Source organism: Sturnus vulgaris, chromosome 8 (assembly GCF_052056855.1).
Source record: "Sturnus vulgaris isolate bStuVul1 chromosome 8, bStuVul1.hap1, whole genome shotgun sequence".
NCBI lineage: Eukaryota > Metazoa > Chordata > Aves > Passeriformes > Sturnidae > Sturnus > Sturnus vulgaris.
In genome coordinates this window covers 34,025,355-34,097,443 of record NC_142250.1, presented here as the reverse complement: position 1 = coordinate 34,097,443, position 72,089 = coordinate 34,025,355, and the positions used below count along the sequence as shown (strand labels likewise).

At 41.5% G+C, this 72,089-nt stretch overlaps 2 protein-coding genes across 7 annotated transcripts; both read right to left on the bottom strand.

Moving 5' to 3' along the window:
- Positions 1 to 3,010: 3,010 nt before the first annotated feature.
- HTRA1 (HtrA serine peptidase 1) lies at positions 3,011 to 35,069 on the bottom strand. The gene is made up of 9 exons (XM_014886764.2): positions 34,557 to 35,069; positions 20,051 to 20,150; positions 19,506 to 19,710; positions 10,518 to 10,712; positions 9,207 to 9,239; positions 7,910 to 8,024; positions 7,629 to 7,686; positions 6,130 to 6,225; positions 3,011 to 3,734 (listed from the first exon to the last, which is right to left on the bottom strand). Exons 1-9 carry the CDS (start codon positions 35,002 to 35,004, stop codon positions 3,566 to 3,568), a joined length of 1,419 nt encoding a protein of 472 aa, XP_014742250.1. The 5' UTR covers positions 35,005 to 35,069; the 3' UTR covers positions 3,011 to 3,565.
- Positions 35,070 to 39,905: 4,836 nt separating this feature from the next.
- On the bottom strand, positions 39,906 to 70,834 carry PLEKHA1 (pleckstrin homology domain containing A1). 6 transcript variants are annotated; one of them, XM_014886804.2, is made up of 13 exons: positions 70,691 to 70,834; positions 57,270 to 57,430; positions 55,840 to 55,896; positions 55,073 to 55,118; positions 53,568 to 53,665; positions 51,097 to 51,228; positions 50,135 to 50,278; positions 49,153 to 49,221; positions 47,011 to 47,075; positions 46,149 to 46,212; positions 45,776 to 45,865; positions 44,599 to 44,639; positions 39,906 to 42,465 (listed from the first exon to the last, which is right to left on the bottom strand). In XM_014886804.2, exons 2-13 carry the CDS (start codon positions 57,408 to 57,410, stop codon positions 42,240 to 42,242), a joined length of 1,173 nt encoding a protein of 390 aa, XP_014742290.1. In that variant the 5' UTR covers positions 57,411 to 57,430; positions 70,691 to 70,834; the 3' UTR covers positions 39,906 to 42,239. The 6 variants fall into 6 exon arrangements, with proteins under 6 accessions (XP_014742290.1, XP_088025542.1, XP_014742286.2 ...); XM_088169416.1 differs by lacking the exon at positions 70,691 to 70,834 and adding an exon at positions 70,473 to 70,633; XM_014886803.2 differs by having other exon boundaries at positions 42,011 to 42,465; positions 44,569 to 44,639.
- Positions 70,835 to 72,089: the final 1,255 nt, after the last annotated feature.

Below are 72,089 nucleotides of genomic sequence, written 5' to 3'. Positions count from 1 at the left end.
TTGACTCGTATGCTTTAGCCCTGACTCACTTTCCTTCTAATCAGTTGCTAATTATTACACACTTCCTCAGAAAGTTTATGGGGACAGATGCTGCAGTACCATGACTACTAAACAAAACCCTGAAAATTGGAGGAAAACTTCCCAGCAGATGCAGATGGATTAAACTGGTGAGCTGCTCTGGTAGTTTGTCTACTTTCTCTGCCCAATTAGTCAATTTACATATGCACTGGTTTTAGCAGTGATTTTATGCAATAAACAATCCTTAACTGATCAAGTTATTCCATATTTACAGAGGAACGGCACAAAGAGGCTGAACTGGCTGAAATCCTGGGGCCAGAGTGTCCAGCTCAGACTTCCCCGCCAGCATCTTGCACAAGAGATGGGGTTTGGGGGTTAAGGGGACTGGAAAAGGACTCACACAGTGACCTCCCATCACATAGAACTGAATTCTCACTGCATTCGTTATTCACTACTCTGAATTGGTGACTTCTACCTTCATCACTTCTGTTTCTCCTGGGTATTTGCAGCTGCAGTTTTAATCAGTTTAATATATAATATATAATCAGTTAATTCTGCAGTAATGAAGACATGCAATAAGAACCTGTATATAATCTAAACGTGCCTTACTAACGTCTCTCTCACCATAATTTAGAACGATGTAGTTTTAGAAATATTCTCAGCTACCTTAACGTGAATACAAAACAGTTCTAGGTAAGGAGAGGGAAGAGAAAAAAAGAAATCCTCTGGCAATAAAATGACAGGATTTTACTTCTTGGCATCTAAGGCACAGAAACCAGACAATTGTTAGTCATGACCATTTTTTACAGCTCAAGACCTTTCCCATATGGAATATGTGAACCTGCATTTTGAAACTACCTCCAAATGTAGCACACGTAGCCATCTACTCAGCATCACACACAGCAACTCCAGTTTCCATTTCAGATGTTCCAGAGAAAATCAAGCCAGTCCAATTTCCCTGATATAGCATCCAACACTTCATAAAATTTCCAGGAAACTGATATTTATACAAGCTGTGCCAAAGCCATTCTGTACAAAGTATTTTCAATTGCCTTTTGGAAAGAACTGTCTGCTGAAGCAACAAAGAATAGAAACCATTCCAGATCTATAACCCTGTAATATATCAAAAATACATGGTAATTAACTGTATTAAGGAAAAACTTTGCTTCCACATCTCTGCTTATCAGTAATCTTACTTCAGATACTTAAAAATCATTTAGAAAATACTTTGATTGTAAGAAACCATCTGGGTAGCTACATGGTTGGATACCAGAAAAGTAAATTCTAAACATTTTCCATATGATATTCATGTGGTTACTGATATCCACTGCACAGAAATTAATTACAAATTAAGAAAAGTTAAATCAGAAAACCATTTTCAAAGTATATGGCTGCAATATGAGACCATCTCAATTCCCACTGGATGGAGCTCAGGGCTAGAATTCTGGTCAAATATTTCATTAATCCCTGTGACCCAGGAAAACCATTTACAGAATTTCACTTGCTCCTTTCCTAATGCCCACACAAAGAAAATTAATGAGTTTGCATATTAAGAGACCAAAACAACAAGCAATAGGAACAAAGAGAATCAATCAACTCTGCAAATTGTGCAAGCACTTGTTTTGAAATAAAAAGGCAGATGAAAAATAATTTCTGTTTTAAACACAGTTTCCTAGCTCTGGGGCTTTAGTTTAATTTCTGTTAGTTGGGTTCGGTGGAGTACTAGAGAAGGCAGGTGATTTTTAAACTCATTTTTGCTTAGAGCTGTATGTCACCACTCTGCTTCACAGGGCACAAATGGGCTGCAAGACATAACACCATTTCAACAGGAAGCTGGAACATTAATCAACATCAGCAAGATGCATTTGCAGTGCAAAGATGCTACAAAACATTTCTGCAAGATCACTCTTTGGGGCCAGAAAGGATTGCAGAGTGTCAGTGCGTAGCACTGCAGGGTTTTGGCAGATTTTCACATGTGTGATTTAGCACAGCCGTGGCACAAGCTGGTAATGAGGAGTTCCATCCTGTCAGGAGTCAATGCTGCACTGCAAGGCACACTGCAATTAATTCATGCTAATTAATGTGTAAATTTACAGGTGAGTAAGGGCAAGCACTGGCAGTAGAGGAAACAGAGGCTCCTCAAGTCGGGATAAACTGAAACAGAACTGAAATGCAGCTGGGAGGAGAAGGAGCACTGTCAGGAATCCAGCTCTAGAGGATTTATTGCTGCATTTGGGTGAAATACAGCCCTTCCTTTCAAAATCGTGAACTGCCAGCTACCCAGCTGGAGAGGTTTACTAAAACATTCTTTTTCTAAAAGAGCCTGTTTAGGAATGACAGTCACCAAAACTTGTCTACAGCCCTTGGATTTATTCTCTGAAATGCATGTTTCCACAGAGGAAAGAGAAGGCTGCTTAGCCTATTGTTTACCCAATGAGTAATTAACTTGTAATTAAGTGTAGTTGACTGTTCTCCTTCACAGCAAGACCGACCCACTCACCACCCCCAAACTTCAGGGGCATCAATAAACATAAGTATAAAGATTAATGCCCAATATCTCAGAGTCAAAACCAGGTCCATGCACACACCAGCACTCCAGATTTGGATAAACAAGGCCTGTTTCAAAGAGCTTAAAGCCAGGTCTAAATGGTTACAGACATCCTGATGTCTGAACCAGAATGGTGTGGGATCTGTGATCCACCATGTGGCAGTTTCTACAGCGGGCAAACAGATTCCAGGCATTGGTGAAGTTGTAATTAAAACAGTAAGGAAAATGCATTAACATCTGGAAGATATAGGCAAAGAGACAAATTCAACCCAGCCTTGCTGAGAACTGATGAACAAAAGCACAGATACAAGGCACATACTGAAAAATAAGTCACATGATTAAATGATGATTAAAAGGAGACCACCAGGACATCCTCCCAAGCAGATGTCCCATTTAAAGAAAACCACTCCACAAGGGGAAGCAAAATGAGTCACTCACAAGAAGTACTGTTGAATTCTTTTAATAACACTAGGAAAATATCATAGTATTAAAGTCCTGCACGGGATCCTCGGGAGGTTATTTGGGTTGGGATTCCTTTTGTATTTATAAACCAAACTTTATTTCCCAATTGTGTTTTAAGCCGACTACTCCTTTACAATGGCATTTCCAGTTAAAACACAGCTAACCTATAAATACCTGAATGCCACAACACACATTGTGTGCGTGGGTTTTGTTTTGTTTTTAAGTCTTAGCGGAAATGACGGGAAATCTACTCAACACAGGCCAGCAAACATTGATTCGTTAAGCGGGGGATGTAAAAGCCAGTAGAGAATACATTGCATACATAATACAGAAGGAAAAAAATTATCATCTGGAGTATGTGAAATTACACTGATTCTGCACCTTAAACCTAGTAGAAGTTACTCTGTTGGCCAATACTAATCCACTGAAGAAGCAGAATGTTGGTCAGAAGTCTAACGTTTCCTGTACCAGCACAGAGAGAATATAAGCAGTCCATTGCTGTTAAAAGAAAACATGAAATCCAGCTCATGTTTCTGGTTAGGGATCGATTTCTTCGGGAACTACTGTTAACATAACATCTTCGTTGCCCCTGCGCACAACCATGTGCAATGTACTGTCCTTTTTAATAATGTCACTGACATCACTGGCTGAGCTTATCGACTGTCCATTGATGCTTATAATCACATCGTTGTCCTTCAGGCCACCACTGAAAATACAAAGCAGCAACGTGTTATTGTTATAATTGCAGTTTTATTTTTAGGGAGGGGAAAAAAAAACAAGAAAAGGTTGCTGGGTTGTTTCTATTTCCCACCCAACAGCGGTTGTGCAGACATGGCAGGAATGAGAAAAGCAATCAGGATTTATGAAGCAGTGAAGATTACAATAAAGTGCAGAAATCTCAGGATCTGATGGATGTGCAAGTTTGATGAATCCCATATTTCACTGTCTTCAAAGGAATTCACTATTGCAAATAGCAATTAATTTTGCAATAAAGATCCTAGGTGTTGAATCTGCCTTCTAAAATAATTGCAACAAAGCAGATTCATTTTAGAGAGGAGATTTCCAAAGTTTTTATTTTTTCCTGAATACATAGAGAAGCAACCTGAGTGGCACTGTGTGCTAATGAGGAATTTCAGTCCCTGTTCTCCATACAGAGCTTACCGGCAGCCACTTCACCCACCCGTGAATGCTTTAGACCTGAGCAGAATAACACATGTAGCTATCTAGTCTGGTCACCAAAAATCAAGTGTGTCCTTCCTCTGCCTCCCATAGCAGCCAAAATCCCTTTTTCTGATCTCAAAATCTGAACCTTCCTAACTCAAAGCAAGATGGGGCAGACCCAGGGCCGTGTCTGTCCCCAGGCTGGCTGGAGCTGCTGCCAGCACCCAGCAATGGCTGGTGAGGGATGCCACAGACCACAACATCTTGCCCAGTCTTGCACAACGATCTGGCTCCAAGTCATGGAAAAATTAACCAAGACAGATCAGACATGATTCAACCCTTCACAAGCATAATCCTTCACAAAACCACAGACCACTCATCGGCCTCTTCCACCCACAGAAGGCGCCTGACACGAGTGTCTCCTGCAGGCAGGATGCCCTTGGCCAACGTTTGCACAAATCTGGTCTCCTACAGAAAGCATGGCTCAAAACACGTTCGTGGAGGAAGTCATTGCATGGTTTTTCATGCAGCCTCTCCATGTGACTCAGAGCCAGGATGGGTCACCCCAGCTCTGCTCCAGTGCCCCACCAGCACATCCACACAGCATGTGCTGGAGAGATCAGCAGAAGAAGGGAACCTGTGGGCAAGGGGACTGGGAGTGGGGGGAGAGCCAACATGGGCTGCATTTTAACTGCCAGGCCAGCCTTTGGATGGAGCACCTTGATTTGGGTCTGCCTAAATTAGAAGGTGCCTCACATTTCTTCTCCCTCTCTAAAGTCCCTCTCTCACTCTCTGCTATTGCCCACATTCCTAAAATGACTTTTCTGCAGCTTCAGGCTGAACCTGAACACCAAGGCAGCAATTCCAGCCCCACACTGAAGCAGCCAAATCATTCCTACACATTCCTTCACATTACAGGCACTCACCAGTGTTTTGTCAGACCAGCACTGCCAACAAGGATCATCTACAAACACAGCAGCAGTTCAGAGAGCACACTGGACAGCTATCACTGTTTATCTCACACCCAAACTGCCAAAAAGAGATCATCCAACCACCCCTGCAGTCTTCCTGAGAGGTAATGCATGCCTGCCCCAAGCAGCTTTCTGCCTACATGCCTTTGGTGCCAAATAAGCCTCTTTGCTGCCACAGAGATTTGCTCCTCTCTTAAATGATAGCTAGTTTCAGAAAATGAATAAGGTTTCCCATTTCCTGGCCTGGATTACTGAGCAGTTTCCTATCAAGCAAACCCCAAGAGGAAAGTGTCTCCAGCAAAAGCCAGCCAGACCAGTGCCAGTGACCACAGCCCAGCTGCCAGGCTTCAGCCAGACATGGCACCAGCCAGCAGGGCAGTTTCTGAGCAAATACTGACTAATAAGAAAAAAAATTTCAGTTGTCCAAACCCAAAAGCTCTTCCAGTAATGTGACTGCTGACAAAGCTCTCCCATGGAAGAGTGCCTGCTGCCAAGAGAGGGTTTCAGCCCCAAGGTGTGCCAGGGAATCTGGTGGGTTTGGCCAGTGCTGAGCTGGACATTTCTTCCAAGGTGGACCCAAAGCTCTCCTGCAGAGTGACCAGCAGGGCCATGGCGAGTGTGCAGGAACAAAAGTCTTTATTCAGCACTGGCATTGGTACAACAGATGCCTTGGAAGCAGTTGCTGAGAAAAAGGAGAAAGGAGCTTTCACACCCCCTGAATCTCTGCCTTTGGGCCTGGAAGGCTGACAGGGCTTCCCTGCAATACCCTGATAGAGTTACAATATTGCCCATCAGGGACCAGACTGAAACCACAAACCCATTTCCAGCAGACAACCTAATAGCAATCAGATGGTCATAACCTTGTTAATTTAGCATAATGAAGAAAGCCAGTTAGGCAGGGAAGAGTCTCCAGTCTTTACCCCCTTAAGTCAGTGGCAGTGGTTTTGAGAAAAAAGTACTTCAACCTACGCTTCAGCTGGTGTTTCTGGAATAACTTCAATGACATAGGCCCCAGAGACAACATCAGGGAAGTCTTTATGGCGATCCTTCAGCTCTCTAGCTTTGCTGAAAAATGAAGAAATAGCAAAAAAAAAATATTTTGTCAAGACAGGAAAAAAACCCCCCACGCATTTTACTGAAGTCACTTAATAACCATGAGCTGGCTGAGGTGTTTTGCACACATTGCTAATGTCACTTCAGCATTCATTTTAACCCTTAGATGTATATTTCAGGAATTATTATACTTTTTGCATGCATGCAGCTTTTGAATGTCTATTTCTGGTTAAGGCAATAATTTCAATAGATATATACACTCTGAGTTTTAAAACCTTTCAAAGCTTTAGAACTAGCAGATCATAGAAACACAGAATGGTTTGGGTTGGAAGGGATCCCATCCAGTTCCCACCCCTGCCATAGCAGGGACACCTTCCACTGTCCCAGGTTGCTCCAAACCCCAATGTCCAACCAGGCCTTGGACACTTCCAGGGATCCAGGGGCAGCCACAGCTTCTCTGGGCACCCTGTGCCAGGGCCTCCCCACCCTCACAGGGAAGATTTTTTCCATAATATCCCATCTAAACCCACTCTGTCAGTTTGAAGCCATTCCCCCTTGTCCTGTCACTCCAGGCCCTTTGTAAATAATCCCTCTCCATCTTTCTTGCAGGCTCCCTTCAGGTACTGGAGGGTCACAATTAGGTCAAGCCCAAAGCTTCTCTTTTCCAGGCTGAACAATCCCAATTCTCTCAGCTTTTCCTCACGGGAGAGGTGCTCAACCCCTCTGGTCATCTTTGGGGTCTCCTCTAGACTGGCTCCAACAGGTCCATGACCTTCCTGTGCTGGGGACCCCAGAGCTGGGTGCAGAACTCCAGCTGGGGTCTCCCCAGAGCAGATTAGAGGGACAGAATCACCTCCTGAAATCCCAAACACCTAAAAAACCCCAACCCCATGTTTCAATGTTTTGTTCTATCTGTGGATCCTGCACAGGGGAAAACCTCTGGTTATTTTTACAGGACATGGCATTCCCTGCTCATGAGTCTATTATAGTCTGAGCATGAATAAGCAAGTCCACACAAAAAGCTTCATTTGACATTAAGTGAATCGTTTAATGAAAATAATTTTATAGAAATGGAAGTACGCACGTAGCTGACGTAAGCCATGAAAACATACAACAACATGGATATAACCCCAGGACAAAGTCACAGCCACCAGCTATTCTCTTCTGAAGCATTAAGGAGAAGAAAAAGCCAGGAGTTGTTTAAGAACTAGCTCACAGGAGAGGCTAGAGGAGAGTCCCACCACGTGGCAGACGCAGAGGAGAAGGTGGCAAGGACTGGCTGCAGCTGTCAGCAGCAGGCACAGACACACGCTGCTGCCTCACACCTCCCGGGCGCTGCTGCACATCATCAGCTGGCTCCAAATGCATGCAGAGACCACGCTCCAGAAAGGTGAGGAGACACCTGGGTTACTTACCTGGGAGTTAGGGACATCATTCGTATGCCAATGTATTTCTTTTTGGTCACAGCTTTTCCTACAAAAAGGAAAATGGGTCGTGATCAGTTGCCCTGACCGAAAGAGCCTCGCAGGCTGCTGGTTTCTGGTTTATCACTGTTTTCACAGAATCACAGAATGCTTTGGGTTGGGAGGGACCTTAAAGGGCACCTATTTCCAGCCCCCTGCCATGGCCAGTGATGCCACCCCCTGGACCAGGTTATTTTCCTGTTTTCCCCTTTCAAAGCAGTGAAGCACAGTACCTTTAGCTTGTCTGTCATGGGATTCAGTTAGGAACTTCTTTATTTTATCGGATGGGATAGCAAACGAGATGCCTGCTGTAACTTTTAATGTGTTAATTCCAATGACTTCACCATCCTGGAGAAATTAAAAAAAAACATTATTAGCAAATATGGAACAACTCAAAGAGAAATGGATCATTTCTTCCAAGCAGTCACTAAGACAAATTCACATTTTGTTGCTGGCCTTCAATTTTCTAAAGGTTTTAAGTGTAATTTTTTGAATCTATTAGTAAAACACTACTAGGAATTTTGGAAAATCAAAGTGATTATTCCTCTTGCTGCAGAAGAGATAAAAACTGGGCAATTCTCATGTTTGCAGCAGATGAGCAACACATTCTGCAGCTAATCTGTGTTTATTTCAGCAAGCACCAGATGAAGCATGGCACTGACTGCTCCCGAGCCACTATTACATAATAACATAAAGAAAAATACAGTCTGCCAAAATCAAAAGTTTTCCTGGCAATATAACTCCAAGAGCTTTAGATGAAACATCTCTGATGTCATCTCTTTTAAAACCTCAGCAGTTTCTTTCTCTGGTTCATCCCAGACAAAAACTGTCCAACTACAGGATTTTTCATAGTGAAGATTAAGTGTGACTGAATGTGTGCTGTGAACTGGGTGGGAAAAAAAAATTGCCAAATCTCCTCTAAGGCAGAAACTCTGAGTAGTTCTGAGTTTCAGTCTGTGCCATGCCTCCTGAGGATTCAACCCCACGTACCCCCAGGAGACCTGAGAGCTCTCACACAGTTCTGCAACCTGCTTCAGTTCATTCTACAATATTGGCTAATAAACCCTAATATCCTGAAAATATGTGGATTTTTTTTGGTGTGATTCAAAATGAAAGGGTAGATACATTTCAGAAATATTTAGCTGAGTTTCAGTGTGCAAAAGAAAAGAATTGCCACCTGCAGGATAAACAAGGGCAAACACCTCACTGTAAAATGTGCTTTTCCCTTTTTGCAAGGCTTGAGCAAAAAAAACACATTACACTTGTTTGGAACTATGCAAACCATAAACATCCTAAATATTGAAATCCAAATGTAGCCTTTAGCCAATATAAACACAGACAACTGATTAGTAAGAACCATGTGAATTTTGTGTAGTCAGCCAGATATCACAATCACAGATATCCAAATCACATATCTGGAGGGGGGAGTTTGCTTTTATCTTGGTTTGGACGGGGTATTTTGTTTTTTTTTTGTTTTTTATTAAAACACAAAAAGCTCGACACTAAGCAAACTTAAAGAGAAACTCTTACCAGATTTACTAAGGGTCCTCCAGAGTTCCCATACTGAAAATAAACATAAGAAGACATTTTAGTATTTACCTCTTAATTTGTTGCAAGAAAAATATAAAAGAAATTCTTGAAATATTTCTGTAGTACTGCTTCCATTGTCTATTAAATACATGCAATAGAACAGTCTTAAACAGCCAAACCCATAAACCTCATTTTAGTTGAGCTTTGCAAATACTTAGTTTTTCTTCTCCTGCCAGAGTCAGTTAAAAAAGCTAAGGTTTTCCTTTTGTTTTCTTAGTGCCACACTATAAACTGAGAAGATTTGAGGACAGTTCTGGGAGCTGTTAGTGAAGATTTCTTACGAGGCCAAGATTTGAAGTACAAAAACTATTGTTTTGCCTTAATGCAGAAACAAACTTGAATCCTTAAACTAAGCTTGGCTTCTTGTTCAGAAAACAAGATGGATTTCAAAAAGATGTTTGTTTGCCAGAGAATATTGCCTCCTCCCTTGCAATCTGCAAGGATTTTGAAGTGAAGGCAGATATTGTGCCTTGTGTGGTTCCTTGGGGGGTTTCTAAGTAACAACCAAGTGCTGCTGCAGTGCAGATGTCCAGATTTACACAGAGAGAAATAGAAATGCTCCCTGCTCCTAAGAAGGGCATCACAGGAGGAATTTTCAGAGGATCTGATGGAGAATGTTGGATTCCAGAAACCTGGGGTTTTTGAGCTTTCTGTGCTTTCTGGCACTGACACCCTAGAAAACACTGCTTTTGATCTGAGGCCTTGGAGAAGACTTCCAAATTTGAGTGTGTGGTGAAATAGAAGTGTGTGATTTCACATGGTGAAGGATAAATAAATTTTTATAATATAGTAATAGGTATGGGACAATATAGAGGATTTTGGTTGTTGTCTTTTTGGGTGTTCATCTTCCTTCTTCTTCATGGTTTCAGGCAGTAGTTTCTTGTTGGTCAGTCAATGTCACACTGAGGGTCATGGGAATCTACTTATTAGGTTAAAAGTATAAATAATACAGGTGTTAATTCTCTGTTGGACTGTTTAGCTTTAATAGACCTTGTAGCAGCTGGATCTTGCTCCATTTTCCTCACTTCTAGCAGGTAGCTAGAAGTGCTGCAGAACTCTCTGTACTTTTGATAAGATTTAATAAACAACCAAACCCGAACACCAGAAAATCTGTTTCCATCGTGTTTTTGTTAATCCCGGCTCTGAGCGAAGGCAGAAGAGACCGAGACAAAGCAAGAATTAAGTGGTGCAAAGCTCCCACGGCTGTAACAGAGAAAAGCAAGGGCTGAAGGCAGAGCTGAGGGCACGCACATTGATGATGGCATCCGTCTGGATGTAGTCCATGTCGGAGTTGCGGAGCCCCAGCTCCTTGCCCCCGCGCTGCGTGGTGCTGACAATGCCCGTGGTCACCGTGTTCTGCAGGGAAAAGGGGCTCCCAATGGCCACCACAAACTCCCCTGGCCTCAGGTCTGCAGACTGGCCTAGCAGAAGAACTGGCAATTTTCCCTGCAAATAAAAACAAAACAGAAAAAAAAGAAGAAAATTTAAATGTTAAGACGCTGCTCCGCTGGCAGAACAAATGTTACGGAGGGATGAATACATTCACAGGGCAGAGGAAAAGAGAGGCTTTTATCCCTCAGGGGTTTTGCTTGTTCTGTTTTCTTTGAGTGTTTTGTGTGGGTTGGTACAGAAACATCCCAGTGAGCTTCTGCACTGCACTGTGGGCTCTTTACACTAGAGAACTTTTTCCACAACAGGTACCCATTAAACCAAGAAGAACTGAAAGACCAAAGGAATATTTATGCTCTGCTGTACAAAGCAAACATCTGATGATACTAGAAATGAGCCACTTCCAACACTTCTTGAAATAATTAGCCAACAGCTGCTGAAGTAAAAATATGATATTGTTTGAGAGTGAACACTAAAGAATCATGAAAGCAACAGCCCAAGAGTTTTAAACATGCATGTGTACAGTTAAAAGCATTTTATATTCTCACAAGACACCAGCTAATGCTTCATCTTACTTTCCTTTAATGAAGTATCTTTTCTAAATAATTATATTGCCTCCTACACACAGTGATGTCTTCCTCTGAAGATATTAGGATTTAAAGACCTGATGTGATTTTTCTGTTATGACAGTAGAGGATACCATTATACTTTCCTTTCAAGATCTTATCTCTAAACATATTTAATATCACATAGTTGAAGACATTCCCACTAAAACATTCTTAAAATCCAGCAAACACTGTGGTACAGCAATTAAAAATAAAAAAAGCAGGGAAGGTTGGATCCACACACTCTTGCCAATGAATCAAGGATGTTCTGAAACAGATCATACTTCAAAAAAAACCTTTTGTTTATTCATTACCTGCCTGTACAATACACATTGAGTGTCATTTCTCCCTTTCTTCACACTTTTAAAAGTCAATCTCTACACTTACAGTAACGTGACATGTTTTTAAATATTTTTGTTTTATCTGTTGTCTAAATGATCCTGACCCTCCCCAGGTAATTTAGCCATGTATTTAATCATGCCATTAGACTATTTCTATTAACATCAATGAACCTGGACACGTATAAATACAGGTTTAGACTTAAGGATTTGGAGGATTAGGTTACTGAACCCAAAAATCAAAACAGAATTCTGGAGGCATTTATCTTTTGCTTGGCAATGCTAACTTGAACTTAGCTTTCCTCCAAGCTTGACCTACTTCAAAATTTTAAGTTTTGGCAAAAAGGGAAAATATTTCATGTTTAATTTGGAAACCCACTGCTGCCTCCTAAGGGGTTTTGTTACCAACAGTTTGAAGGCCTGACTCAATAAGTCATCCATACGGACAAAAATTCAGTATTATAAGCTAACCCAAATTCCCATCACTTTGTATTTTTCACCTACAGTTTATTTCAAATATCCTAAGAGACAGACAATGCCTGCAGAGTAGAAAGCAAAAAAAAATAATGCCATCAGTTATCACTATATACTGCTGCAGAAGTTATGATTTTAATGTTTAACAAGGCTGGCTTTGTGTATCCCTTATCCAGCTTTGTTACAATCCCACCAGGGAAGTTTTACTCAGATGAGCAGATTGTTTCAATAAAATTCATTGCCAGCTCCCAAACAGAGTAAGATGGAAACTCATCTTTCAGTCTCCAGAGAGCAAGAAAATAATTAAACCAACTTTTTGTTCAACAGAGTGAGCTGGAAGAGCAACAGAAGAGGCAGCACAGAAAGGAGAAAGCATTTCCATGTCCAGTTACTTTTCAGAGGGAAGTTATCACAACCAGCAATGCCCTATTAATTAATAATAATGATAAAATAAGCCCTTATCAGCAGCAGCATCCCAGGGCAGTCCCAGGACAGGGGAGGCAGGCAGTGGTGCTGAGCTGTGCTGTGTGCAGCACAAACAGCCCCATATGGGTATTGTTTGGACACAGGGAGCACCCTGGCCCTTCCTCCTCTCACCAGATGCTATTGAGCTTACGTAGCACGTGTTTGCAAGCTGTCATTGCTCAAAACCAGCATCTTTTTTTGGCACTGCTTTCCTTCTTAAAAAAAAAAAAAAATACCACACAGAAGAAAAAAAGTGGCTTTTGTTTGTATCTCAGTGAACTGAACAGGGATACTCTGCAGAGAAAGAGGATATTTATCAGCAAATGAAATATACACAAGCAAAAGAAAACAGAATACAGAAAAAAAAAAGACTGGTGTACAAAGTTAAAAGATTTATACAAAGTTCCAGAGTTGTAACAACAGTCACAAAGCCAAAATTGCATCTGGCAGCAGAGAGAAAGTACAGGAACAATCTGTGACTAACACAATTCTGATTGTGCTGAGCTTTCAGGGCTGTGCCTATACTAGCCAGGCGTCAGTTCAAACTCTGATGCTGTATGGATTGGCTGCAGGTCACCCCTGTGATTCAACACGCCTTCTGGAAAGTCTGGCTAACCTTTCCCTTGCTAGAAACAAAAATCCATTGCAAAAACCTTGTCCTGCACATGCTATGAAAACATGTCCTCTACGCCTTGTGACTTCATGGTGTGAGGCAGAACTGACACACTGACAGCACTGCATGGAAATATATTAGTGCCCCTACAAAACAATGCCATGAAGAATTGGTTATGATGAATGTATGTGTTGTCATAGCTTTAAATTTGGGAGGTTCTCTCTAAAACAGCTGCCACACTCAGTATTAAATTTTCCGTTATTAAAATAACCAAAACAAACCCAAGTATTTATTTACATTGTACACGTGGTTTTGAAATGAAACCAGTATAAAACCTATCAAAATCCCGTGATGGAGGGGGAAAACTCCCTTCTGCAGCCCCCAAGGGGAGCCCTGGCAGTGCCAGGCAGGCACTTTGGCAGTGCTGTAACCAGGATGGTGTCTGAACACTCTCTGTGCCCTCACACCCTTCCCCTGCAAGCTCATCCCGAGGAATTTATGGAATCCTGGTAAAGTGAGTGTCAGTTTAGAGCCCTTAATAACTATACTTAATAAATGTGCATTCTTCAATTTTTACATCATGTCTGATGGCCTTCAGGATGACATAAGCACCACTCCAACTCGTGATTCTCCTGTTTTAACTACAGATATGCCACAGCAGTTAATTAAAAGTGCCAGGCAAAGGACCATGCCTTGCAGCACATCCAGCAGGGAGCCAGGAACACCCAGCACCCAAACCCAGCTCTCCCAGTGACTCACTGCACAGCCTTGGGCAACATATAATATCTTTTCTACCCCTGTCTCTTCTAACTCTTCCTTTGATGAAGCCTTGGGGCTCTGCTGGATCCATGTTTATTCAATAAAACAAATCTGCAGGCAAGCACACAGAAATAGGACTAAACATGCAAACCCCTAAGTGGCACATGACTCACTGTTTACACCCACCCAGAGAAGGAGCCATTAATTAGGGTTAATATTTTAAGCCTATCCCATCCCAAAGGGCTTCAGACATTTTTATATAGGGATTTGACTCAAACCCTGGGTAAACACAACTCCCACGACATGGAGGGCTGCACACCACCACAAGAAATGGCTCCATCCAACAATAGGACACAGCTATTGTGGCATGAGAGAGGAGGAGAGGTAGAGATCAGCATCAACAGCCAGAAGGGCTCAGAGAAACATGGAATCATTTAGGCTGGAAAAGACCTCTGAAATTATCAAGTCCAACCACTAACCCAGCACTGCCAATGTCCCCAAGTGCTGCATCCACATGGCTTTTAAATCCCTCCAGGGATGGGGATTCCAATGCCCTTCTATGGAGAAATTTGTCCCAGTATCCACCCTGAGCCTCCTTTTCTCCAGGCTGAGCCCCTTTCCAGCTAACTCGGGAATTCTCCAGCCCCTTCCCAGCTCCATTCCCTTCCCTGGACACCCTCCAGCCCCTCAAGTGTTTTTCTTGTCACGAAGGACCCAGAACTGCACACAGGATTCAAGGTGCAGCCCCGGCAGGGCCAGCACAGATGTTCACCTGGTGTCCTTTAACAGCATAGCTTAAGTCAGGTAAAATAAGTGAAATCCTCCTCCTAAAAGAGGAGGAAGAACAAAACCACCACCAGGCACAGCCACTGCCACAGGGAAATGGAAACCAAGGCACAGACAGCCATAAGCAGGAGGTGTTTTGGCTTGAACCTTTTCACCCATGAAATAAGTGAATGTGTCTCTATGCTGGCACAGAAAGCAAGTAAATCCCTCCTCTGTTCTGTAATCCCCTTCATTTGTGGATGGAAAGTCAGGAATTTGCAGGAAGCACTTTGCAGTTCAATAAACGGATGAAGAGGAGACAAAAGTTCTGAGTTCAATTTGTGTTAACCAGCAACAGATCTCCTTCAAGCTTTTTATTTTTAGGTGGGAAAGGCAGAAATGCTGGTATGGAGCACTAATTCAGCTGTAAGTGTAACTCTGGCAAAACATGGAACTGTCCTGGGAATTACATTTCTGTTCTGACTAATGAAACTGTTCAACTTCCAGAATACGTTACAGCAAAATAAAAACACCAGTCATGAGCATGTAAAAATATAGAATATCATCTACAATCTAGAAACTGCTTGACAGAGAGCCAAAGAAAACAAAAAACCCAGGCTGAACACATTACAAGCCTCCAAAAGTATTTCATCTATAGTTAGAAAAGCAAAACTGAGTCTCCTTATCTAAATATGGAGCATGGGAAGCTTGCAGGCAAAAAAAAAAAAAAGGATGAAATGTTGTTTTGATATGTCACCAGGTTTTCAATTGTCTGGCAAGATATTGCTATTCTCCCTTAAAAATAAAATGCAAATGAAATTACAATAAAATAAAATAAAATAAGTAATTAAACAAATGCTAATGTTGGCAGACCTATCCCGGAGTTATGAGTATTTTGCTGCATGGGAAGCTGGAGGAGCACATTGTCCCCAGTGAGGGCTACTAGAAGCTGATGATGGCAGGAAACCACTGCTGCCTAAATCGATGAAAAAACAGGAGTTAAGATCCAAGCTTTTTACAAGCTATTTCATTTCTACGGGTCCTGAAGACTTCTGGAAGCAATATGTGGGCTTCCTCAGGCTCTCCAGAGGAAGCAACATATTACCCAGGGACAGATTTCAAAGTGAAATAGCATTTTAGAAAAGCCACTTACATCTGGTGCCCAAGTAGTTTGTTTTTTCAAAATGTGGGCTATTAAAATATTGATGCATAAACAGGGAAGTTTGCTTTCCTGCCTCCTTCAGTTTGTATGCACATGGGGGGGGGAAAAAGCAAATCCCCTCTGACCACAAAGATACAGCCACTCATTGCCTCAGGAAACCACCAGGGGAACGAGGGCAGAAGGTCTTGTTGATTTAAAAGTGTCAAACTAAGTGTTTGTTCATAAGATGCAGGAGAAACCTTAAGATGAAGGTTTCAGGTGAAGGGCTGCAAAGTCACCACAAATTAGAGATGGGTCACGACCCCACTGCTGCTGCACCATGCAGATGCCAAATCCTGTCTGGGATAAAGAACCAGGAACTGACCACACTGAGGAACAAAAATCTTCAGGACCTGGCATGTGTTCCATGCGTGATTTCAGAGTCAGTGGCTCAGGGCTGGTGTTTAAGCACATAGAAAGAAGAAACACCTCAAAATGAAGCCATTCACCGTGCTCCTCCCTTCAGTGCCAAACCACAGACATCCTTTTTGTGGACAGAGCTCCATTTCCAGGGCTGAAAAGGGTCTCCAGGCAAAAGCCACCTCTACCTTCCACGACTTTGGGCTTACAGTTTCCATTTGGGTTGGGCTGTTTTATAATTCTGCGCCCTGTTAACCCTGACATTGTTCATTAAACGACCCTGAGATTTCCTCCCCCCCCTGCTGGTGTTTATTTTCCAGCAGCTGTATCACACATTCTGATTTAACAAGGTAGTTATTTGCCTTGAGATGGATCCCACAATCCAGCTCTGCCAGCAAAAAGCATCTGCTCCCTTTGGAGTGTTGTGCAATAGTTTTGATGGGTTTCACACTCGCTGCAGTATCACACGTGCCACGCAGGACAGATTTATTTATTTCACCAGTCCCTGCCTATGCTGCCAAAATCCAATTTTTTTCTAGGGAAGTCTTATAAATTTTGCATGTTCGTATCCAAATTGTCTGCAACTGCACTGTTCCTTTCTAGTGATGTGGTCTCCTCCTTGCATTTGGAAGGGTACTTAGGTTGGATTCATGGCTACCACATTGATTCCAATCTTACTTCCTACTTTCAACACTCCAGCAAACTGCTCTGTGTCACCACAGACACGAGAAACACTTGCTCTCTTTTATAGACTCTAGAAACAAGCACATTTTAGGACTGGAACAACTACTCCAAGGTTTCTGTTCCTCACTGGCTGCAAGATGTTTTTCCACTGAGAGAATTTAATCAGGGAAATGGTTCATCCTTGCTGGTGCCCAGATTTTACCACCTTCTTTCATTTCCTATTGCACTCAGCAAAGCCAAATTAGTTCTAGTAATGTCTTTGACCAGATGTTCACACCTTGGAGGAAAACAGCAAAATCTGAGCAGCTTTAGGAATACCAGCTGACAGCCTGGTGCCATATTTCAAGCCCAGCTCTGTTCCTAACCACAGAGCATTCTTCACCCCTCAGATCCTGCCTTAACATGCTGCACGAAAAGAAAAAAACCCTCCTGCATCTTTGATGTCTTTGATGTCACCTTCAATTAATTTATTCCAATTCAAGAAGTTCACCTCTTACTTCAGAAAAATTCCTAAGGATGGTTTTCATGCCACATCCCGATTTTTAAGGGGTCATTTAAACCATCCCATTGACTTCTTTAGCCAGCAAATATATTTCATATTCAACAAATTATTACCCGTGTGATTTTAAAAAGTCTTTTATGCATCTGAATGACTGCAAGGCATTCCAGTACAAAAAGGAAAGCTTAAACACTTGGAAGTACTTATATAGAACTTGAAAGGATATATATATATATATATAAATGTCCCATAAAAGCTTAGTCTGAGAATCAATTTCTCAGCTGACCACGTTTCCATTTTAACTATTTTTGTGAACACATAAAATGTTGTTTTTAATTCTCAAATGCAAAACAACACCTGTGAACAGAGGTGCCTCAGGCCTCGCCTTGGACTGGGATTTCCCAGTGCCATGTTACCAGAGCTGGCTGGAAATCTGGGTCTCCTATGCCATTAATTTTTTCCCCCAGTCTTCTCAAAATTATCCTGAGCTGTAATGGGAGAGGCCAGGAGGAGAACACCACCCAAGGTACTGGGTTGTACAGCTGATAAGATGATTCCAAGGGCAGGTCACACCAATTCCAGCCCTGCTGAGCACTGGTTTCCACCACAAGCTCATCTGGATGCATCCTCTTTTTTTTCCCAAGCTGCTTCCAGGTTCTCCCTTCCCACAAGCAGCTTCCCAGGGCAGCTAGGAGCCCTGGAAATAAAAAACTAGGAGGTTTTTATTTCCTCAGGGTGTCAAATAACACTCAAGCCCATGTCTGCTCCTTTCCTAAGTGCTCAGACTGACCCCTCACATCAGTTCAGTGTCTCCTCTCTGGCTGCCACCTCTCTTCTCTGAAGTTCAGCTTCCTGCTGCTCCAAGTCCTCTCCTTCTCACCCTGTCTGCTCTCCCCACCACGCTCTGCTTCCAATTTTAAAGCACTTTTCCAGCTGCCCTTCACTCCCTGCCCCATCCTGCTCATCCTGATGCTGCCAGTGCTCATGCTGGGGATCTTTCCCTTTGCTTCTTACTGCTTTTGCTTATTTTGAGATAAAAATGAGAAGATAAACGACAGCATGAAAACAGAGAAAAAACAACATGGCAAAAACATTGTTGCTGCCGTTTGGTTTTTCTGCCTGGTTGCTGTTCAGAAGCTTTTACAAAAGAAAATCTTTTAAATTATAAAGGTGGCAAGGGAGCAGCAGGAGCACTTTGTACCTCAGGTCATCCAAGAGTTCTGCTTCAGGCGTCTGCCTTGGCCATGAACTCTGGCACAAACACTTCTGACCTCACTGGGGAATAGATCTGAACTAAAACAACGCTGCAAGATCTACACATTTTTGAGCCACGTGTTTCAAATGAAGCATTCCTGCCCGTTCAACTTGGAGGTCATCAACTGACAGAGCAGAGGAGGGGAGCCAACATGAACAGCACCCCAAAGAGCCACGTTCAGCTCGCTGCATCTCCATTACACAGCATTGCCTCCCAATATTCTGTTTGCTACTTGTGCAGAACCTCCTGACAGCTTTTCTGCTGTGGCAGGAGGCACAATTACGCTGACAGAGGAACATTTGATATGGAGGAAGATCACAGATGGGAAGCTGCTCAGAAAACCATTTGCAGTTTAAGAGCATCTTTCCAAGCTGGCTTTAATTTCCATGTCCAAGCTGCTCCCCAAGATATTTTCCATTTTAGGATCTACATCAGCAAGAGACAAAAAATGTATCCTCTAAAAGCCATTTGTGACTTCAATATAGGCGCTCAAGACAAAGTAGCACAATAAAACACCCCCATTTCTTTTCTGAGGAGTTATATCAGATAAAGGGTGCACAAACTAGTCAGTAAACTGTTTTGTATTTTTTTATTTTGAGGATGCATAAAAAAGTGCTATGTAATAGTGTCACTGCATTGAGAGGTGACAAAATAAACCACTGACACCTACAAACCTGGCTTTTAAAAATGTGTCCACCTAGTTCATATATTCTCAACGACCCAGCCCAGTAAACAACTTGTTTTTTCCTTCAAACCTGAAAATCAGCAACAGTTTTTGGAAAGGTGGATGTTAAATTAGAGGAATAAAATGTGCCTTGCTTTAACAACTCACCTGAGCATCTATTTTAATTAGTGCAATGTCAGATTTTTCATCAACATCTTTAATTTTGGCTTCGTAAGTCTCCCCGTTCTTCAGCTCCACCTTCACCCGGTTTTTGTTGGTGACCACGTGGGCGTTGGTCACTATCAGCCCATCTTCAGACACAATGAAGCCCGAGCCACTGGCCACAGGAACCTCCCTCTTGGAAAAAGGAAGTCTGAAAGACAAGGCAAATAAAACGTGTATTGCTGCAAAAAAAAAGCTGAAAGGTTACAAATCATTCATTCAAAATAACGCACAGCCAAAAGGAGTTTGGTGAGTTTTAATGTTTTAAGATATCTGTTGTTACTCTCATGAAGAAGATAAAGCACATCCATTAGTTTAACTAGTTTTTTTTTCCATGACTCTTAAATTATCCTTAATTCTTAAGCATGAAAAATATTTATTGTCTCAAAACCTCTTTGCTATTTCATATCATCAATCAACATTTCTGTCATGCTGGCAGCTGTTTTCAAGAATTAAAAAAAAAAAAAATAAGGACTGGGCATCTTGTTTACTTGCGAAATAATTCAATGTGAACCACAGCAGGAGCGATCTTCTCCACCACATCTGCTATAAAGTTGTATTTGTGCCTCAGGCTGTTCGGATGTTCTTGGCCTGAAATAGAAACAGAGGACATGTCATGAGTTCTTCAAGTGACTGCAGGAGGGTCATTGCAAAACACCTGAATTAAAAAAAGCTCCGAGTGGGTATCTTTCCCTTCCTTAAAAGTCATCTGCAGCATGACCCTTGGCCCTAGATTTCCTCCCTGCTTCTCTGCACAGAGGTGGAGTGCTTTGTCCTTAGGAAAAAATGATCCATGAAACCTCCTGGTCTGGAGTGCACCCCACTGGGCCATGGGGCAGCGTGGGTTCATCCCACTGTGGAGCTGGGAATGAGGCACTGGAGGAGCTCAGGGTTTATTCCCTGTCTGCACCACCCACTCTCCCTTTGTGAAAGGGATTTTGTACTCAGATGCCTCCATTGCTGCTCTCCTTTTCTGGATGGTCTGCTTAGCCTGGATGGTCTTCTCAGATTAAACAAACGAGCTCTGTTCCTCTGCCAAAATCCGCCTTCTTGGAGGGTTTTGAAGTCTCAGGCTGCTGCATTTGTAAAATGCTGAGGACACTGAAGTCCTGACCCCAGTGCATGCCCTCAGCAGCTGCTGAGAAAGTTTAACTTGGGTACAAGGTTGGGTTTCCTTTCCCACCAGTGTCCCCACACAGCCTGACCCAGCAGCCCCTGCCTGGCACCTCCAGGTGGAAGCACCTTCCACCCAATCCAATCCAATCCAATCCAATCCAATTCCACACAACCACACTCAAGGCATCCTTCCCACCCATGCCCCCTGAGGGCCATCAGCTCCATGGAGGGGTGGATCCCACCCTGCCTTGGAGTCACATATATAAAAATGTCCCATAAATGTTCAGTCTGAGAATCAATTTCTCAGCTGACCACGTTTCCATTTTAACTTTTTTTGTGAACGCCTAAAATGAGCCACCCCCAGGGCTATAAAATAGATATAACAACACAATGGGACCACAAAGCTCTGCATTCCTGGGCTGTGCAGTAACAAAAGCTCATGGTCACTGAGTATTCAACAGGGGCCAGTGGGATTTTCAAAAGCCACTGGATACCCAACTCCCATTGTGGCCAACAGAAAACCTGTCTGCACCAAGAGACGTCTAAAAAATCTCTGGGAAAAACTCACAATTCTGACACAGCTTCTCCTTCTCAAGCAGTTCAGGGTCAAAGCATTCCTTTTTAAAATTGGGAGCAGCTATGCAAATTGGGAACACCCCAAAAAGTTATTCTGTATTCCTTCAGAAGAGAGAAACACCCTTTGTTTTCATTTCATTTTTATCTGGTGCATCCATCTCGTACAGGCACAAGCCAAGCCTGTAGCAGACTTTCAGAGGAGCATTAATGTGTTGTGCTGCTCCCATCCATCTTTGCCATTTGGCTTCTAAATCCATGCAGAGATTAAAGCAATAAGCAGCTTGTGGATGCTGTAAGTGCCTTTGACGGTGTAAGAGGACGATTTATTTGCAGACTCACAGGAGACCAAGAACTATCCCATAAAACCATCCCAATACCAAAACCCCGAATGCCCTTTGCTGTTGGAAAAACCAGAGAGGAAAACCATGCAAATTTTTAAGTACACACTGGAGCCAATAATGATTTGGGAAAAAAATGCCACTGGTTTTAACACCAATCAGACGCTGGTGTAATTCAGGGGTGAACATGTTCCAGGTGATTTCCCAATGCCAAGCAGAACACACTGCCCTCAGGAGAGGGGTGCATGCTCCACCCAAACACCATCTGTCACTCAAGAACAGGTATTTTTCTTATTTATACCCTGTAAAATATCTCAAGGGCTTTTAAATGCAGCCTGTCACAAGCAGCAGCCGCAGCAGGGACCACAACATCTGCTGTGCTGCCTCAGAAATGTTTATCTGCTTTATGAAGCAGCAACATCGATCAGCAAACTTTTGTCCTCACCTCACTGTTTTCCTCAAGAGTATTCAGTGCTTTTTGATTTACACATGAGCTGTTGCCCTTGGGCTTTCACCCCACAGAGGAATAAGTGCTTGCTGATTGAGAAATACCAATTTACCAAATTATTTCTATTCCCTACCAGAAATATTCAGCATCAAACAAGTCACGTTATAGCTGTAAAGCTGACAATTATAACAGGGATAGTTTTGGGAAACTGCTACAATAAGAAATGCAGTTTGGAATTATCCCCTTGCATTAAATAGGTGCTTGGACAGATTATCAGATGGGATTAATGTGGTGCTGGGCTAAAACACCACAGGGCGCTGCTGCAGCCATCGATATGCTTTTTGATCACTGCTTATAAAATGATTTCATCTCAGCTGCAATGCTGTAGACATCCAAAGGTCACATCCTGCCCTTGGGAAAAGAAAAAGCTCCATGGATGAGGGAACTACACAGGCAAAGCACAGCTTTTTTTCATGCCTTCAATCTTTTTTTGCTTTTAGCTATTGAAGAAGAAAAAGGATGCCCAGGCTGTACATGGTGAGACTGCTAATCCTTCACCTCGGAGCTGCCTTCCCTTGGAACTGGAGCCTACAAAAACCAGGATTTCAGAGGCAACAGTATTTTATCCATAATCCACCCCCTCATGCAGTCCCAAACTAAACTACAGAGTGAAAAAAAAAAACTTCAGAATTTCCTACTTTGAAAAAGTTAGATAATAAATACTAATTCATGGCATACTGACCCAAAAAGCTCTCAGCAGCTGGCCACGCCTGCCTATTGCTTATGTATTAGGAATTCCTGCATTGTGTAACACAGTTTTGCAACTGCTCTTGAACCAATGCCCATTTAAATGGAAAACATACCTTTTAAACCAAATAAACAACAGTCAAAGTACTAATCTTGATGAATTCATTGATGAATGTTAACGAAAAAATTCCTGTGAACTGGTCTTTGCCATAAATGTCAAATCTGAAGGCCGTAGTGGAAGTATTGATACATTGAAAATTTCTTTTATCACTGAGATAAAGAATTATGGAGGATAAAAAAAACAAGCTAATTGCTCTTTGGGATTACCGAGCTACACATAGAGAGCTGAGACCTGCACTGATCTTTCCTTCAAGAAACAAACTCTGTGGGAAATTTTATCTAAGATTTGAACCTAGGCACAAACTACCACAGGGAAGCCTAAATGACCACAAAACCACCAATATTACAAATTTAATACGAGCAGATGCTCATTCCTCAACCACCACAGGGCAGTTTCCAGCCATCACCAGCCCCTGTAGAATGCAGCAGTGAATCTGAGAACTTCTCCAGGTATACTTTCCTCTTCTCTCTTACACATCTATTTTCCAGCTGTACCAATAGCTCAGGGCCTTAGTAGCAAATCTATGTTTTCATTTTTAGTTTGAGGGAGATTTTATTTTTTTTTTTTGTGGGAGTGATGTTGTTTCTGTTTGTTTCTAAATCATTGAGAGCTGGACTTGAATAAAGCTCCAGTTCCTAAATACCTTCAGGCTCTGACGTTCAAATCTTCCCAGACTGCTCCTCTTTCTATTTATATGCTGTGATTATTGTGTTTTGTAACGTTTTTATTGAACTATTGCACAATGCCCTAAATGCCCACGAGCACGGCTAAGAAACCTTTATTAATGACATTATAAAGATGATTGTTGTGAATTCAGTTAATGACAAAAAAACCCCCCAAAATACAAATAGGTTATAGCATGAAGAATTCCCAAGGCAACTAATTCTTCAAGGACTTCAAAGGTGTGCTGGCTGCCAGCCCTGAAATGAGAAGGCAAATCTCTGCCAACTGGCATTAACAGGGCCAATAAATCAGTAAACAGACTGCTAGGAGAGCAAGACAGAGTACCAAGCCATGAAAAAAAGCACACCCAGCTGTAAACAACTGAAGTAATTTGGTTTCATAAAGAGGAGCCAAAAAGCAAATTAAGATCTGGGATCTGGTTAGGCCATTACTCAAAGTGGCACGGGTGCAATGATGCTCACAGCTCACACATGCTGCCTTTGGTGGTTATTTTGAGCTGACCTGAAGAGATGCTTTGGAGATAGAAATCTCACCAAAGTAACCTCTCCCCTTCTGCTGGGACAGCTGTGTCTGCTGCTCTGGAAGGGCTTTTCTCGGCATAGAGAAGAGACCAGATCTCCAAACAAAGCTTAGGGCACCATCTCAGACATGGGGCTTTTCCCCACCCAGTTCTCACCCATTTTCCCTTTTTCAAAAAGGGGGTTCTGGTCTCCTTCAACAGGACTGAAGTAAGGAGCAAAGTAAATATTCCATTTAATGGGACTTTTTTTCTTGGACATAATGAAAGGAGAAAACAGGCACATCCCAGCAACTCTGTGCCACCCTCACTGAAGGGCTGCAGTCCATGGGATAACAAAAGATATTAAATGACCCAGGCTGCTGAAAATAGGTGATTATTTCCTGCTGCACTCACCACTTGTTTAGACACACACAAAGTTTTGAAAGCATGGCTTGGGCTTGGGATTCTCTGCAGAACGAAACCAAAAGAGCCCCAGCACTCACGAAACCTCCGGGCTGCCAGAACCGGTGACTACTGACACAAACCACAAACCAAGTTTTGCTTGGAGAACTTCCACCCTCCCAAATAAAACTCCAGCCGCTGGTGTTTGTACAAACTTCCATTCATGCCATATAAAAACCTTCAAACTTCTGACTCTGGAGACAGAAAAACTCCAGCAAAGGTGCTCAGCTCCCTGAAAACAGGGGGATCAGCAAGCACTGCTGGAGAGAGAGACAAGGAAAAACTGTGGGAATCTGCTGCCACACTTTCTTTTTTTAAATTACAGAATACTGCAAGCCTAAATATTCCACTTCCTATTCAAGGATAAATTGTGTAATTCACCAAAAAAAGGGTATTACGCAATGAAAACCTAAGAAAATAAGGAACAACATTCTACGTGTCACAGGCAATTTGCTCAAGAGCAGCTCTTAGGTCATTGGAGGGAATTTTGAGAGGTCTAAACCACAGCACCTTGTTAATGCAGATGCTATTGCATCAGTTATTTTTCCTCCTGTATAATCCATGCAGAAACTCAAGACACTTTACAGATTTCTGGGAGGAAAGTCTGTATTACTGTGACATCCCTAAAAGCAAAAATATTTTCATAGTCCTAAATAACGGTAGAATAAAATGCTTGAAATCTCTCCAAACAGTAAAACTGCACCAATCTGGTCTTCACTTAAAATATTTCCTTGCAGCAAGAACCACTTCAAGATCCAAGTGAGGATTTTAAGTGAAATTGCTATTTGGCATAAATGCACACGTGCAAAGAGAAACTAAAGTCCATTTTCATCATCATATTATTTAGATGATCAATCCTGTCTTGGCAGTCTTCAACAAGGACTTTGTATTCTCCCTGCTAATCCAAAAGCAGAAACTCATTCATTTTAATCACTGATTTTAAACAAACCCAAAAGAGCTGCCAAGCTAAACAAAACAGGGAATCTACACAAAGTTCATAGAACAGAACAGCTCTCAAATTAATGGTGACTCTGGACACTTTTCAGATCAATGTGTGGTCGCTCATAGAAAAAAAGCATGTTTTTGTAACAAAATAAAGGTGGAAAAGTTTCATGCTTTAATTGGATTTCTACTCATTCACTAGTGGCCAAAAATTAATGCTTGCCCTGAGAAGAGCTTGGAAGGGAAAGGTATTGAGAATCCAGTTGTAGGAATAAGTAAAAGCAGATAATGGCAGCACAAGAATGTCACCAATATCTGACATCCCATCCCTGCAGGTGTCCAAGAACAGGTTGGATGGGGCTTGGAGCACCCTGGGATAGTGGAGGTGTCTCTGCCATGGCAGGGGTGGAATGAGATGGGCTTTAAGGTCCCTTCCAAGCCAGACCACTCTGTGAAATTATTAAGTTATCTGGAGACAATGACATAAACAGTTCTCGTGCACTTATAAAACAACAACAAAAAATATTTGAAGATAATGAAGTTGCAAAGCAAAACCTTCAGAGAACTTTGTCCAGCTTCTTTCTTAGTGGGAATCAGACCTCTTTGGCATCCAGTACTGAGGCCACTCAGGATGTTCCTGTCACTGAAGATGGTCAATGGGCAAATTCCTCATGTAACATGCCCACATCTTTTCTCTAGCACGTTCCTGTATATTTTCAGATTTGCACTTTCATTTTTAGCCAAACAGGAACTTCTCCTACCATTTATCTACAAGACAGGGCAAGCGGGAAGTTAATCAGATACAGAATGTCTTTGCTACAACTCAGCTGCTGAATTACTGTAGTCACAGGATTGGAAGGTTCTGCTAAGAAGGAATGCCCTGGATGGGAGCATCTTGGTCCAAGCCATGTTACTCAGTCTCCATGCAACTTGTGAAAAGCAATTTCTGCTATAGCGTCTTAGATTTAGCTCTAAAATGGGCATAACCCTGATTTTATCTGATTGGAACAATCTCAGTCTTTAGCAACCCTTGCAGAACCTCACAGGGAGAAAATATGTATATAAAAACTCTCAGGAATGCCAGAAATTCCTTTATAAACCAAGTGCACTGACTGCTCCTGCAAAACAGACTCAGTTACAGCAGCAAGGAGCAAAATCCATCAGATTTTTGCGCTGATGAGGCTCAAAAGTAACTGGGTGTCAGCAGGGAGGGCAGGAATCCAGAGAGGAGTGACAGCTCCATCTAAAACAACAGGAAACTGCAATTCCTTCTGTAAACAGCAGCGGTGTGGTGGGAGGAAACCCAGCTTGTGCATAAACAGGCCAGGGAAGGGAAGGGAAGCAGGAACGCAGCCCTGGGAGCAGGAACACGCCGTTCCTGCAGCAGCATTGCCATATTCATACAATGCTGAGGGGGGCTCAGCTGAGATGACAAATTAATTGGGAGCCAGAAGCCCTGTGACAAAGGCACAGAGCTCTGGTGGCCGTGCCAGCAGTGCTGGCAGTGCCCTGCACTGCTCCAGGAGAGGCATGAGCAGGGCAGGCAGCGTGCAGGGAGATGCTCAGGCACACAGTAAAGGTGAAGAGCAATTCAGGACAAGGGCAAAGAGTGCTGAGCTCGGAAATATCATTAACAGCAGCCGTGTCTGAGCTGGAAACACTAAGAAATGTAAGTCGGGTATTATGGAAAAGAGTCTGCCCCGTTTCCTGCAGACAGAGGGACAGAATATTTCAGCCAACAGGTTAAAGCTGACAATTCTCTTCTCTGCAGAAGGCTGAAAATACAACAGATGAGTCAGGAATGATTTCTCCTCTCCTTTTTTTCCAGCCCTGCTCAGTTTGTGTCCCTTCCAAGTCGGGTCATCACCCTGCTTTACCTCCCAGCTCCAACTCACTACAGGCAGAGAAGCAGCAGAATAACCTCAAAACACCCATGAAGTACCAACGACGTGGTAATTCCTGTATCCCACATGTAACCAGCAGCTGTCTGGTCTTGGTTATTCCTCTTAAAATTATAAACCCATTAAGATCTCACTTTAAGTATGTGAGAAACTTTCGCACTGCATCTTCAGAAGAAATCCCCGCTTAAGAGAGACTTAGCTTCAACTTCCAGGAACCCTGGTATGAAGGCACCAGGGAATAAAAACAAGTTCTTGTTTTCATGCTTCTTAAACTGCTCTCTAGTCTAAAAAAAAAACTTCTCAAGGGGAAAGCCAATAAAAAGCTTCCTAAGATGCTGCTTTTCTGCAGCTGGAGGAGGCATTGATTTCAGGAATTAGGAGTGACACGGAGCTGATATAAATAAGGATCAAATCTATAGGAAAAAGTAGATAAAAAACCCTCAGAGCAGTAATAAAATAGACACCACTCCTGCTCTAGGGTGTTGTAATTGTACAATACATGAACCCAGCATAACTACATTGCAAAAGTCACAACAGCCTGAAAAATCTGTCAGCCTTTGGCAGTATTTTCTACATCTGTCTCAAGAATCACTCCAAGACCACCCAGATTTGTTTTAATGTAGACATCAGAAATCTGTGAGTGGCTGGGAAATGAACCTGGAGTAAAGTGGATGTTCCTTCTGGCACCCTACCTGGGGAGCTGCAGTAAGGGGGTGGCACTGCCACTGTCACACAGCTCCCTGCTGCTCCTGTAGTTCCTCATGAAAGGTTTTAAAGACAGCAGGTTTCAATTTCACTTTCTCAAATATGCATTTTTCAAAGATATTTAGAGTTCTAATTATTATATTGACTGCTCCCCTGTCAACAGTAGCTATTTGAATATTGATATTCTTATCTACACACCTATCCCGCTTTATTTTATGGACCGTCCAAGTATTTTTCATATTTATAGGTGGCTTCTGCTTGCCCACTTTTAGTGTCTGAATACAAAAGAAAACAAGGGTTATCCAAGTTTACCTTCATAGATTGAGGTCTACACAGAGATAGAGAAAGGGCAGACATTCCAAACAGTGCCTGTGCTGTCCTGGAAAAAGGAGTGAATCATCCCTTTACCACCACAAATGTTGAAGCATGAGATTCCTGGGGGGGTTGTGTTTATTTTGGGGGTGAGATGATGGGAGGGAAGAGACTTGTTTGGGTTTCTCTTCCTTCCTAGTGCTTGGTTCACCCACTCCTTCCCTCCTCCAAGAGGATTTTCCGCAGATGCAGATCGACAGATCATCGATGCTGTTAGCAGGGCAAAGCCAAAACTGCAGCCTGAAAGTTTGAGAAATAGAGTAATGGAAAAGAAAAGCAATGGAAAATGGAGCAGCAATGCTGGCAAGGGGTAGAAAACTGAACAGGGACTCATGAAAGCTCAGTTTGCTCTCAGCTCTGCCTCTGGCTGACCTTGACCAAATCTCTTTATCTTTCCCTGCCCTAGATTCACTGTCTGTGAAACGGGGCAGTGACAGTGGTCTCTGGAAAAATATTGAGAACTCCTAATGTTAGCCTCTGCCACAGAAAATATTTCAAATTTTAGATCTCTGGGTAACTTCTGTGTATGGCTACCAGATTTAATAAGCATTATTTTATCCATCAGTTGTCTGGCAACAAAAATATGTGTAAATCCAAGTGCTACCAGAAACATTTTAAGCACTGCATCTCTGTCTCTCTGGGATTTATAGCAGCAGTTCTGCAAAAGGGGATGTAGGAACTATTCATTGCACATCCCTCTCCTATGTCTCACCAAAAAAAGCTTTACAGGGGCAAGGAGATGGAAAAACTGAGAAACCCTGATGGGGAAAAAACAACAGAGACAAGAATGAGGCTTGGTTAACCAACACCACACAGAGTTTTAATGGCACTGCCACTCCACTGCTGGCAGTGACAGGGCCAGGTACCAGCCTGGTGCCAGCCTGCAGGAAAGGCAGAGGAAAATGCATCTGCTCACACATGAAACACATATTTGCTTTGTTTTTCCACTTTTTTCCTCTAGAAACAAGCTCTTGGCACGGTACTTGTAACAAATTTCACAACCCAGCTGACCTCCAACCTTGTGCTTCACCTTATCAGTGCACCAGGGTGCCTGATGTTAACCCAGAAACTCAAAAGCTGCTCTGCCTGCCTCTGTAATTCATCTCCAGCTGCTAAAATACGGTAGCAAAGATCTTCTCAGTTCACTGAACTTTAAAATAACTTGTCACTTGTGTCCTGTCTCACAGTGTTAAGATGATATAACTCTCCTGTCACCTTCAGATAAGGTCAACATCCATTAGGATAAGATAAATTATTTTATAGGCCTTTGATATAAAGAGGCTTATTTTTTAGTTATATTTTTCTCTTTGAAGCAGGACAATCACTTTGGGAATCACAATGATCTGCATCCAGAAGGGAAAATAAATTCTTTTATTCTGCATCCTGAACACAGCCTCCAAAATAATATCAGGTATTCACTTGGGCCCAGTTACAAAGGCAGTGGGACTCACTCCAGCCAGAGATCCTAGAGGCCCCAGCAGCTTCTGGGACTGAGGAATGGCTGTATTTACAACACAAGTTCCACAGTACCCCAGTTTCTATTTCTGACATTGCTTTCTTTCACTCCAAGCACACGTAAATTCACATTTGAAAAATATTTTCCAGCTTCTCCTATTTCTTGGACGGCAGAGCCTGAGAGCTGCTGGGGATGTGCTGCCTCCCTCACATCCAAACTCTGTTTAACAACACTCCTGCTGCTTACTCATGGCCTCAAGTATTCCTGCCCAGTCCACAGGTACCTTTAAATTTCAAAGCCCAGAAGATGAAAGGATTGAATCTTTCCTTGTTCCAAATCTGTGTTTACTGACTTGACTGTTTGAAGTCTGGAGACTGCAAAATTACTGCCTGCTCCCCAGGAAGGAAATCTAGATGTGGAGAGGGGAAAAGGTGAGTTCTTCAGACAAACCACTTCTTACAGTTGCCTCCTCTCCAAGCTGAGCACTTGGCTTTGGAAAAGCTTTTTAATCCCACACTTGGGAATTGGTTCTCTTCTGGAAAGATGTTGCTATTTATTTCCATTGCCTTCAGCTGCCTCTTCTCTCCTTCCCTCCCTCCCCTCCCTTCTCCTGCTGCTGCAAAATAGACTGAAGAAAAGTTGGAAAAGAATGATATTCAGACCACCCAAACAGCATCTGAGGGAGGAGATGAAGTTTAGCAGCACTGGAATGCTCATTTGTGCACTCAGACCCTAAAAACCCTGGTCCTCCTGGGTCATTTTTAATTGACTTGGCACGTGCCAAGCAACCTGCCACAGTCTCCCAACACTTCTTCAGCACACAAATAATAATAATAAAAACACCACCATGTGCCTGTTATTATCTTCTGGGAAGCAGCTGAAAGCCTTGTTCATAACAACAGTATCAACTTCCCTCTTGATAAATATCTGGCCGAGTTCCCAACCTTCAGAGATTTCCCGGCTGGGTTTCTCTCCCTGCCCTGATTCCTCATTCCTGCCAGGCTCATTCCTGCCAGCCCATCAGCACTAGGGGCTCAGGAGTGCAGGCAGCTCCATCTCCTTCCCATCCTCTGCTGCACTGAGCTCGCTCTTAGGCTGTCTCAGAAGGGCTCAGTTAATGACAAATGGGTTATTGACCGCAGAGGTCCTTTTCTCCTGCCAGATAATTACAGAGACACTTGGATGCAGTTTTGCCTGGTGCATTTCAAAACACAAAGTCAGCCACTTTGCAAGAAACTGAGATTTTTTGGGTTTGTTTGTTTGTTGGTTTTTTTTTTTAATTTTTTTTTTGCTTCCCCCTCCCTGTCTCCAGATCTGTGGAACCCGGTGATGAAGTAGCAAAGTCTGTATCTCAGTGATAAACAGCCTTCTAGACTGAGTTACCCCTCACCTCTGCCTCCTCCCCAGGCAATCAAGCTGCAATGATCTGATTAATCTAAGCCCTAAGAGCTCCCATCAAACCCCAGATGTGACATCATGGTGTGGGCATGCCTGGGACAAGTGTGAGCCACCTGTGACAGATGCCAGCAAGCTGAGGACTGCTGAGCTCACTCGGATGCCACATTAGACATAGTAAACCTAACACAAATATGAAAACATATAAAACCAGCTCAAAACCAGGCAGAAAATAGTCAGAAATGGAGAGCAACCACAAGGAATGTTCTTCTTCCTCGGGGTTAAGGAGGAAAGGACAAATCTAGGTCAGTTTATATTTTTACTATAAAAATATAGTGTGATTTTACTATAAAAATTAGTGTGAAGAGCACTACGTGGAGAGAAGGGCACACTGCCCCGAAACACCTGCCAACATCTGTGGGAAAAATGAGGAAGGGAATAAAGCCTGGTTTAAGTTATGTGCTGAGCCTTCTTCCCTTGGGCAGCAGGAGGGATTCAAGGCCACCAAAAACATATTTGCAGAAGAAAAAGAAAACATCCTCCCAGCATGCTGAACCTCACCACTGAATACTGAGGTCCCGTGGCACTGACCTCACTCCTGGGTGTGGGATGCTCTTACACAGCCACAGTTTCTGCCCAGAGGACATTCACCTTCTCCCTGTGCATTTGTATTTTCAGTGGTATCAACACACACGGAACTGCTTTGAATATCCTCTGGCAACGTCTCTCATGCTCTGATAGAAAGGGAAGATTTTTTAGTGACAGCTGCAGCTCAGGAGCCTGTCCAGGCTGGTGCAGAAAGGGCACAACACGATGGGTAGCACTGGTTTTGCTGCCCGTGGCCACAGCACAGCTGGACACTGCTGGGAAGGGACTGAGCTTTTTAAGGCTCATTTTGCAGAGGGAATCATCCCCTTTATGCACACAGACCCAGAGCACTCTGCTCCTGCCTCTACTGCATCCTCTCAAACACAGCTGCTATTTGAAGAGATTCCCTGGGAATCACTGGTGGACAAAAAAACAGCACTGGGAGCAGACTGTAGTAGATGAAAATTGAAAATGACCAAGTTTTACTTTACTTTAAGCAATATACACATCATTGTACTTGACCAGCTACCGAAATAGTGTGAAGTTTAAAAACAACGGCAACAAGTGCTTTCCAAACACTTTCTCTATGTTCACATCCCTTTGTTTCCCCGTGCTGTTGCACTGTATCGATCAAATTATTTACATGGGTGTGTTACTACGTAAAAAAAGGGCTAGAGATAACTCGGTCTTTAGGTAGTAAAAGTACACCTGATGATGAACTCAAAATAAAATTAAAATTAAATTTATTAGTCAGATATTAGGCAATGTTTTTTCAAAACATAGATTCAAGCACTTTACAGCCTACTCTCCATCCTTTTTTATTTCAGGTTCTTTACATATGAAAAAAAGCTTTGCTGGTAGCAATGTTTGTTCTCATCCAGGGATAAACATGTGCTACTGGTTGGCTTCTCTAGTACTTTCTTTTTGTTCCAGAGGTGCAGCAGGGCAAAATGATTGTCTGGAATGACTCCTGATGGATCTACAACAGCAGAGCTTTCCCAGACAGGGACTCTGTGCAGCCTGTACATTTTCTGTACCCCCACACCAGAGGCTCGTATTGCTCCCAGCTCTAACACAGCCCCGATTCTGCAAACGTTCAGCAGAAAAGGCAGAGAAAACGATATTGGTTTCATGAATCGAGAATAAAAATCACAAGGCATTGTCTTACACTGGGCATCAGGAAACTGTGGCGTGAAAGGTTTGATTGTCTCCAGTGTCAGCAAATGCCAGCAACGTGCCATGGAGCACAACACAGCTTTGACACCGAGAGGACAACCAGGGCTACAAAACATTGATTGTGTTGACACCAAAGCTGTGAGCTTGATCTGTAGGCTGAACACACAGCCACTATACATCAGAATGTGTTTCTGCTGGAGAGATGATGGCTAAGTGTAGAAAAATATGTGTTACGAAAGGAAGTCCAGAAATTATACAATTTATATCAAAAGAATTAATCCTCACTAAAACAGCGCTGACTTACTAAGAATTGACTACCACTTCAGAAATAAAGGCTTAATTAATGCTAATTTTTACACATTACCCCCTAATGGTGCTGAATGGCTTGGATGGGATACACAGCCTCGGCTTACGAGGTTTAATCCAGCCTGCATTAGGGGCTGCATCTTGTGACGATCATCCCCTGCTTATCCCAGCACGGCTTTGCCCCGCTTTGTGTCACATCTTGCACTCACCGTTCCTACCACTCCAAACACTTCTCCGGGCTGCCCAGCCCAGCCGCTCCAGCTGCCGAGACACCGTTTCGTAACCCGGCAATGCCCTTTTACACCGTTCACAAATAATTTGCACCCGTCCTGCAGCTCAGAGTACTCACATTACATTCGGTTTGACTACATTGACGACTAAAGGGTGCTGAAGGAGAAATGCCACGCATTGTTACTTGTCGGCGGCCATCTCCGTCCTTAAAAACCCCCAAGAAAAACAAACATAAAACTCTAGACTGAGCTCAACACGCTGTTAACAGGCTTCTCCCTTTCCAGCAAGTCTTTTATTAATCAGAGAGCATCTGCTAAGCCGGGCCAAGGCAGGCAGCAGCCTGCTCTGCCCGCCCCTTTGCTCCATCACATCTGAAAGGCTCCTGCATTCCTGGCTTTATTCCGCGGGGCATTTCCCTGTGACAAAGCGCCGGGACGGGAACGCGCTCGAGTTATTTCTCCAAACTTTGCTGGAGCCGCACAGCCGGCCCCGGGTCCGCAGCCGTACCCGCTGCTGAGGCTTTGCACCAGTTTCCCCCAGTCTCGAGTCCGGCATCACTCCTCGGGGAGTGGGAGATAACTAAGTCGGGTACAGGGATTTTTTCCTCCCCCTGCACTTGGCAGCCGCTGCCAAAACGCATTCCTGCTCCGCTTTCTCGCCGAGCTGGAGCGCCCAGCTTGAGCCACAGCCAAGGCGCGTCTGCGGCGAGGTGCCTCCTTCCCGGGAAACCGCGTCCCGACCTGGCATGAGGATGCTGGGGCTGGGGAACTGCATCCTGACCCGGCATGAGGGTGATGGGGCTGGGGAACTGCATCCCGACCCGGCATGAGGATGCTGGGGCTGGAGAACCGCGTCCCGACCCGGCATGAGGGTGATGGGGCCGAACCTCCGCGCTTCCCCCCGCACCCCGGGACATCCCCCCGCGCATCCTCACCCTGCCCGCAGGCTCCGCGCTGGATGGCGATGATGGGCGGCTGCCGGAGGCGCTCTGCTCGGCGGCTGGCGGCCCGCAGCTGGCAGTGGCTGGCGTAGGTGACCGCATCGCTGCCGCACACGGGCTCGCTGCTGGTGCACTGGCAGCGCCCCGCGGCCGCCCGCTTGCGCACCGTGGCCGAGGCGGGGACGGCTCCGGGCGGCACCACGCACTGCAGCCCCTCTCCGCAGGGCGGCCCCGAGCCCCCGCACGCCTCGCCCTCCTCCGCTCCGCACACGCGGCAGCAGCCGCAGGCATCCAGCACGGGCCCGCCGGGACAGGCTGCGGGCAGCGCCGGGCAGCGAGAGCGATCGCAGCGCTCGGGGCAGGCGGGCGAAGGAGCGGCCAGCAGCACGGAGGGCAGCACGGAGGGCAGCAGGGCCGCCAGCAGCAGCGTCCAGCCCCGCATCGCGACGGCGGCTCCGGGGCGGCGAGGGGCGGCGAGCGCGGTGAGAGCGCCGGGGGCCGGGCGGGCGCTTTAAGGAGGGACGCGGCGGGGCGGGACCGGACCGCGGGCACGGCCCCCCCCGGGATGGGACACCCCCACACCGCCCCCTCGGGACCGTGACACCCCCCCTGGGACAGAGACAACCCCCCGGGACAGAGACATCCCCCCCGGGATAGCGACATCCTCCCTGGGACAGAGACAACCCCCGGGACAGCGACACCCCCTCCCCGCCGGAGGTCCGGCGCTGCGGGGAAACTCGGCGGTGAAAGCACCGAAATCGCGACAGGCGATGAAGATCGGGGGGAAAGGCTGATAACGCGCTGCTGCAAACAGGGGAAGGGGGGTGTGAATGTTTCGCCAGCTCAGGAATTACGGGAAAGGCACCCAAAGTAAGCGCTGATAAGGTTTCCAGCTGATAAGGGGATGGGGGCAGCGCGGCGCCGGTGCCGCGGTGGAAGGAGTGAAGCGATACATCCATTGTAGGTAAATGCAAACATCAGGCATCCCCACCGGGAATGCCCGGTGTTCCCGTGAGATTCCCGGCTCGGGAGGCGCTGGCCGGTACCCGAGGGACGGGAGGAAGGATGCTCCCCAGCCCTCTGCTCGGCCCCACGCTTCACCCGAGATGCTCAGAGCCGCAGGGCGAGGTGGATACCAGCAATTAGCAGAAGGTTAATCAACCGAAATAATAATAGGAAAAAAAAAAGTCGTTTTCCACCATCCCACGGGCAGGCTGATCCCATTTATCCGGCAGCTGGGCACCGGCCAGAACCTATGGACAGCGGCCTCTCTGCCATCTGTTCTTTGGGCACGTACAAGGTCCTCTGAAAGGAGATTTAATTACAATCAAGTGCCCTCCGAGGGACGGGGCATCCCTGCCAAAGCTGAGAGGGAACGGTTTAACAGAGCTGGAAAAATGCAAAGCCAATTTTTTTTAATTACAAGCCGATTAAACTTCTGAACTCACTCCCAATCTATAATTATTCAAGTGTACCTTTATCAGGCGCCGATAACCAAGAAACTAATGAACTTTACAACCCATTAGGCAAGAGGAAATGCTGTTAACTGTTAGATGAGCTGCGACCAAGGAGTTGAACTTGTCAGCAACTACATGAATACAAAATAATTCAAAATATTTTCCCCTAGGAAAAGTTTAACAACGAGCCACTTGAGAAGGTAGAAGCAGCGTCCCAAGCACCAGAATTCAAATTGTTCTAGGGAACACCATAAAAACTTATCAAACTGTGTGTAAAACTTACTAAACTGATGGCTAGTACCTGAAGCTTGGAAACCACGTATATTCCAACGTTCCCAGTTAAAGTTCCAGTGTGAACTCTTTACATCTGCAGCTTTCCAAAAACTTCTACCCCCTGCAAGTAAAGAGATTTCAGGAGAATCACCTGATTTCAGAAGCGACCCAAGCAGTAAAACTGAACAATTCACAGAAAATTGTCTTAATGTTAAAATAATTTGTGTTAAAAAGTCTAAGAAAATATTAAAGTTATAAGTTAAATAAACAAGTTAAAAACCTTTTAAATACATGTATATACACATAGCTATATATCCCCCTCTGTATATATATATATATATATATGAGGGATATATATCCATATACATATATCTGTCTATATATAGATAGATATCATTGCTTATTGACTGTTTTTAATAGGCTTTGCGATTTTATAAACCTGGTGGGTTTTTTTCGGTTTCGGTTTTGCCCCTTGACAAGTCTTTAAGGAAAGGTAATGAGCTTTTAGCAAGAAACAAACAACAACCCTCACCAAACAAAAAAAACCCAAATCCATTTAAAAAACCAACCAACCAACCAAAAAAAAACCCCAAAAAAACCAAAAAAAAACCCCAACAAAACCAAAAACCAAAAATGGTTCAGGAAAGATCTCATTAATTCCTATTTGGAAGCAGGAACAGAATATTCAAAGATAAGTGAATTATTGTGGGGTTTCATCCTTCCCAGCCCAGAAAGGCTCTCTGCTCTCCTCTCACATTGCTGTGGTCAGATAACTTACAGCTCGAAGCCACTGGAGCCTTATCTCCACAGGCAGGAAAGAATTACACACAGTGGGAAAGCTCCAGGTTTTGTCATCCTCTCTCCATGGATGGTTGTGTCTCTTTTTATCTTTACCTTCGATGACAGTTGTTCCAGAGAGCAAAGGTGTACAATTGTTTTTTAAACACATCAGCCAGCACTATCAGCTTCAAACTCTTTTTGGTAAGAATGTACAGCTTCTACTGAGTATTAAAAATACGACATTTTATTATATTAATTTTATAGTTGTCATGTAAGTACACAGAATCTGAATATAAATGTCTTGCTTTCCAAAATAACTGAGTCTTTGGGGAGGTTTATAAATTAGCTGACTGAAAATAGATTTGTTAATTGTCTATCTGATCTGTGCACAAGTGCCTTAGACCTGAGATGCACTGCACACCCCACAATTATTATTTCTGCCCCACCTGACACAGAACAGCTCCCCAAGCCAGCAGACTTTAAGAAAGGCCAAAAGCGTGGTCTGAAAAAAACCACTCCAGAGTCTCAGTGCTAAAATTCCTCATCTCCTACTTTTCAAAAGGAACTGGGTGATAGGAGGCTCCACCTAGAGATCACACGCTAGAAATTCTCCTAGAGGCATGGGAGTCGGGACACTGCTGCCAGGGACCCAGGGATGCTGTGCCACCCTGCCCTGCCCTGCAATGCGACCTCGGAGCACCTGGGCACACATGGAAAGGGGGGAAGCAAGTAAAGGATGAAAAAAAGGGTAAAATCTGAGTCTAGAGGTGTCCTGGCCAGAAAAGCGGATGAAGGAGGCTGGGGAAGGCTGGAATGTTGATAGTCTGAGCAAACTCCAACATCTTGGACTTTGTAGAAGGATTTTCTAGCTTTATTCTGTCTGTTTGTTTCATTATTATAATAATTTTGCTTCATGCTTTAACGGCTTCCTCTCACATTTTCTGGGGAAAAGGCGTAACACCCCTTCTCCCACTTCCCAAAAACCCAGGACTACTCCACTTTAACATAACAAGAGAAATCTTACAAAAAAACAAAGAAAAAACAAACCTTTTTAAAAACTAGATTCATTGCTATACACAGAGAAAAAAAAAATGCCACCGCTTTGAAAGAGAATGGCTTCAAACCAGGGAATTTAAAACTCCACGTTCTATTCCTGATACCATCTAGCCCTGGTAGATTACAAGCATTAACTGCTGGCATAATTTACAAACTAAATGAACCATCAGGGTGTCTTTTGTAAAGGCTGACACGAAGCCAAGCGACCTGCCCCAAGAAACAATTGCTAATCTGCACCGAGCGTGTCTTTGTGGTCAGGTGGCATTTCCTTCCTGTCGGAGGGCAAACCTACCAGCAGGAGCGCACGTAGCACACTGCAGACTGTGAAACAAGCGCCGAAACTCGGTGATTTACAGAAATGTACAGAATTTACAGAAAACAAACCCACTGGCCTGCGAGCCCGCAGCTGCCACCCGTCTGCTGAGAGCAGGGGTGACTCGGGTGTCCCGAGTGCCCGGCAGGAGAACGCGGCGCGTTTGAATTCTTGCAAGATGCGCTCACTGCGCATCCTGATATGCCAAATTCCACTCGTTTGAAATTCAAATCCCTAATTACAGCGTCAAAAGTGACACTTTGAAGGGCAGCGTTCAACAACTACTACGCCATTAGTAGTGCCTTCACAAATGAGTACCAGCTTCTTTTCCTCAGAGGTTGCACTGAAAATCTCAAGTGGAAAATCCAGGCAGACAGGGCAGGATTTAGGTTTGAGTTTCCAGAGAGCTGCCTTCAGTATTTCACTATTTCACTTCACCTCAGAAGGGCCTCAGCAGCTCACTGGTTTGGAGCATCAAGTAATTTCGAGGCTGTTCTACAAAGTTCAGATGACTATTAAGACATTAAATGAAATTGTTAAAAGGTTAAACTACACACAGCACAGAGGGCTTCACTGCTTTAATTTCAATTTTTGGACTAAAATTCCCTATCCAATATTTCCGCTTCTTTCATTTCTTCCCTTCTCTCTCGCCTCTATTTAAAATAAAATTGTTAAAACAACAGTAATATTTCTGTTCCACACCTTCAGAGTGTACATATTAGATGCACTCTGTAATTTCTCCATCTATTACAATACTTACCATAAAACATTAAAAAAAATTAGTCTCCAGATCAGTTTTTAAGTATGAAATACACTTTAAAAGTAAATTAGTACTAGACTTGAATGATTTTTAAAGCTGTAGTGTGACCCCTAGGTGGTGCTGATATCCTGATATTCCACGAGGTTAAGGAATATTCCACTTTGTTAAATTGTATCCTGGAGCATCACCGCTCAGCAGGTGCCTCCAGGAATGCGCACTGCAGTCAGCAGTTCCATTTTCTGGAAATATTTTATTTTAAAAGAGTAGGTTTAAATCTGTAGCCATGGAGAACAATTTGATTTTCTCTTCAGTGAAGGGCAGAGTGCACAGCCAAGTGGTGGCAGTGGAATCCGGGTAAATGTGTCCAGTTTGTATTTCAGGAAAGCATCTCTGAGAGAAAACTCTCCTGACCCATCAGTATAAAGACAGAAAAATCCACATTACATTTTCTTCCCCTGGGATGTTTTTTTTTAATCAATATCCCTTGCATAACATGTAAAACTTCCAGAGAAGAAACCGAGAACAGCTCAAGAAAAATCAGCTCAGTCTGCTCAATTTCATTCTTAGGCTACACAACCTGATTAGATTTGAAGAATTAGAGATGCTATGGCTGGATAAAGGGCAATCTGACCTTTGATACGCTGAAAAAGAATATATTGCTCTGATCAAATACTTGTCATGGTGAAAAGAAACTCAACCAGATGTTATTTTAAGTTACCCAAACTGATTTATTGACAATTTAAATGTGACGTATTTACAGCACTGTTTCTAAAATAATTTAACAATTTTCATAGATTTATAAAAGTACTGATAAATAGGAGACCCTGACAGTGACCACCCACAAATATTTCCCTATGCTACTGAACTACAACAGTAGTTCATTTCTTTTTTCGTTTTTCTCTTTTTCCCTCTTTTTGTAAGTCCCATAATGGAGCTGCTTTACCTCCACCCAATGTGTAAAATTGCCAATACCAAAATATAATAAAATGACCATGCAGTGTGAAAGCTGTACCAGAGCAAGTGATTTCAGATGTTAGACTACAGTAAAAATATTACAATGCAAAGTGTCTTCCACACAGAATGTACTTGTGAAAAAATAAGCTTTTAAAGAGCTAATGGTTTATTTTTATAGAAATTAAAACCTACAATACTAGTACAGACATTTACAGTAATTTCCAATTCTGTGCTAGTTTTCACATATATCTAAAGTCAAACAAAACCAGTAATTTACAGACACCACTGCCTTAAGACAGTGGTAAGTTAGCTTATGGATAAAAAAAAAAATAAACCAAAACCAAAAGAAGGTGCTGATATAATTTAAGGTTTTGAAATTAATTATATTTCATTCTTATATGACACCAATTATTCTGTCTAGGGATCAACAAATTGCTGTGGTAGAGCCATCCATATCTCTCAAGCAGGAAGTCAGTTTGGAAGTTGGAGAGAAGATGGACTTGCCTGATATGTATCTTAGGTTCCAGTAGACAAAAAGTCTCACAGAGCTGGACAATCGGGATCACAATAAGCAGCAGCACGAGATATTTGTGGGGTTGGGGTTAAAGCAAACATTTTTTTCCAAAAATGATGAAAAGTACACACCATCTAATCCAATACTTGAAATGTAAAGGTTCTCCTCGCTGGCATCACTGATGCCCCATAACACAATGTACACAAACAACAAATACTCACTTTTTAAGAACACATATTGCACAGCAGTGGGTGCAACACCAGAACACTGGTACCCCTGGCATAAACCTTGTTTTATTTTAAAGAGCTGTTTCAAACTATGCTATCCAGAGCAACTCCAAGCCAATGCTCAAACCCAGTAAGAATGGTCTGTGTACATCACTAACCCAAAAGTGTTTCAACAACGTGAGAGAAAACACAGGCACTTCAGATTCTTAGTGCACCAAAAGTTATAGGCCACGATTGCAGGACTAGGAACAGTTCAGTACCAATAACAACACAACTAAAGGAGCTCTTCCACTGATCAATACAGGAACAAGAACTGTTCACAAAGCACTGGGAAGGAAATCATTCTCAAAACAGTAACCAAACAATTAACATTTAAACATTTAAGAAAACATAATTGCTGCAAAGCCTAATGTAACACAACATAAACCCTACTTAGTTAAAAAGATCTAAAGTGTCCAAAGTCCAAATTCTCTTCTCCCCCCTCCAAAACACCACTACATGCAGTCCATGGAAATCCAAATGTGCAAAAAGTTATAACCCACCTTTAGGAGTGCATCAAAAATAGGCTGACTATTCAAAATATTATTTTAGTGGAAATTTTACAGCACCATAACTAGAATTCCAAGGGAGTTCAGAATTCTTGTTCTGATAACAAATCAGTTGACACTGTTGATCCTAAAGAACAGAAGAAACATTTTGTGCATTTCCTGGTATCTGAAAGTCACGGAGAGAAAAAATTCTCATATATGCCTAAAATCTTACTGTAGTTTAAGATGAAATTAAATAATTACATTTGTTGGCAACAAGTTCTCCAAAATAGAGGATTAGTTGCAAATTTAGTAAATCTGCCAGATTAGGAATTAGAAGTTGCTGGTACCTTGCTTACTTGCAGAAGTACTTTTTTTTTTTTTTTAATGCATTTTGGGTTGGGTTTTTTTTTTTCCTAAACTGTGCAGTTTGGCCCCTCCCTAGTAAGTGATTTACTATCAGGCTTTGAGAAAACGCCTAAGGTCCATCTCTGACCCTCAGCTGAAAGGCAACACACAAACACATTATATATACCCATGTGTGCACAGGAACACACACATACATATATATAACAGCAGTGCTCCAGTTGGTTTGTTTTTTTTATTTTTTTTTTTTTTTGTTCTCATTTCCTGGAATTTTCTTTGGTTCAAAGTCCGAGCAAGGAAATTAAAAGGACCGAACAAATGGATCATTCTCCAAACTCTTCCATCCCTACACATCACTGACTGGAAGGCTTGCATCATCCAGATCCACAAGGCCAGGATCCTGTTCCTGAGTGCCATTTTTGCTCCGGGGTTCCCAGGGGCCCCGTTCAGTCACTTTGGAAGTTGATTCTCTTGCAGCGACAGCCTGGATCTTGTAGCTCCTTGGCTTGGCCTTGGTAAAAGACTCGTGAAATCCTCGCTTCTCCAAGGCAGGGGGTTTGGGGTGAGGGGCTGGGACCACAGGGCTGCTGTGAGGGGCTGTGGAATGTGAGCTGCCTGCGGCTGCGCCGGCAGCACGGACAGCATGGCCGGGCTCGGAAGAAGACTCGGGATGCTCCTGGAAAAAGAAGGGAAATGTGGCAGGTGAAGTTCGCTGATGTCACGTTGGAAAGATGTAGTTTCAGATCTCACACTCACAAAAAAAACCCAAAAAAACAAACAAACAAAAACAAAAAAAATCGAGACAGAAAATACACAAAGCGAAGCATCAGCCACGGCAGCAGGAGGCAGGTGCTTTCTCGAGGCACTGCTTTACTGAGCGTGAGCTCACAGCAGGATGTGACAGCCACATCAGCTGCTGCACTGGATGAAATTAAATCTTAAATCAAGCACAGCAGCTCTGTAGACTTTATAATATAGTCCAGCAAACTGAGGCTCCTCATTTTACTAAGATGTTAAATAACCTCTTGGAGATGCACACTTTAAAGGCCATTGAAATTCACATCTTTCCAAAAGAAAAATGTATTTAGACTTATTCATGTAAACCAAGCACTTGTATCCTGAATCCTGAAGTAATGCACATTTTACTGTTCCCTCTTCTTGGGGTATCAGTTCTCCCCCATTTCTCCCAAGGACCAAACAAAAATTTTAAGCTATGAAGATTATATAAAAATTTCCAAAGTTAATGATCTAGGAAAGAAACTGATACTTAAGCTACTCTTTTCATTCAATTTATTGTTTTGTGTTTATTATCATCATTCTGCTGACCTTTACATAACTATCAAATTAATCTTCCACCATTTACTTACTGACAGAAACAAGTCCCCAGACTACCCAGGAATGATTTAGTTGTCTGAAGCACAGGCATGGAATGCCATGTGGATGTCCTGGGGTAGCCTGACCTGAACAGAACAAGAAGTTCCTTGGATTCTGCACTGCATCCATCAGTTCTGTCAGGACGTCTCAAATCCCTGAGCAGTGCTGGGTTTGAAATGCTCTGTGTGATGTTGCAGTGAACTGTGTGTGCATTGGGAGCTGCAGCTGCTGCCAGTTCTGCCATCACCAGTGTTAGTCCAGGAACTAAAGGAATCTGCCAACCCATGTGCACACACAAATCAAGGCATTCCTCAAGCACATTTGTTAGCCAAAAAAAACCCCAAACCCATCACAGATGTGTGTCCAAGATGCAAATATGTATCCTAATTTAAATACTTATTTTTTCCACAGTAGTTTTTCAAGTTTCTTTTAGGATGTTATGACATTATCATGACATATGAATTAATCAATTTAATCAAAATAGATTCTGCCAAGTACTACCATATTTCTTTTCATAAGTGAGCTTAATGTTATTGGATGAACCTGTGCAACTTTTTTTTTGGACTTGAGTTTGGTGCTCAATTTCACTAAACTATTTCACATCATTTACACTGCCTTATTTCAGACCTCACTTGATACTCCACGTAAGGAAAAAAGTTTGTTTTAGGACAACTTATGATTCACTGCTTTACCTACTGTTCTTCTTCTAAGCAGTAATTTTACTTCACCAAATAGGACAAAAGGGATATTAGGACAAGATGTCTGAATTTTTGCTAAGCTGCCCTGAAGGATACCCAGATTTTACTACCCACACTGGCTATAATTTCACAGTTAAGACACTGTGCTGCTGCACTACTCCTGAGGTGCCCTGCTTTGAACAGTGTATTGATTATACATTATTATATAATGCTTCTATGTTTGAACTAATCATTTCATGCAGAGATCTCTTAAGCCATGCAAACCAGGCTATTATAGACCCTTCCAAATCCTAGAGTTACAACGTGCATGTTCTGTGTGCACTCATCTGTATTAGTTTGTGGGCAGCTTCAATTAAATCTTGCTTTTGAGCAGTTTCAAGGCAAATGTAAAGTAAAATGGAAATATGAACTCTCATGCAAATTAGCTTTAGTACTTTCCTATTAAAGTGACATGACATCACTTGAGTTTAAATATTTACTGTGCTTTGACATATAAGCAGTGGTTCTGGTGTTTTTCATTTCCAATCATTTTTAAAGCAAGAAAAAACAGTGCAAACCTGTGAGTGAACGATATTATTGATGAGTTAGTTTTCAGTAATGGTAATGACAACAGGTAGCATTATTTTTTTAGTTTGCTTTATAGTGCAAATTAGTGTCTAGTGCTAGCCCTCTGTTAAGAAGGCGAGTTTCCATGAGAGCCCACATACGTGCTGCATTCACCAGTTCTTGATGTATACCTCTGTATACAAGGATTCGACAGCCTTCTGGCCTGCCGCATCTGGAACACAGTGCAAAGCTAAGATTAGAGTCACCTGGACTTGGGAGAGAGGACAACAGAGGGAACAAGAAGTGATGCAGACAGTCATAGCTACATTGCTCAGTTAGCCCCACACAAAAAAAAAACCACAACAAAACAAAAAAACCAAAGGGAAAAAAGCATACAGAAAGAAAAGTTACCTGCGTGTTTTCATTGCCCCCACAAAGAGAAAATTTGTGACAGGAAGTTTTAAATAAAAGCATGAAGCAGTTACCAAAAATTGGTTGAGAGCTTAGGCTGACTTACCAGAAACATGGTATCAATGTAAATTTATAGTCAAAAGCCAGGTTTGAATTACTAGATTTCAGATTATGGAGGTAATGATATACTCATTTTATTACAAAACATCCCAGAGACAGAAAATGAAAAACACAGCATGCAATACCTGAACTGTGAAATATTCCTGGTGCTACATGTGGACATACTTGGAGACACTGTGACACCAGAGTAATCCCCACTACTTTCCACAAGTTAATGACCTTTGTGCTAAACAACTAATACAGTTTAAATGCTAGTAGGTATGAAATGCTGGCATCCACGTGGCTTCAGAAATATTAACACTTATCACAGTGCCCCAGTTCAGTACTGCAAGATGCTGTTCTCACTGCATTTCCAACAGCAAGTACTCATTCATGTGAGCACAGTCTCTTACTTTAAATTTTCATCTGTATCATCTGCATATACAATAAACTACCAGCAACAGAGAACCACAATTTTGGAGTGAGAGTTGTTACAAAGAAATTAGGATATTGTAATTTGACTGCAAAACACAGCAGTTAGCAGAAACACTTCACAGGAATTAGAAAGTTTTAATTGAACTCCCAAACTAGTAACAGTGACAGATCATAGTGGACTTCTTTAGGTTAGCACTGCATTCTCTACGTGTTCAAGACAACGCACAGAAAGTCACAGATAGGACTAAAAAAGTGCTCCATTAAAAACACAAAGTATTTGACACCAGTCTGGTTGATAGTTCATGCAGAGAGGCCACGTTACTACAGGACAGGAGAGAGGAAAGGCAAAAGGAAAAAACCAGGAGTGCATGGCACAAGTGACCAGGAGCTAATGGCATCTCCTGCGAGGTGCAGGTGACGTACGGAAGCCGCCGATCTGCCCGGTCCCCGCTGTGCCACGATGGCCCCAGAAATGGCCTTGATCCAGCTGTGCATGTCCTCAGGGCTGTCTGCCTGCAGCCAACAACAACACCACGGTCAGCAGCGACTCTCAGCCTGCCCACTGGCCCACCCCCTGCAGCAGAACAAACACCTAACCCTTCCTTTCTCAACCCACACATTTCTGAAGGTCTGAATCTACTGTTAAATGTATACAGCTATATAAAGCAAATTAAATATCCTGAAGATCACATTGCCTCTGAAAATCAAAGTGAAGAAGTGCTGCTATTTCACTTCTAAAGTGTATTTAACTCTGGCAGTCCCTTGGGTTTGACCAAAGTTTAAAAAAAGAAATTACCTGTACATAAAAGGTTCGAGAAGTTGTTACAATTTCAAAGAGATTGTCTCTCATCATTATATCACTGAAAATGAAATACAAAAATAGTTCAAAAGCAAGTACAACTTTTCCACTGTATTTTTAACAAAATTGTAGAATTGGCAGAGAATCAGAGCATTTGCTGACTTTTGCATTTCTTTATCACTCTACTATTGGTTTTTTACTAATTTTAGCCCTATGACTCTTTAGTTTACCAGTGGCAGGTGTGCTACAACATGTATTTCTAACAGGAACACTTAATATAATGTTTAGTCTAAAAATATTTATCACTCGTTTTTAACTGGAACATTCTAAATCATATGTTAAGTTAAAAATATTTATCATTCTAGTCAAATTTTTGTAAGTAGCCTGCTAAAGAAAAAAAATAGAAAAATCAGTATCTCTCAAGTGCTACAAAAACAATTATTCTTTAGTATATTGCCATTTGGTAGAGGGGAAACAGCAGGGTGAAGAGTGTTCTCAGCCAGATTCATCCTGAGTTAATTCATCCATCTCATTCTAACATGAATTCATGTCCTCTAAAGGTTTAGAGATTATGTAAGCAGAATAGAAAATTGCTGCCTCAGATCAGGTAGCACCCACACATCTCTAACTCTGGGTTCCATGATATTCCCTTGTTCTGCTCTTGTCCAGATTTGCAAGTTTGAAACATTAATACAGAACCCTCAAAATCCATTTAATGCACACAACAGTGTGCTGTCCCATAAAGAAAGAACATGCACACATCAAGTGCAGTTATTGAATAATTCTCCAAGGAGCAGCCTGGCCGTGACCAAGCAGGGAATTCCATCCCATGCAATGCCATCAGTGCTTCCCTCCTCACCTCTGCTTGCACTCCTGAACTTTATGGACCTCCTTAAGTGGTATAACCCTGAGAGGTTCCTTTTCCTGAAAAAAGAAACATGTTTTAGTACAGTGTATCTAACACCTAGAACAGAAAGCCAGAGGCCAGGTCAGCAGCAGTCTTACATAAATGAGATTTCCAAGGCAGTCACTTATGAAAAAAGTGGTGTCAACCAATATTTCATTTGCTTTTGTAAGTATGAAACCAACCATGGCACTTGCAAAGAAGAAGAGGACAAATCAAGAAGTAAAACCTTCCAAAACATTAATTCCATACTATAATGAAGACAATCACCCTGTCCTCTTCCCCTAACCAGATTAGACAACTGACCCTTGCCTCAAGCAGCTCATTTCATTAAAATTTTGGTTACATTAATTTGCTATGAAATGCTACCATAGAAGATGCTTTGTTAATTGGACTGCATGACATGGCTTTAAGTAAGATTAACTGTATCCTAGACTTAATAAATTAAAAGTACTACAAAGAAACCAGTCCTTAACACCTACAAAAGAGCAAATACTCTCAAAGCATTCAGAAATTCTGTTACCATAATGAAAATAAGTGTTAAAGTTTCACACAACAGGAAAAAAAGTGAGAACATTCAAACAGAAACACTTTCACTTTTCCCATGACAACATAATGTCACACATATTATTATTTTCCAGCGGCTGTTGCAGTAAACCACAAACAAACAACAACTTATTTTACCTCCTACTGTTTTCTTTAAGCTAAGTTACAACAGATTGCTTCAGCTGGCTACAACTTCCAAAGAAAACAAAAGTTTTCAACTCTGGAATGACTTCTCCTACTATTTCTATAACTTAGGAGATTTATGCTGAGCAAGCAGCAAATGTCACCATCCTCCAAGAGCAGTTTTCAATTAGATCATTTTGCTCTATAGCAGATCAAATGTAGAAAGTTTAAAACCCAAAGTTTTCAGTTACAGTGCTCCTCTTTTCTTAGTTGTTCTTAGATTCAATCACCCATTAAAATGCATTTCCAAAGTAATACATCAACTGTGAACTGCATGTCTGGAGTACAGACACATCTTGGAGAGAAAATCCCAGCTCAGAAATGATCATTTTCTGAGTCTCATATTGCCTGTATTCCACTCTGCTCCTGTGGACTGACACAGGCTCAGGAACATGATGAAACACTAAAAGTGCAAGTATTCCTATTATATTCTCCCACAGTACAATTCTTCACTGGGTTAGAACTTGTTTGTGAGCAATCTCAGCTCAGATTTGTTTTTTAAATAAAAATTGAGGGTTTCTTACAGGCAATGAGTCAGAATTGTTCTGCTGACAGCTTAACAAACATAATGATGCAAGATCAAACCCCTGCTACTGTTGCAGATGCCCTCATTAGAAATGAAATCAAAGTTAACTTCAGAAACGACCTGAAATTTGGGTTCTTGACATTTTACATCTGATGTTTGGCCTGTAAACTCAATTCTCCTTAATTTATAACACTCAACAAACTCAGGTTTCATTCCTTAGGTACAGATTTTCTTACATTTAGTCTGTTTTCCCAAAAAACAAATGCCACACTTAACTGTCTTCAGAACCAGCTATTTAATTTTAAAATAAAGCCTGAAGGTACATCTGGTCAAAATCAGTCAAAAACTCAGAGTGACAAGGGAGAAGAAAGGTCATGAAACTAAAAGCAACTCTACAAATGTTGGCGTTGAACAGAAAATTAAGAGTTTTTTGTCCATCTTGGCTGCCTGAGTGAAACAAATGCGTGGGAGAAGATCCCATCATCTGGATGATAAAGCATAATACTAGCTTTAAATGAAGAATTGCAGTTTTATCTTTCCCACAGTTATCAGCTGTTTCAACAACACAGTTAATTCTATGAGAGTGCAAAATGACAAAGTACTAATATAAAAATGAGGGTGACTGTAGAGTAGATTTTATTACTGTTCTTCAGTGCCCTACAGGCAAGTTCCCAGATTGAACAGTTGCCCCAGTAATTTTTTTGTTCTTCCCAATCATGAAAAGTTATTGCAGTAAACTCAAGAGCTGCAGGAGCAGCAGAGCACATTTCTCAAACACAAGCATATTCCTTCAGAATTTCTTGCAACTATCACAGGAAGAGAACACAGACTTGGAAACTTACCAGTTCAGACTTGAAATATCCTATTGTGTTTTCATCTAATTGAAAGTATCTTCTCTTCCAGTTCTTCATCTGTTAAAGGAAAAGAAATAAATATGTATATATTTTATAAATAAAAGAAAATACACTTACATGTCATGTATTATGAATATATTGAATTATATTTACCATTCTAGTTTTTATTTGTAGTATATGATATTGTATAACTCCTATTTATTCATAACTATTAACTCTGAATGTCTTCATTGCAGCTTACTATAACTACAAATTTTGCATCTTTAGTGTCCCCAAGATAATTATGCATGACTTTGCACAATTAATAAATTATTTTGAAAACTGAAAAAATGAAAAATTCTTTAAGCTACTGTTTTCTAAGATTTATTCAAACTGCAGAAACTCAGCAGCAGAACTGATCTGTAGAAAAAATGGAAAGACAATACATCACAGGTTTTTAGTTTATTTTTAACTAAAAAAGGGATGTCATAGAAAAGAAGCTTCATAATCCAAGATAAAAAGAGTCTGAGAACTCAAAGATGTGTATCTTGCTTAATCTGAACTATCTGTTCCTTCTTCTAGCAAGGCATCACATGAATAGCTCCACTTGTGTTAATCAGTCTGATAAGCTGTACACTTCTTCCTCTGAACTGAGAAATCAGCTTCTTCTAAATATTTTACTGATTTAAAAAGCAGGCACTGAACTTCTGTCCCAATTTAACTGTTTTGAATAAGCAAAATAAAGATCTCTACAGAATGTAGAACAGGAGAATTCCCAGCTGCATGCACTAACCATCACATGGAAGTCTGTGCACACACTTTGCCTCTTTAAAATCTTAAACAGCACAACACTAAAGAAAGTCATGAAAAGAAATAATGCAGATAAAAATTTAGTGCCACTGGAGGATAAATTTTATATTTAGTTAATCCTTATTACTGTCAGAAGTAATAAAATCACTGTCAATTGTCTTTTGTTTTTACAAATACTTACCACTGCTCCTTGTTTGACACAGTAACCAGCTTTGATAATGGCATTATCTGGGGGATGCTTAGCAGCAAAATAAGGAAGGTGACTTTGTGACCGCTTCAAATAATTCCTGTCAGCCCCTTCACTGCCCTCACTGACTTCTTCTTTCTAGAACAAATAAAAGCAGGAAACTTCAAAATACTCTCAGGTTTCTTTTTCTAAAGGTCAAGGAATAACTATAGTAGTTACAATAGGAAATAAATTTATCATCCCATGCTCATAAATCCCATTTCCAATTTGAAAGAACAAAATATTTCAACTGATTTTCAGACACAACTGAGACTCCCCGAGGGCTGAGTGCTTGAAAGCTGCTCTTAGAAACTAAACTAAGAAAGTGCTGAGTATTTTCAAATAATATTGACAAACTCAGTAAAAAAATGGTACAGATTTAAACTCATGCATGCATTTAGTGCAAACTTGTAACATGGGCAAAACATGAGAGATGACTACAGCAACCCAAAAGTTATTTCTAGGACTACAAGACATGAGAATTCACCAATTTTTTTAATGCATTTTGGGAGCATACATGTCATTTACATGATATTTATCTAATGTGTAACTACTTTCAGCTCAGGCAACTTTCAGCAACAGATTCAGTTCTATCTTTAGCACTGCACAGATTTTACTTCCATAAGCTTGTCCAGCCTCTCAAACTTTTTCCCCACTTTTCCTTACAACTTTTTCCCCTTTTTTTCTGTTAAAGGGCCAGAACCTCATAATTGTTAACACCAACAATTAATTTCACACAGACAAAATTATTACTAACAGGCATGGGTGAGCAAAAAAAATCTGTACTCCAGCAATTCTTTAATATCTTGTATACAGGGAATAAAATCCTCAGAACCCCACTCAGTATGAATAAAGGGTGCATGTAAAAGCACAGCTTTGTGTGTCAAATGAAAACCCACTTGTTTGGAGAGTATTACCTGTGTGGGTGTAATGATGGGAACACCACCAACAATTTCTGTCCTGTAAGAGACTTGCTTCTTTCCACCTGGGCTTTCAGCTTGACGATTTGCATTATCCATTTGGCAGAGAGGATCAGACTGCTTTGGTACCTGCAGTTAGAATGTGAGAACTGACATCAGTTTCATGGAAAAAAAACCCTAAACATTACTCAAGCATTTTGAGGCATTTTCAGCAGGATTTAACAAATGGTGTACACAAGAATTTGTTGTAATGACTTTGCTTTAGTGCTCAAGAGAAAAGTGGTGCCAATAAAGATATCTCAGTGGATGAAATCAGTTGCAAGCTTTGCCATAAAGAGCTTCATTTAATCTTCAAGAAGCACTGCTAATTTATAGAACTGATTCTTTATTTTTCAGCTGCTTTCACTTTTAGTAAGAAAGTGGAGACGCCCCAGTGCCTGCAGAGCCAGCACAGCAAGGCCATAAACTGGGACTTTGGTCACACAGGGTGTCTGACCAGTGTGACATTTGTCCTCACGTGTACTTGAAATGAAGATTGTGTTTCTGTTCCCATTAATCATACATATATTGTTAAATTCTGTCCAAAATGACCCTCCCTACCTATCAGTAACTATCAGATAATTGTCTCAAAAGTGGAACTAAAGCCATCAAAACTCCACAGGAGTTTGATTTCCCTATAAGTGTTTTTGATCTAAAATATTTACTGTTTTCTGAGTAAACTTCTTTGACGTAAGAAATGCACTGACTGCAAGACCATTTTCATTTCTCATCTCCTTCACCTCCAATATTAATTTAGCAAATCTGAAGTGACTTCAACAAGAAGAGATCAAGTCTCACACCCAGATACCCCACCCAGCAACCTACTGGGTATTTCCAGAAGACATCCAAACTCCTTCAGAAAGAAGGACACACAAATTGTCCATCCAAGACTGTGACACATTCAAAACTTGGAACTGAACTGATCTAGACAAGAAACCATATTTATATTTGTGATTCAAGTTCCTGTGCCCAGGACTGCTTATTTTACAAAATGCAGGCTGCAGAGAAGCACAGTGCAGAGAGCAGATGTCAGCCCAGGACAGTGTCCTGCTGCCACAGTGACTCCATCCCCAGCCAAGTCCAGCACTGAAGGGTAAGACATCCATGAGCCTCAGCCTTTCAAGAGCAGGGGCTTGCAGCTACAGCTCTGTGGGCAAGTGCTTCAGCTGTCACAAACTCCTACTGAAAATGCTGCAGACCAAGCCCACAACCACCTCCTCACACAAAGGCATTTTCAAACAGCACTCCAAAACGGGTACACAGCGTGCTAGGCTGCAGAGGCTCAGTCATTCTGACATTATCAGCACTCAAGAGGACTAAAACATGCAATGAATCTTGGAGGATTACGATCTACAGCAAGTAATGCTCGTATTAAAATAATAATTGAGTGATCTTAATTATTTGATTCAATAATTGGCCGTACTTAATGCCATACTCGAGCTGTGAACAGATGAACAGTTCAAAGGCTTGCTCCTTCAAAGACAAAACACTAATGATTTCACCAGCCATTTAAAATGCCAGATAAACAGATGATAAGCAGCATTCACTCTAAATTGATGCAATTATTTATTTATTTATGCACTTAATTTCTTCAACTGGAAACAGCTCAGTCCTGGTTTTGGTGCATCCTCTTTATGAAAAACCCAAGTGAGAAGGCTTTGTACTTCTGGGTTTTTTTTAAATTTATTATTAGCAGTAGCATTTTTATAACTCCAAAGAATGGGCTATATTAAAACAATGTGAAGAACTCATGCAATCATCCTTAGATAACCCAAGAATGAGAAAGTCACTGAAAACAAACACAGATGTGTGCACCCATGCTCAGAGCCCCTTCTTTGTCAGGGTGTGCTCTCAGAAGTGTTCACTGTCATCACTTCCCCAAAACTGGAGAAAACAAAACCATAACTTCTGCCTCCTGAAAAGACTGAGATAACACGTGGGGGTTTCTATCATGAGATAACAACGTGTCCTGGTACAACCCAGAAAAGCAATTTAACATTTACCAGAAGAACCATCAATATTTCTTTGCATGAATGTTACTCAAAATCAGGAGAGAGCCTTTGGAGCTTGATCAGTGTTTTAGTGATAATTAAGAAATATCAACTTTTGATAGCAGATAAAAGTATGTGTATCTTTTCATTGCTTGCTAGTGTCTTCTGGATATTTCAAATAATATTAAGTATGCACAGTTAATTTTAAATTATTTGAAAAAAATCCTATGCCAAAATTAAAAATATTATCTTTTGTCCAATTTCCAGGAAGTAAGTTAAACTCAAATTTAGGGGGAGTCCTGTACAGTTTCTCCAAGTATTGGAAAGTCAAGCCAAGACTTGTTTGTGGTGATAGAAACTGGAGGCAAAGGTTACATTTAAACACCTTGAGACAGTCACCATTTGAAAGCACTGCTAAATATCAACTCAACCACTTACTGTGATTTTGGTAGCTTTGTTCAGAACATTTACCCATTCAACTAGGTCCTGCTGATCATTGGCTTGTAGAAAGTATTTTCTCATCCCTGCATTCATAACTGTTGAAAATCATTATGAAAAGTTAGCAACACTGAAATTTAAGAGCAAACTTAATATCATTATGAAAATATTTGATTTCAGATGAAAATTCCATTTAAAGTATTAAAGTGCTCTGCTGTGTTTCATTTTAGAAAGTAATCTTAAGAACACATAAATCCATTTGATTGCTTTACTCTAAAAAATAGTAATTTAAGCTCTCCACTAAAATGGCATCATACAAACTTTGAAAAATTACTTTTTGACATAGAAATGAAGTCTTGAATCTTATCAAAATACTCTACAGTTCTATTTCCTCTTTCTCAATTTCCCAAGCAACAAGTACCTGGGGAATTCTACAATTTCTCCTTTTAATCCTCTGCCCGGAATCTGTTATCCTTTGTGACATTATGAACATGACTATGGTCACTGATTTACTTTTTAAAAATTATTTTTAATTGCTGGAAAAATCAGTATTAATTACTAAGTATACGATGCACAGGACCAAACACCTTTAAGACAGCTACAACACAATTTTTATTTTACTTTAGTGACTTGGCAGAGAAACATATTTTAATGAGTTTATATCTCTACCTCACAACACCTGGCATCCTTTATCCAAAAAGGACAAACACATTTCAGTGTAACAGCAAAAAAATCATGGCTAATTCTGGAAACAGGTTTTAGGGTGAACAGGCATTGAAACCATCTGAATATAAAGACCATAAATTTATATTTTTCCCCTACAAAGCATGAAAAACTCTTTAATAAATTAGAGATATTTAAGCCAGACTCTTGGATCATTAAGGTGTTATAGAGCTGGCCTGCTAACAGGAGAAACTTCACAAGTGCTGAGGACAAAGCCCTCCACGGATGTGCAGAGGAATCTGTAGATGGCACTGAACTGACACACCAGATACTTGCCTAAAACCAGGAGGAGCTTTAGGATTATCTAAAGCTTCAGTAAATTTTAAACAAATTTAAACCTAGAAGGCACTTCAAGAATGATTTTTTTTTTTGTGCAGCAACAGAAGCTGAAATTTGACTTGAGAGCATTGGCTGACAGTATTTTTAGATTAATGAAATCAACTCTTTCATCAGTAAAATATTTCAATAGTTAAATTTCTTGTCTTCCCAGCTGACAGACAGGCCACATTTCTGAAAGCAACTCTCATTGCTTATTAATGCCTCAAAAATTTCAGACATCTGAAAAAACAGCTCTCACCTACTCCTCATTAAGCTGCAATACAAAAAAACCACAAAAACACCTTATGAGGAAGCCAACATTTCCATCATACTAAAGAAGAAAGTGAATACAAGCTATTTTTTAAACACCACCAGCTGTAGCTGGTACCAGAACTGCAGAACATTATCTTTGTTCCAAATTTCTGAAGAAGGCACTTGATGTACACAGCACATGCCAAACTTACCAAAACAGAACTCTGCCTTTGGCCTCAGCTTAGTTGCATCGCTAACCTAGAAAGGAAATTAAGATTATAAATGTCACAATATACACATCAGAGATCACAAGTTTTTTCTCTTTCAAGTGGGTAAATTCAAAGATTAGCAGCACAGCAAGGTGGTTGGGCACAATGATAAAGAGAATTAAAAACAAACAAAAATGAAAGACAATCAAGGAAGTGGGAAGATGCAGTATTGACAACAAAAAGTGCAAAGGAAGATGAGAAATGAGCAGAAAGACATGAAAAGGTGAAGTATTTTTCTCCATTTATTTGTTAATGCAGCATCTGCTATAAATTTAACCACTGAAACTTTCTTAGCTCACAGTTCCCTTTCAGACATATTTAGAACTAACCGTATATACAGTGTAAAGAACTATTTTTTAGAAAATTTTCTGTCCTGTCTACTAAAAATCATCATTACCTGCAAAGTATCACACCCAAAAGACATCTTCCCCTTTATAAATTGCCTGTCTTTTCTCCAAGACTAATGGGAATTCAAATACTCATAAAGAACTGAAATGTCAATTTTATGAGCACAAAGAGCTGCTGTTTGAAATCACTAAACAAACTTAGACAACGCAGTAATTAATCTGTTCTTATTTTAACCTGAACCTATTGAAGTGTTTTAACACTTCTCTAATTCAGGAGTATCACAGAAGCAAAATGAATACGTGGCATTTAAATTTGTCTGAAGTTGAGAATTTAATGAGTGTCTCATATATTAATTATCTTACCTTTGAAATATAGGTAAGTTTAATGACCCCAACAGGTGGAGATCCAGAGGGAAGATTCTGAAACAAATCACACATGTTACAAAGTGAAACTACTTTATTCTCATGCCACAGTCAGTGTTTATGCATAAAAAACAAGTAATTCCATAAACAAAAAGAAAATCCTACATATTTTTATAGACAATGCACAATGTAGGCTTAAAACAGGATCTAAACGACTTGTTTATTATACACACATCTGCTAACTAAAAACAGAAAGACTGCTAGAAACAATACAAACAGTAATTGTTTCAGAGGTTTATGTATTTTACTAGAGGAAAAAGGATTCTTGTGGGTCTGCATCCAGGAAATCCGGAAAGAATACTTTTTCCTTAACAGATGTTGGAGTCTCATGTACTTTGACCAGGGCAGGCGGAAGGGACAAGAAGTGACATTCATCTATTATGCCAGACACTTCAAAGGCCATCTCACATATTTTGCAATCACTTCAAGGATATAGAAAGGCCTTCACATAGTTATAAAAACTCTGCAGTTCTTCAAAATTACAGCAGTGGAAGAAAATCAAGACGTTTCAATTTGCCTCTTGCAAGAAACCTTTTCATTTACACATGTGAAATAAAAGGCCTAACCTAGGCCTGGGTGTGCACTGTAAATATCATTAAGTCTTAAAACTCCTGAGGAATTGCAATTTCTACAGCACTTCAAGATTTTGTCCACATGCTCTGAGTTGCTTCTTTTCACTCATTGAGATCGAATGTTTGAAGTCTCTGTTATTTGCAGAAATTCTTTTTCTCCTCTGTAAGAACTATTAAATGCTTCAGTCACAAGTCACATCCATCGAGCTGCACTTCATTTGCATTTTGTTTTTGCTGGTTCCTTTGAACAGCACACTCATGCTTTTTAACTCTGCTGCTCCTGGCAGAAGAGTACACGGATATTCTTCTGGCAGGCAGCTGTCAGCTGACGTGGATCCTACGCTCTCAGTCTGTGCCCAAACAATTGAGCAATCATCTGTTCTTCCCTCTGCTAGGAAACACAGGCATGCAGGTACATTGTAAAAGCAGCTTTTATCCAAAGGCTGCTCTCCATCACAATGGCTGTCCTCACTGATACACCAGCCATGCTAGACTGCAATTGCAGGTTTCATTAAAAATTGCTTTTCAATGACTGATTGATTGAGGGAAAGGAATATAATATATATGCAATGAAAACCACACACTGCCACATACGGTTAAAGGTGAATTAAACACCGAGGTGTGTGATTTGGTTCATCTGGTTATATTAAACTGATTTACAATTATTTCACTGACATCAATGACTTTCCCCCCCCAGCTTCCAGGTCCATAATACAGAACCCCACTTTTCTTTTGCGAATTTGTTAGAAAATCCAAAATGGAGACAAAGCAGGAAAACTCCTGGCAGGAGCAGCTCACCTGTGGGTTATCCATGTACCACACCAGGCTGTCCTCCCGTGTGTCCAGGATGAAATACCGCCGCAGGAATTTCCCACTATTCTCATTTTCCTCAATGTCTAGGAAACCACAGATGCGATTCTGGCGATCCACATAAGGCATTTCTGACCCTGGACATCACACTGCACAACGAAAAGCACAGGAGGTAAGCAAAGTTCCTTGTTGCTAATTTTAAGACTGCTCTGTGCCTACCCATGACATTTTGAGCAGTTTCAACCAGTGGCTTGAAGAAGTTTCTACGGAAGGGTAAGTGAAGGGGAGCTGCTCCCCACACCACCAGCACCGAATTTTTAGACAGGACTTTCATACTTCTTTGAAGCATGTATTTAGATCTAATAGCCTAAGTGGAAAGTTACAGGTGATAAACAGCAGATGAGCATCAAGATTACCTTTTACAAGATCACTGAAAAATAAAGGCTCTCCTTCTCAACATGCACAAAATTGAGACAGCAGTGGGGTTACACTTCCTCCTTTGACATTGCCTCTCGTGGCCAAGAAAGAATCTGTCAGGAGCTCAACTGCCCAACAAATTTTTTCACATCTTGCTTAGGCAAATGCAATTAAAAAAGCTTTTAGAAATATTGTTCACACTTCTCTCCTACAAAAAGCACTTCACGTCTAACTGTGTCTAAGAAAACATATTTTCATTTTTACACATTAAATAGGAAAAATGGAGCTGTATGTGCACCAACAGAGATGTGAACCCCTTCTGCTCATGGTACTGAGATATGAGTGTACCAGGCTTTTACTTTGGCTTTTGTTCGGGGATGTTTTTGTGCTTTTAGTTTGTTTGCTTTAAAAAATTAAATTAAAAGCTGCATTGTACCCACCTATTACCATTTTACCATTCACCTTTTATGGCTCTGCCTTTTGCATTATGGGTTTTGCTTCCTTTTATTTTATGGGACAGTCATTTTATTTTAAGAGTCAGCCCTGTAAGACCAAAGATAAATTTTCATACTCATCTAAAAATGGTAAAAATCAGGTTGATGCCAATCTTTCCCAGGGCAGGAAAGAAATGATTCAGTCTTCATATTTTGTTACAAAATTCAGAAATAGTACAGATCCAAAAATACTAATGCAAGACATAGAAGACTGAAGCATTTCACATTTTTCATAATTTTCAAACTTCTCCAGCTTTAACCGTGTAGTAATGTGGAAATTTCACTTTAATATTTCTTTAAATTCTTTACCTTTAGTACTTTTTTAAGGTTACTTGATTTAAATACATTTACCTACACATATAATGAGACAGACATCTGATAATTATTTGTAGTTAGCTACTGATACACCACACCAAAACATGAGACAAGTTTTCAAGTGTTGTTTTGGGGACAGAACCAGTGTTTATTTTAGGGACTCAGATATCCACATTTTTGGGGAGGGGATCGATATACAAAGATAAAATGTATAAGTGCATTTACAGCTGTCATTTTATATGACTAATTTAAAACACAAGCAAATTTTTGACTCAATCACTTTGAGAATCAGTTTTTAAAAAGTCTATCACCAGCCACAATGCTTTAAATATGCAAAGGTTTATTCTTCAATAAAGTAAGAAAATTCACTAAGGTAATCTAAATTTTCTTGGTGTATTGCTCACAATTTAAATATCACAGATCTAAGTCAAGTTCTGTAATCAAGTTACAGCTATAAGGACCACAAAAATAAACACTTGAGCACTCAGGACAATATCATTATTTTAACAAACATTCATCAGTAATTCAATTGAGGCTCTTGGGATCACTTCATGCTGAAGCAGTATCTCCTTATAAACACATCTGAGGGCAAGCTCAAGGGTAGCTGTTCTCTAAATTACAGCTCTAATCTGGCAAAACTTGGCATCACACCTTGTTTGCATTTAAATGAATATAAAAATTCCCATTTACCAATATTGCCCTAATTTTTTGTCAGGTGGTCCCTCAACAAAATCATCCAGCATTGCCAGGACACCCTTTAGGCTTCATATCAACAATTTATGAAGCCCAGAAAAGCCCTATGCCTAAAAAAAAAAAAAAAAAGGCAAATATTGGTGGCTGGTTTCCTGTCTGAGCAGACTTAGAGCTGTGTTCTCTGCAGATGTGAAGAAAACGAAACAAGGAAAACTTGTTTTTGAAACAAGATAGGATTGATTAAGAATCCTTGAATAAAACCAACTGAATTTTCAAAGCACTCTCCCCCTATAAGAGAATCTATGTTTCAGAAAACCTTTCAAGGAAAATGAAAGGAGGATGCTCATAATGCTCCATTATGAACATACAATTAGCTAAAGCTGAACTACTCCAATACTTGTAATTTTTCTTCCAGGGCAAAAGACAAAACTTAGAAGCTTTTTCTTATTTGTCAGTAAACCAATTCTCACAGAAGAAAAAAAAACCCAAACCTAAATGAATATTTTCTATTTCAAAGTACTACTAGCTAATTTCTAGCCTATAAAATGATACTATTTGCACCTACTCTGTGCTCTAATGAAAATACAGCATAAACTAACACTAATGTAAAAATGTAAATTGTATAACTACTGTTTACTTCAAATTAGTTAAAAATTCCTCATTGGATTACAGACCTCTACCAGACTGATGGTCTTATAGAATAAGAGACAAAAAATCCCCTTTAACTTTATTATAAATTGAAAGCTAACACAATATCATACAACTGTTTTCCATTTTTGAAAGCCTGCTTCCACACATTACACCTTGGCAAGATTCCCCTGTAAATTAATAGCAATTCTATTCAACCTTCATTAACGAACCACAATTTGCAATAAGCATTTTAAAGAAATCAATTTGTGCTTTTCTTCCAGTTACTAAAGGGATTGAACAGATGACAAAGCCACCACCATGATCCCCTTCCTGACAACTCCAGACAGACCCAAAAAGCATTGATGGAATTGCCATGATTCATACAAGGAATTGCAGAACTCTAATTCCTCAATGCAGGAAATCTGGCTGGAAGACCACCAGCCTAAGAATTAATCAGAACTTCAACTTAAAAGTGTCTTCAGAATATATAGATCATGACTTGCATAGGTGAGATTTTTCATTAAATTATTTGAAGCATTTATGAAACAAAAATCTCCAAGTCTGTACATTTTACAGCATTATTACATGCACCCTTAGTTATTTTCTGCAGCAGAACCTGCAGCACAGAACAGTATATTAACTTCTAGAATCAAGCATTATAAAAAAATTATGAGTTTTCAGGAAGGCTGAAAGCATCAAACCTGTTACAGATCCCATACAACTTCATTTTATTTTGCCTTCCCTCCCTGCAGTGGAGATGTGGGTCAATGCCATAGTGCTGCTTCAGGAAAAACATCCCCGTGGCCCATTTCCTCCTGCTTCTTGCTACAACCCTCCAGAAACAAAGATGCTCTTGAAAACCCATTTTGTGGTGTATAGTAACACTCTGTAAGAACTCCCAGCTCCTTAAAATTCTTTCCTGGAGGGCTGTGTTACAATCCAAACAGGAGGTGTCACTTATTTTTGAAGCCTTACATCCCTCTTTCCAGCAGCAGGGTGCTAATTTAGGAGGTCCATACCTCACCAGCCCAGCTTCTCTCAGATTTCCCCGCTCTTTTCCTCTGAGGTACAACACACACCGACATTCCCCAACATTTATATCCCACTATAAATAAAAATCCCAGATCACCTTCCCCGGTCTCACTGTAAATGCATGACTGCACAAGTAGGACCTGCAGAGGCACACGAGCATCTCCTTTTCACCATTTATAACACATGGCTTAAACTCTCCCACGTAAATTCCTATTTTTAGTTTCCCACCAGCACCTGTTCTTGAGTTCACCTCCATTACAGATTGGTTGCAGCCTTCCTATCTTCAAGTACAAAGTCTAGGCAGGACTGAAGTGAGGTGCCAGGTAACATTTCTATGGCCCAATCTCTCATTTGACTCCATTTCCACAGGTAGGTACAAACCATGGACCACTGGCTGACTAAAGCAAGAGGAATTTTGTCTTCATAAAAAGACCATGAAATAGGCTTTGCACTATAATAGGAGAGCTTGATTAAGAAATACAAGAAGGGCACTTAATATCTCTTTATTTTACATGTATTTCCCCTAAGCTTCGGGTATATTTTATTACTTTTATTTTTTTAATTTAGAGGAACAGTTCTACTTCCTGCTCTTTAACATTTAGAACTTTGGATTTAACTCACCCCAGGAGATGACTTTGGGGTTCTTTTTCTATCAGCTAGGAAGATTAAGAAACATCCATTACCTACTTACTCATCCCTATGAAATGAAGAACAACATTCATACACCTCCACTTGATAAATATAAAATGATGCCATGAGTCATGCCCAGCCCTCCTCCCCACCTCCCTTTTTAAGCTCTGCTGTTTACAGCAGCTCCAGCACCACAAAGGGAAGGTGAAGCAGCATCCCCAGCGATCTCCTGTCTTTCCTGCAGTTCCAGGGACAGCTTAATTAGCGAGGGCTCCTGGCTTTTGCCTAGGCAATTACTCTCAGCTTCCTGCTGTAAATCAGCTGCTCCCCAGCTGGTCATCTCCTTTAGTGACCATTTAGTGCCTCCCGAGGGAAGGGATGAGTTCAGGCTGTCCTGCTCATCCCCTGAAGAACAGGGCAATGAAAGCTTTCCTTCTTGTGTACATCCAGGATGAGGAAAGGGAGTGGGGAGGGGGAAATTCCAACCCTAAGACACGCAGCTCAGAGCAGCCTCAGAAAACAAGTCACATAAATCTTCCAGGAACAGTAGTTCAAACCTCTTCTGATTTCCTTGAAAACCTTTCAGCACAGGCAGCCCACCAGAGAGATAACTTACACTACGAGGCAATACTATAAATCCCTGCCCACCTTTCATATAACTTCCTAAGTACCAAAAACATAACAAAAAATAAAAACAAAGCCACAAACAACTAATCCAGGAGCTGGAGAGGTGACTTGGCTGTAATTCTTTTGACAACAAAATATAATTCAGAATTGATGGATATAAAAGACAAGCCCAGCTTTTTAATTTCCCAAAGATCCTCCACTGCCTTATTTTTGTTCTGGAGGGCACAGCAGACACTGGATACTTCTGCTAACAGGGAAGACATGACTTTGATTTGCCAGCAGCCTGGGACACTATGATCAACTTTTTATCTACATCTAAAAATGGAAGTCTCTAGGATACACTGCCCCTTAAATTCAGATTCCCTTTCTAAAGTAGTCAAAAAGGAAAAACCAGCTGCAAAAGGCCAGTAGTCACCTGGAAAATAATTTCTAAGCAAAAATCAATTTTCCAAATTAAAAAACCTTTAGTACAAGTGGCATTGACCTCTCCTATCCCTGACCAAATGCCAAAAGATACATCCCTCCCCCAGTACCTAATCCAACTTCCAAGCAGACCACAATACAGAAAAATCATTGTTGCAGTGATGAATCATCTAACAAAACCAGCAGCCTTATCTTGGACTTCAGTCTTATCCAGTGGTGATTCTGTGTTCAAAATGCTGACCTGCTGTTTTCCAGGAACACTTGTTCAATCAGAGTAAGCCAACCACTCCCATCTTTTCCAGCGACTCAAATGATTTTATTCAATATTATCCTGTAATGTTACTTTTACCTCAGAAAAACGAAATCAATATGTTGTAAGGGAAATATGGAGTTCTATGGAAAATGTTCTGAAGTTATCTGAATCCATCATCCCCTGACCTATTTCAAATACTGATCTACAAGTTCCACGATGGAACAGACTGGTACTTCCTCAAAAACTTCTGTAGAAATTTCTCTAAGTGATGTTTCCTGTTCTTAACTGAACTATTTTCCTCCATTTTAAGGTATTTGCAAGAGCAGCCAAAGGCTTTGGGATATGATGGAATGAGGAAATGCACTGCACAGGATGCAGAACTCCTCTATCACTGATCTTTTAAGTCAAAACAAAACAAAAAAAAATCCCTCACCTATTAATGGTTTTTGCCCAGCTAAAACAATTATTTTAATTGTCCCTCTAAATGCACTGAGTTAACACAAATAAAAGGAAGCATCCTGTGCAACAAGGCCATTACAAAAAAACATTCTTGAAATTATTCCATTAATAACTTATGAGTGATGACCAGCTTACAAGGCAACAAAATAAAATAACAAAGCTAAGAGACAGTGATGGAATATGTTCAATAACACTAAGTCTTAACGACAGTCAGATGTAATGTTCATCACTTTATATTAAGCCTCTAGATAACACAGTTACTCAAAAAGAGATATAATCAGAGATAAATACAGTAAAACAAAATATAGTTGCTCTAATTCATTTTGACTTATATCTCACACAAGCCTCAAAATGAATGCTTATTAATTTCAGTTACAAAATAGTTAAAATCCTTAAAAATGCAAGTTCGGACTTGATTTATATTTACAATTATTTTAATTTTTCTTATTGGCCTTTTCAAAATTTTAAATAAGTGCCACCTACAAAACTCCAAATATGACAAATTAGGTCCTTGTTCTTGAAGATGCTTACAGGCTTAGTCTATAAAAAGTGTCCGTTCATGACAACCAAAACAAATTAAAAATTAAGCAGGAAATAACCACATTATTAGGATTACTTATTATTACTAGTTAGTCATTAGAAAAAACCCTGTTTAATTTCAATAATAAACTAGTAACTGTTTCATCTAGGACAACCACTCCAAGCACTTGAATTCCACACACTTCAAGCAATTTCAAATTCTGCATCAAACTACCAATCCTGGTGAAGCTTATTTCACTTCAGGAAGTCCAATACAAAAAGAAGATGAGGCTGCTTGAATAAAGAAATTTGCCATTTTTTAGCCAGTCTTGCTGATTTTCACTCTGAATCCTGGGTATAAACTCAGCAGTACAAATAAACATGGACCTTCTTCCTGGGAAGCATGTAAGAAATGGAAATGCCAGCTGTTTAGGAAATTAGCAATATCTTCAGTTTTCACAGGATATGCTTATGTTGTTAAAGAAAGGGCTGTAAATAACTGATTTTTCAGTTCACTTCAATATCAAATAACGAAAACAACATTATCAGGTGAATGTTTGGTTTGATCCCTTTTACAGATATAAAAGGATTTAATGAAATCAAAGTACACAAAGCGAGTAACTGATTATAAATTTTGATTTTGTAGATCTAATTTAGCAAATTCAACACAGACGGAAGAAAAATGTAATGGTTAACCTACATGAAAACTTTGGAAAAGAAAAAAAAAAATCATTGCTTTTCGATTTTCACCTCATTTATTTTAATATTTACACTACAGACTGCATTCATTTCGTTGTATAATCCACCATGTGGGCCAAAATTCCCTCCACTGCAAAGATTTGATATTTCCTCCAGAATCCAGCTGATTTATCAGTTACATCAGTACTACACAAGGATTCCCAGAGATTAGGACTAATCCCAGAGCTCTTCAGTCAGTGCAAGTGCAGTGAAAGCTCTTTAGGATGAGCAGGGCTTTGTCTGTCTCATGTAGGAGAACCAACGTGCATTTACAGAACACACCAGCTCCTGTTTACCAAGGTGGGAGGGGAAAATTAAGCTCCCATCAAATGGCAAAGTTTTTGGGACATTACCCTCTCCCTCCCTTTCTTTAATACACCTTAAATTAAGAAAATCAAACCTCACTGGCATGTTTAACAGAAGTCTCACCCGACACACAGACAAACCCCACAAAGTGAAAGCTGCTCTGCAGTGCCAGGTTTTGGAGCACACTAACACTTCACGCACATCACTCACTGAAACTTCTCCCAGGATTCATTTCCAGCAGCATTCCTCCTTGGAACCAAGCCACGAGCACAGGGAATTGTCCTCATGTCAGGTACAGCCCATGCCTGGTTGTGGCCTTCTGCCTCACCTTCCTCCTCATTTGTGGGATGGAACAAACACCAGTGACTGCCCAGCAGCTGCTCTGCACTAACAAAGGCGTTTCTCAAAACCTCAGTTATGGTGTGCAGGGAGAATAACAGCCCTCCACCCACAGAATAATCCCAAAAACACCAGGCAGGCTCCTGGCATTTTGTGGGATTGCTGTCTGACCTACACACAATGAGGCAGGAGAATCCCAAGTCCTGTGTACATTCAGCAAGCCTGGAAATCCTGGATATACCACGAGCATGCAACAGGCTGGTTTTCAACACTCTGTACTGCTGCCTCCCACAAAAAGGCAGCAAATGAACCTCCTGAAGGAATCACGCTCTTCCACCCAAAAATCAAGGCACCAGCACAAAGTAGGAAGACAGTATAGATAAATTACAGCATCTACAGCCAACTTGATTTAAGAGAGAAACAAAAGAAAAAGGTTAATGATAAAAAAATCAAGATAACCAAACCCTGAAGTCCTAAATCAGCAGACACACTTTTAACATCCTTTAAGTTACCTAACCTTCCAGCACTGCTGCACACACAGGCATAGTCTACCAGATATAGGAATAACTTGCCAGCTGAATTATTAGCCCAGCCTAAGTTTCCATTTGTCATTCTCAGCCTCTCTAAAGAGTTAACCAACATATTGAACAACATCTTTTGAAGTGTAGTTTTAAGAGGACTGCTCACTCTTACAACAAACCTGGCATGTAACTGTTTTAGTGCTTAACAGAAGAACACTTAATTAAGTCACTAGTCTGAACAAGTTCCAACACATTTTCTTGGACATGGGATGTAAATGTGGTGGGTACCAAAGCACCCAGGGAGAGCATACACATCAAAACAATTACATATTAAATGAATTAATTTACCACCTATCTGTCAGTATACAGAGACTATTCCTGGGAGTGTTGACTCTCAACAATGAAAACATGTTTGCAAAGCTTGATAATTGCTGTCTAGTCTGTATTTTCAATTTATAGCAATGACAGTGCCCTATTTTCACCAGAAATATTTAAAATCCAAAATACTTTTAACTCTATAACATTACTAAAGACATTGCTCATTAGAGGTGGCTGCAAATTTTTTTCCCTTTGGGAGAGTGGGGAAGTAGAAAAGCTCAACCTCTTTCACATGAAAAGTCAGTAAATCAGGCCCAATTGCAAAGATTCTGCTTACATGCCAGCAGAAAAATGAGCTAAATTGATATCCAAAACATCTGGATGCAATGGTTAGCTAGAATTAAAAGCATCTTCCAAAGAAGAGAACAACCAGCAAAGCAACAGAGAGAGCTTTGCTACTGTCCCCTGTGTGGCAGAACCATAACATAAAAGATTTACATGTTTGTGTGGGTATTTTAAGCATTGTTTTAAAATTCTGTTAAACAAACAAGGCCATGCAGCGCTCCTAAAAGTTTTAGGGACTTGCTTTCTCTAAGTGACACCAGAGATTTCCAGTCAAAACCTTTTTTCCACTGTATTTTCCTGGTTTTCCTCCTCCTGCCTGGAGCTTACCCCGTTTTTTAACTTGGGCAGTGTCTCCAGTTTCTGGAGCACTAGGGAGCTCTGTGCCCCACATCAGCACCTCCTGGCCACATCCAACCTGCCATCCCTGAACACCCCTGTGATGCAGAGCTGCTGCTCAGCACTCTCAGTAGGAGAATGGAGGGACACAGAAGCAGCTTGTCCCAGGCCACACAGGAAGCTTTTTGGCAACACAGTGAGCTGAACCTGTTTCCCAAGTCCTAGAGCAGCAACCTCACTATTGAACAACCTTTCTTCTACATAAAATACCTGAAACTATTCAGATTTTAAGGCAAAGGCATATGTTCAAACCTGAAAACTGTTTAAACTGTTGAATGCCACAAATGTCTACCAGACCTGCAACTCCCTACTTGTGCAGATAACATCTGCTAAGAATAAGTGGCTCATACAGTTCTGCACCAGAAAGCTTAATAAGTTCCTTCTCCAAGATTAAAGAAACACCTACACATTCTAGATGCTTCTGCAAGTCCCTGGAGGGAGAAAATGCTGCTTAGTGCTGAGACAATGAACCAGCTTCCTTCCTCAACAGCAACAAAACCGTGCTGCTTTACCTAGCACTGAGAGGAAAGTGTTATTTATAGAATTGAGCCCTATACCAACACGCACCTAAATATTTCTCACAGTTAGGGTACAGCGTGTATCAAAATGACCTTAGACCTGTACATTTTCAAAGTCCTAATTTGAAAGATCGGTGTAAGAGCAGAAAAATAATTTGAAGCAGCTCAGCCATATCCTCCATTCCAATTTACATCAGTGATTCTCTGCATTGAAGTATAACTTCAAAACCTGAACAATTCTTGTCACTTAGACCTCTAGAGCAGGTGACTTTTTTAAAGCAGTTACATTATTTTCATACGTCAAATAAGCTCACTAGGATTATGATATTTAGGTTTCCTGTATAATTTTATAAATCATTGACAGCAATGCTTCTAGCCATGTCCCATTGCATTTAGCTTCAAAATCAAAAGAATACATGTACTGATTGTTGTGTTTCTTTGTATAATTTCCTGGTGACTTCTTAAGCACTTGTTCCACGCTGTAAAAATGTTTTATGCTAAAGCTAGTTACCTAAATTCCCATTTTGGCACTGAAATAACTTGTATATTCATGCAATTATACCACTGCACAAGGTTCACTTGGCTCGAAACCCCAGTAAATATTTTCTAAGAGTGTTCCTATTGTTCATAATTATCAGTGAAAAAAAAAAAACACCTGACAGAACCCATCTTGCAGGACATGCTCTCATATCATAAGCAATTGTTTGTCTAAACACTGATGTAGAGCTGGATACATCCAAAAGCACAGCAGAGAATGCAAGGAAAATTCTCATTAGAACATGTACTCACTCCCCAACACTGCTGGTCTGCTGCACTTTGGAGGAACTGCATTTACTATGATAACTGTCAGCTTAAATAACCAGGAACAGTCAGTAATAAAGACATCGATGGAATTCTAAATCTACTAAAATAGATTAAGAATTTTGCAGGCCTGGCAGTTTGGGCTACATCCAACACTGCACTGGAGACTGTGTTACAAGCAGAGATCTGTTCTTATTTCAGTAATGTCCTCAAGTTCTTTCTAATCTGTTACAGTCAATAAAAACTGACTTCTGCACTTCCTCTCTTCTACACCAACTCTCTGACAGGCAGTCAGCCTTTATTTGAGCTGAGATAGCTCTGCTGCCTTCTGGAACAAGCCCCAGCTACCTGGAAAAAACAAGGCCTTTTCCTGCATTCAGGTCTCTTCCTCATGCACATGCCTTCTGTATTCCCCATGTGTGTGTCTGTCTTCTGTCACTCAGCTACTACTCCTGAGAAAAAATAAATATGGGAGGAGAGAAGGAGGAGGTGGGAAAGCATGAAGATGCTGCTTATTTTCTTTATACAATGATTCTTCTTGGCCTGTTCTCTAATCTGTATGAAAGCATCTGTTCCTCTGAAACATCTCAGCACTGCACTACACCTGCCAGTGACCCATTGTGCATCTTTTGCTTTAATTTCACTCTTAAAATGCAGAGTTATGCAATGGAACATGAGGCTAAATGTAGTTTTAAAGCAGAGAAATAGCTCAAGAAAATAGATGTCTTTAGAATTTACGAACTTGGAATTAAATCTTCTACACTCATAAAACCAAATCACAACACTCGATAACTGCAAATAGAACTCAGTGAGTCACACAAAGGTTTATTATTTTATGCAAAGCTGATTCCAGCAGTGTAGCACTCAGTGATATCCAGGACACATAAAACCCCCATGTATTATTTCCTGAATTATCACTTTCTGCATCAGTGCTTATCTATCCCTGAATAGGGATAAGACTCTCCTCCAAATATCAGCCAGGCCCAGAATCTCTCCCTACCAAAGAGATTTCACCCCACTTCTAACACTTCCTCATGTGACAAATGGGAAAACTGCACTTCTACACTTCTGTGCTTCACAAACCTGACAGTTTCATGTATTGTTACTGCTGTGACTCTCTCAACTAAAAATAACAAGTAGGAGGAAACAAGACTGAATGGACCTAAAATGCAAGTTCAGTGTTCCATAAGACAGAATAACGCATGAGACAGCAACCAGTCGAAGTTACCACACACACTTCCAGCTCGGTTAGGATTGTGTTTATACTGCATCAAAATGAATGCAGCCCAAATATATTAAAAAAATCAAAAAACCAAGCCACAAAACCTAACAAATCCTGTTGATTTAGTTTCAACAGTAAGAAGCAGCTCCTCACACATCATAAGCCCCAAAATTGCATGAGCAAATACGGCTCTGTCCTGCAGGGTCACGGATGAGATTGGGTAAGGAGAAGAGAAAATTTATCTTTATAGACATTACAGTCTCTGTCAAGAAAGCAAGGAATTTGTCAGAAGACAAAGAAGTTGATGCTGTTCAGCTTGCTCTATGCATAGCAGTCTCTTTGAAAGTACTCTGCTTTGAGAAGAAGGTGAAGCATGGAGAGAGGTAGCTCTTAAGAATCTAAAAAAAAATTAAAATATTCTACCTCTCAGCTTTACTCAGGTAACATCGCTCTGCTGATGCCTAATTCAGGTGCTCAGTGTAACAAAGCAATAACTGCTTCCTCACTTTAAGACTGTTCATTCTGCTTGATTATAAACACAATACACTGCTTAGTGAAAATTGGACATTTTTCTTACAGAAGGCCTCAAAGCAGCAGCCTGCCAGAGAGAAAAATGCCGTCTTCTTGATGCTACTTTGCAAACATTTGATGCAATAACATAATGCCTTTTATGAAGGTCATGCATTAGTTCCTCCCAAGGGAGCTGCACAACACATGCGGAATTTAAGTCTGTGTTAAGTTTAGCAGCATGTCAAATGTCTATCTGGAATTTTACAGGTGATAAAAACTGCGCCTATAACAACAGTGGTTACAGTTTAACATTCATTTATAGCCAAGTTATCCATTTAAAGACACTTCGGTTCAGTAAATAACCAACCCCGCTCGCAGCTAACCCAACACAGGGCTCAGAGCGTGCCAGCAGCCTCCCCACACATCCCCGTCCAAAACTTGTGCCTTCCAACGGCAAAAACAAACCCGGGAGCACAGGCCGGCTGTCCCAGCCGCACTGAGCTGTCCTTCGGGGGATCCCAAAGGCGAGGCGAGCCGAGGGAGGGCGCAGGGGGAGCGCACAGCCCCGCACAGCATCCCCGCGGGCTGAGCCCGGATAACATCGCTCCGTGCCGGCGTGCTCCCACAGCCCAGCGGCCGGGGGAGAGCGGAGCGTGACGAGCAATGAGATCACCTCTGCTCTTACCTCTGGGGCTGTGACAGCGCCCTGCCTGCGCCACCCGGGCTCCCCACGCCGCCGGCAGAGCCCCCCGCGCCGCCGAGCGCCTTCCAGGGAAAACGGAAAGGAAAAAAGGGAGCGACAGGGAGCAGGACAGTGCCCTGCGCGGTCACACACCGGGCAGGCGCGGAAGGAAGGGCATCACCCAGGGCGGGCCGAGCCCCGCCCCGGGCCGAGGCACTTACTGGAGTGGTGGCAATGCGGGAGCCCCGTGAGGAGAGCCGGGCGCTCCCCGAGCCCGCTCCCGGCCCCGCTCCCGAGCCCCGCACCGGGAACGGGCTGGTCCCGCCGCCGCCTCCGTCCGCACCGCCGGCACCCGCACTGCGCATGCGCCGCCGCGCCACCGCCCGCGCCGCCCCGCGGCCTGCCGGGACATGTAGTGCGGCGTGGGGGGCAGGGGCGGGGGCGCGGGGCATGATGGGAGTTGTAGTCCGATTGCTGGGGATTTAATCTCGTATTTAATGCGGAGGCTGCAGCCGGGAAGGAAATGTTGCATATTGTAAATAAATTATTGCCCGTGAGGGCGGGGAGGCCCTGGCCCAGAGAGGCTGTGGCTGCCTCTGGATCCCTGGAAGTGTCCAAGGCCAGGTTGGACGGGGCTTAGAGCAGCCTGGGACAATGGAAGGTGTCCCTGCCCATGGCAGGGAGTGGCACTGGATGGGACTTGAGTCCCTTCCAACCCAAACTGTTTTGTGATTTGTGATTCTACAAACCGGCATTCACCAGCCACGTGATGTTCAACAGGCCAAGTGCCAGATTCTGCACCTGGAACAGATCAACCCTGGTTGTATGGGCAGATTCTGGAATGGCACTGGAGAGAAACACCTTGGAAAAGGACTGGGGGTCCTGGCTGATGGCAAATTAAATACGAATGTGAGTCAGCAGTGCCCTTAGAACACATAGCACAGTTGGCTTCCCTTACTCAAGGACATCCTGGAGCTAACAAGCTTTAAGGATGTAGTAAATCAAGATGTTGATATATGTCTGTGTATACTTTGCTAATGTAGCAAAAACTCGAGGTCTGCATATCCCACAGCTGGACTGGGATACCTGAGCCTCCTTCACCTGGAGACTCAGCTGCTGCCTCACAGCCTTTTGCCATCGGTCCTGGTAGCAAATGACAATTTCCCTCAATGATGTTTAACCAGTCTTACTAGGAAGTTTCTTCCTTTCTAAGCACATTTTAAATTTATACCGAAAAACTTTGCGTTTTCTGAAATAGCAACACAGAAGTTTCTTTCCCTTGCTTAAAGCAGTGATATCTCTAATTATGGAAATCATTTGAACTCCACCGCTGCCTGTAAATGCATCTTTGTTTCAAGCTGGCATGCAACAACCATACTTCACAGTGAAACAAAAGCTGTAATCAGAGCACAACAATAAAAGCTGAAGTCAGCCGCAAACAATGCCACACCATTCCCATGGCAACCTTTCCCTATCAAACCCCGGAGAGGTCACACACTCTGCAGCTGCATGAGCCAGAAGCTTTTCAGTTTGGACTTCATTCACAATTACTCCTACTTTTTTTTTTTTTTTTTTTTTTTTTTTTTTTTTTTTTTTTGTCGTTTTTCACTTAACAGCGTT

Bases quoted from the DNA above. Each gene is read 5' to 3' on its own strand.
- PLEKHA1 (XM_014886800.2), bottom strand. From the start codon at position 57,410: ATGCCTTATGTGGATCGCCAGAATCGCATCTGTGGTTTCCTAGACATT. The intron at 50,279-51,096 runs GTAATACTCTCC...TATTTGTTCTAG, and splicing joins CCATCATTACACCCACACAG to AAAGAAGAAGTCAGTGAGGG. The intron at 46,213-47,010 runs GTGAGGAGGGAA...TTTCATTTTCAG, and splicing joins GTTCAGGAGTGCAAGCAGAG to TGATATAATGATGAGAGACA.
- HTRA1 (XM_014886764.2), bottom strand. From the start codon at position 35,004: ATGCGGGGCTGGACGCTGCTGCTGGCGGCCCTGCTGCCCTCCGTGCTG. The intron at 7,687-7,909 runs GTACTGTGCTTC...TCCTTTTTGTAG, and splicing joins CCATGACAGACAAGCTAAAG to GAAAAGCTGTGACCAAAAAG. The intron at 6,226-7,628 runs GTAAGTAACCCA...TTCATTTTTCAG, and splicing joins ATGATGTCCCTAACTCCCAG to CAAAGCTAGAGAGCTGAAGG.